The following is a 52,487-nucleotide window of genomic DNA, read 5'->3' on the forward strand; positions in this document are numbered from 1 at the left end:
ACATTATTCAGTTATGTCTATTAGGTTCAGTTAGTTGTTGCTATTCCATTCATATATGTATACATACATATTGCATTATTTTTTGGTACTAACAATTGACTCTAAATTTTATATATCATCTACCTATCATTATAATAAATTAAGAACGAATAATGAGCACAAGGGAAGTTTTGGTGCTAGTTTTTAGTTTACAAGTTTGACAAAATTTGTATGTGATCAATTAACTTGAGTAAACGTCATTACATATACATATGTATATATTTAGAAGCCTTCGAGTACTTTATAGAATGTGTATTAAGGGTTGACCAATTTGATTTGAATGAAAATACACAAATATTGACTGGAATCTTTTAAGATTTATTCATTTGAATATGAATTCAAAGCGTTAAAGAGCTATATTCACTGTGATTATAAATATCTATTGCTGAAAGAGTTCGATACTCAATTAATATTGCTAATATATGTATTATTGGGTTAAGTGACAGCTAGAAGCATTCTATATATGTACATCGGTAAATCTTTAAAGAACACAAGTAAGAAGCTCTAGTCGAGACTACTCGACTACGATCCCCTAAACTCTTCGGACAACTGATATTTAATTATTCGCACATGCACACACACACAGGCATACGCATGCACGCATAAACACGCATTGGCTGCAGTGTGGGCTTACTACGGGAACTTAATTGTTTATAACCCCATTTTCAATGGGTACAGGGTATAATGAAATGATTCTCTCTCTCTCTCTCTCTCTCTTTCTCTCTATCTGTCTTTTTTGGCTTTCAAGTGAAATTTTCTGCGGTATTGATTTCTGCAGCATGTGTAGAGATATAAAGGGGAGTATCGCTTTGTGAATATATTATACAGAGATGAGTGCATTTGACTTAAATTGCCGGAAGTCAAGTATTTAGTATGCATTTCAGCTGATTTTTTGTTCGTTATAGTAAATTACTTGGCAAATCAAAAATTAATTTTTAAAAATAATATTTTAGTGTTAGTCCATAGAGCCGTTGATGGCTTGGCGGTGCTTATATCTGTGGCACACACACGCACATACACACACATTTTTTTAGCGACTGTTAAGGTCCAGCAAATGGTCGTTGCTCGAATGCTCTATTAATCAATCAAATCTGGAACAGGCGGGAGGGGAATTCGCTTTTACCACTTTCGATATATGTATGTACATAAGTGCGGCTTGATGGTTGTAGCTGTAGTATTGGAGAATGTGTGCTTAAAAGTGGTTCTTTTCAGTTTTGATGCAATTCGTCATGGCCAGAAACGAACGTGGCCAGCGTATTGCGACAATTAGTTGACCGATTGTTGACACTGCTCCGCCCCCTCTCCTTATGTACTCCACGTCCCTGCGCTGCGCAGCGATGGAAACCAATTGTCCATGACCAAAGTGGCCGGGCCAAAACCAAGCCAAGTCGGCCAACTCTTTTACATCGAGTTGATTGCCGAGCGTGGCAAATGGGATTGCTGTGCGCAGCATCTCCCAGAGATAGTCGCAGCAGCCCCAATCAAAAACTAAACAAATATAATAAAAATAAAAAAATGAGAGAAATAATACGGTCGGAGACGCATTTCGATTGTTGTTCTTAGCATTAATGTGGCAACTTTTTAGGTTTTCATCTTGTTTAACCAATTCTCATATAATATGTATATTGGGTATTTCGGTATTTGCTGCTGCCTTGGCTCTGTTTTCTGTTGCCAGGCCAGTCGGCCAGCGACGGTGATTATTAAGCAAATTAAGGAATATCAATGCAAACGCTTAGCATATACAAAGCAACAGGTTGCCAACCAGCCAACCAGCTGACCGTCCGTCCGTCCGTATGTCCGTCAGTCGGCAAATCTCTATTAAGCTGGCTCGCAACATCTCACACTCATATAGACTAACATAATTTGCTGCCTTAGATAATTTTGCGTATCGACCTACCCCACATCTCCGTCCCGTCAGCTCTAAAAACCCCCCAAAGCAGAAGAAAATGAGGAAATCACAGATAATAGACATAAGCTAATTCTTGACTTACTCTACACATTGAGAATATGCCAAGCTGTACAGATAGTTGGATGTACACGCAGCGACAGCTTACTACAGGGTATTCAGCTGATTCTAATGAGCAATAAACAATGATCGCACGGATTAGATATTGATATAGATTTCATTGATTAGTTGGCTCAGCAACAAACATACAGACCCGTTTCTATTATATATGTATAGTATGTATTGGTCCGATCCGGTTGGGCGTGTGTTACTTTTGCAGTTTGTCTTTTTATACCCTGAAACCATTGAAAATGGTATAATGGTATAATGGTTTTGTTGAAAATTATGTAACAGGCAGAAGGAGGCGTGGCAGACCCCAAAAAGTGTATATATGTATTCCGCCTGTCCGTATATATATATATATATATATATATATATATATATATATATATATATATATATATATATGTATATTTATTTACCCCTGACCTTTATATACACCCCCTCTCACATAAATTTGCATAAGGCGTATTATAAATAATAGAAGCTTGTGCTTTGGCAAATGCATCCATTTCTGTTATAATCACGATCTGAAAGCTTCATGAAGATAGTCCATCCACAAGAAAAATTGTTAGGCAATAGATTCACATAGTAAGTCCACATTGTAGTCTATGCGTGTTTACGCGTGCGTGTCTGGCAGTGCGTGTGTGTGTGAGTGTTTTTGTGAGGTTTAGGGGATCTCGTAGTCGAGCAGTTTCGACTGGAGCTTTCATACTTGTTTTCCTTGTTTCTTTCTTCTTCTTCTTCATTTTATTTGCATGGCGCGTTGTCAAATCAATGCCACTCCAAACATTTCGTATGCAAATAATTTGTCTCACCACGGCGCATAAATTATGAGCCCAGCAAAAAACAACTTAATATCTTTCTGCAGACAACAACAATATAAGACAACAGCAACGATCGGCAACAACCGAATCGGCCAAGCGTTGCACAAATGCAGACAACGCAGCACGTGCACCAGGTAGGTGTGGCTCACTAAGCGAAGGTGTGTGCCTAAGGCAGGCCCCCAAACTGTTAGGCATCTCAAAGTTTCTTTCGAAGAGCCCATCACAAAAGAATCTATCTATTAACTCTACGTACGTACAGAATGTAGGGTCGCATACTTAAATTTCTATTTGAGATAATTGGTTTCTGTGTTAAAAATTATTCCCGGAGGAGTATCAGATCCTTACCTCTGTTATCCTAATGCAATCAATATTAATTTCGATTTGATAAACACTTTTAATAAAATTTCTATCTATAGCAAAAACAAAATATCTTAATGAAGTTCGTTTAATTTCATTATTTATATAGCAGACTTTATTTTGATTTTATGTGTAATTTTTATGTGTATTTTATACAATTTGAATTTTTATTATAATTTGGACAACGAATAAGTCCCACAGCAATTATTAAGCAATAAGTTGGTCAATTATCACCACCTCGCAGCTTCAAAAGTTTTTAATAAATAAAATATTATCAAATATCAAACTACTCTGTATTTGTTGCTGTATCCAAAGAAATACACTATTTGTAAGAATAAGGAAGGTTCGAATACCAATAAAATATGTCATTTTAGAGAAAAATAACTGCTCTGCTCTCAAAGTCTCTTTATACTCATTCACGAAAGTGAAATGAGTATATTGGTATTGTGCAATGTCCGTCTTGCTGTCCGTCTGTCCGTTTGTCAGTCCTTCCGTCTGTCCGTATGAACGCAATCTATTTCAGCGCTATTGAAGCTAGAGACTTGAAATTTGGAACACATACTCGTGTATATCTCCGATTTAAAAAGTGCGTTTCCGATATACCAGAAATCAGGTTATTTATGATATATATATATATTATAAGTCTACGCCTATTAGGGGCGTAGCAAATCTGACCTGAAGGTATAGTGATTTTTTAAATTCTGCTATATTTTTGACACTATTGATGCCAGAGACCTCAAATTTTGTATATACACTCGGGCTGAGTGTGTGCACATGTATAGGAAAATCGCGCTGATCTGTTGCTAGCTTGAAGCTAATATATGGATATAAATATATAATAAAAATCAAAATTGTATAAATGATATATGTAATTTGTAGATCCTAGCTGCAATGATGATAGCAATATCGATGATTTTCCAATTTTAATGGGATCATGCCCTGTTTTTTGTTGCGCACTAGACTTGAAAATTGCACTATATACTATGGTTGACAGCGGTTGGGCTGTGAATGAGTATACTGCAATCGGTATCGCCCGACTGCAACGTTCTTACTTGTTTTCAATTGAAATCAAATCTGCATTTATCAGCGAGATATACTAAACTCCTTCTACTCTATTGGTATCTCGAAAAAATATAGTCTGGCTCATGATTTCTAATTGCTAAAGTAATTAATAGAATTAATGAAACTCGAATTTCTAGTATAGTTACCTTGCATATTTCACGGAGCTAAAAAGGGTCAACAAAATTACAAATTATATTCATTTCGAGAGTAAAATTTTGCATAAGATGAGAGATGTAAATATATCGTATGATATATAAATATACTTATATTTAACTCAACTAGTTGCGAAACTGTGAGAAAAGGTGGCTCTCAAGCAGGAAAGGACTTAAAGGCCCTGTCATCAAGTAGTTCAAAAGGAGCGCCAGTTTATTTCTTTTTTTTATGCTTTTTAGGGCAGCGAGATTTTATTTCGATTTAACTGGAATCAAATTACGAAACGACGATGCTGATGCTCATGCTGGAGTAGCCAAGTTGTTTTCATATACATACCTCTGATCAGAATTGGAAACGAATTGTGTATGAGTTTTCGAATTTGGTCGGCGGAATGAGTTTGAGGAAGAAGAGTTCATAACTGTTTGTTACCTGACAAATATTCCAGAAATTTTTTCCAAAATGAATATAGTTTTTTATACCCTGAGCCCATTGAAAATGGGAAATCAGGGTATAATGGTTTTGTTGAAATGTATGTAACAGGCAGAAGGAGGTGTGGCAGACCCCACAAAGTATATACATATATGTACATGTATATTCTTGATCAGGGCGACGAGCTGAGTCGATTTGGCCCTGTCCGTCTGTCTGTCCAAATGTATGAACGCGTCGATTTCAGAAGATATAAGAGCTAAAGACTTAAATTTTTTTTAAATGTCCGTATATACAGCGCGTATATACAATCCCTATATTCACCCCCTCACCCACATATTTGTATAAAGCGAATTTCAAATACTAGATACTTGTGCTTTGGCAAATACATCCATGTTATAATCATAATCTGAAATGAAAAATGTACATCCACAAGTTATTGAACAATTAAGTTCCCATAGTAAACCACCACTGCAGCCAATGCGTATTTATGTGTGCATGCGTATGCATGTGTGCGTGTATGTGTGAGTGTGCGAATAATTATTGAAATATCAGTTGCTCGAAGGGTTCAGGGAATCTCGTAGTCGAGCAGTCTCGACTAGAGCTTTCTTACTTGTTTTTTTTTTCTGCTCTAATGGCTTGCGTTGAAGCTTTTCTGTTGCTACCAATATTTGCCAATTTCTAGTGTACCTGAGATTTATCTGAACAGATACACATGGAGTTACTGCACTTGGCTGCTGATGTGAGAAAAGGTTTAGATCACGCACGGTGTGGACAGGAAACGGCCCGGGATTTCGACTTGGGCTTGGGTTTGAGCTTGGGTTTGGGTTTGGGTTGGGGTCGCGGACATGGTTTGGGACCGTCACACATTTGGCATTGACAACGGTGGCGTCGCTCCATGGCCATGAGAGGGGGCTAAGCAGTTGGCCGAGGGTCAGTCGAATGCCATGGGCATAAAGTTCACACTCGTAAGTAAATAAATTTAAATGGCGGCACTTCTTCTGCTAATCTCTTTTTTTTTTTTAACCACTGCTTGTGTTGTTTCTTCTTTTTTTTTCGTTGCTTTTTTTCAGTATTTTTGTTTTTTATTTTTGGTTCGCTTTTCAACCTTCTCAGTTGTCTCGTGTTGGTTTGTTTGTTGTTGCTGTTGCTGTTGTTCGTTGTTTGCTGGTTGCGCGAACGTTTTTCATAAGAAATTCAGCAGGCAAACTTAAGATTTCGTTCCTTAACGCTGGCATTAAGATTTTTATGGTTATTAATTCGCTAAATAATACGAAGATGGCAACGGCGAATGCTGATGCGAAGAGCCGTTGCTGTTGATGTTGTTGCTGCTGCTGCTGCTGATGTTCGGGTCGACCGTTGCCGGTTGCCGCATGCCGGCTCTGGGAAAGGCCCCAATCTCCAACCTGAACATCCACCTCAACATGAAGCTTAACATGCGCGAAGCTAAGTGTGGACTTCTGTGAATGAAGAGCACTTTGCATTGAGAAAACCAGCCAAAACAAAAACAAAAAAAAAAAAAAACAAAAAAAAAGTATACAACAAATTAACGAACTGAACTTCGTTAAAAATTCCAACAAGAGATTTAAATGTAAGTGGGCCCAGGAATCACATGCTCTAAATAAACTGCCAAAGTTGTTGGCCACACGAAAAAGACACGAGGACGCCTACAATCAATTGTCGTCAAGTGAGAGCAGATTCTGTGGCCTTAATTGACGTGATTTTATTCTTATCTACAGAAAACAGAGTCGATCCCAAGTATAGTTGAAAGGCGAATTTTGCCTAAGTAGAGCTTACTTTTAGGCAAATTTTTAAAGACTCCGATAAAGTGTTGTAAAGCATTCCACCGATCTATGTTATATCCCCAACATACATATGTAAGCCGAAAAAAAGCGAAAAATTATTGAAATATAATTTGGTCGAAAGTCTCGACTGAGCTTACTTACTTCTTTCATTTAAATTTAATTGAACATTTTGCATGCAAATTTAAAAATTAAATAAATAATATATCTACTCGAATTTTATACAAAACAAGTACATTCGAATTATGTGCTCGTCACCTTTATTACAATATATTTGTAAGCTATTTAGTGAATCTATTTGATTTTTGCAAAGCTAAGTTGGTTTCTCCAACATTGCCTTTATTCGCTTTATTAAAAATAATTTGAGCAATGAACTTTTCATGAATTCACTTCCATTCACGAATATCATAAATATTCGAAATAGCTAAGTATATGGTAAATGGTACCATAGCCATAATACTGCAAATATCAAATGGACATTCCAATTAACGAATTACTTCTAAAGAGTTGGCTACAGTAGTTCATTGTTAACAATGTCTAAGGGCCAATTAATATGGCTTTGAGTAAAAGTTCATTGCTTATTAAATTCAGAACGCAACTTTAAATTTTCTTAGGCCGAAAACAACTCACAAGTATTCACAGAAAACTCTACTCGAGAGTGCTCAACTAGATACTACCCTGAACCTAACTAATAAAAATGCTCATTAAGTATGGCTAAAATTTCAAATTTCGATGTATTTAAAAATATAAATGAAATACAAAACTTATTTAAGAATATATAAAAATATATTGAAACAATTAAAAGAATTCGAACTCGGGATTCGAACCCGCGACTTCTCGATCGAGCGTCACGCAGCTACTCACTACGCCATATCACTTTTGGAAGCCGCTTTGGCAAAACTGAAATAGATTCACTGCTGCAGTGCCCTCTACCAAAACTAAACCAAACAAGTAAGAAAGCTCTAGTCGAGACTGCTCGACTACGAGATCCCCTGAACCCTTGGAGTAATAGCTATTTCAATAATTTTTCGCGAATTTCAGCTTACACAGGAAACACGCACACACACACACACACACACACACACACACACACACACACACACACACACACACACACACACACACACACGCACATACACACGCACGTACGCACACACGGGCATACATACACACACATACATACACACACATACACACACACACACATACACAAACAATTACATACATATACACATACAAGCATATACACGCATGGACTGCAGTGAGCGCTTACTATGAGAACTTAATTGCTTAATAACTTTTTTTGTGGACGTACGATCTTCATGAAACTTTTAGATTATGATTATAACATGAATATGCATGTAATTGCTAAAGCACAAGTCTCTAGTATTTGAAATACGCTTTTTACAAAAGTGAGGGTGAGGGGGTGAATTTAAGGATGGGGGGTTAATTTTAACAAAAACCGAAAATGTATAAATTGCATATAAGCATACATTAAAAATTTGGAGACTCTAGCAATAAAGGTGTAGAAGATATAATTTTATAACTGGGTTTCGATAAGGTTTTTTATCGATAAAAAAAGATCGGGATGAGTTATCGATTTTTAATGATAAACTTGATATGCGCGCTGTAATTACGGACATTTTAAAAAAAATTTGAAGTCTCTAGCTCTTATATCTTCTGAAATCGACGCGTTCATACATACGGACAGACGGACAGACGGACGGACAGACAGACGGACAGGGCCAAATCAACTCAGCTCGTCGCCCTGATCAAGAATATATATACTTTGTGGGGTCTGCCACGCCTCCTTCTCCCTATTACATACATTTGAACAAAACCATTATACCCTGATTTCCCATTGAAAATGAGTTCAGGGTATGAAAATGAAATAATTATAAAACACACACATGTCGAAATGTGTACATACAAATGTATTATTTCGTATTAATACATAAATAATTAAGCCACGTTCATTGCCAGAAGCGGCCGTCCATCGTAGCTCACAGTTATGTATATGTTAACAGCTTTAGCATCGTAAACCGAATCGGTCATATCAAATTTGGCAGTTTGGCAGCTTACTTCACAGTTCATCAGCAACAAAAAAGTTGGACGATTGGTTTGCTCGAAGGGAGTCGTATACAATTTAATTTAATTCAATAGCAATAAAAAGCCTCAATTTATGTGCTTTGTGGATTTCAATAATCTTTGCGTTGATGGCGACTTCCCCTTTCGATTTTATTCACGAAAGTGAAATGAGTGTATTGGATTTGTGCTGTCTGTTTGTCTTGCTGAACGTCCGTCCATCTGTACGTATGAACACAATTTTGGCGCTATTAAAGCTACAGACTTTAAATTTGGAACGCTTACTTATCTTTATCTTTATCTTTATCTTTATCTTTATCTTTATCTTTATCTTTATCTTTATCTTTATCTTTATCTTTATCTTTATCTTTATCTTTATCTTTATCTTTATCTTTATCTTTATCTTTATCTTTATCTTTATCTTTATCTTTATCTTTATCTTTATCTTTATCTTTATCTTTATCTTTATCTTTATCTTTATCTTTATCTTTATCTTTATCTTTATCTTTATCTTTATCTTTATCTTTATCTTTATCTTTATCTTTATCTTTATCTTTATCTTTATCTTTATCTTTATCTTTATCTTTATCTTTATCTTTATCTTTATCTTTATCTTTATCTTTATCTTTATCTTTATCTTTATCTTTATCTTTATCTTTATCTTTATCTTTATCTTTATCTTTATCTTTATCTTTATCTTTATCTTTATCTTTATCTTTATCTTTATCTTTATCTTTATCTTTATCTTTATCTTTATCTTTATCTTTATCTTTATCTTTATCTTTATCTTTATCTTTATCTTTATCTTTATCTTTATCTTTATCTTTATCTTTATCTTTATCTTTATCTTTATCTTTATCTTTATCTTTATCTTTATCTTTATCTTTATCTTTATCTTTATCTTTATCTTTATCTTTATCTTTATCTTTATCTTTATCTTTATCTTTATCTTTATCTTTATCTTTATCTTTATCTTTATCTTTATCTTTATCTTTATCTTTATCTTTATCTTTATCTTTATCTTTATCTTTATCTTTATCTTTATCTTTATCTTTATCTTTATCTTTATCTTTATCTTTATCTTTATCTTTATCTTTATCTTTATCTTTATCTTTATCTTTATCTTTATCTTTATCTTTATCTTTATCTTTATCTTTATCTTTATCTTTATCTTTATCTTTATCTTTATCTTTATCTTTATCTTTATCTTTATCTTTATCTTTATCTTTATCTTTATCTTTATCTTTATCTTTATCTTTATCTTTATCTTTATCTTTATCTTTATCTTTATCTTTATCTTTATCTTTATCTTTATCTTTATCTTTATCTTTATCTTTATCTTTATCTTTATCTTTATCTTTATCTTTATCTTTATCTTTATCTTTATCTTTATCTTTATCTTTATCTTTATCTTTATCTTTATCTTTATCTTTATCTTTATCTTTATCTTTATCTTTATCTTTATCTTTATCTTTATCTTTATCTTTATCTCACTAAAATACCACTGTTGTAACTATTAATATAATATGTACATATGTATGTAGAAGAAGCTAAAATAAGCTAAATTCAAGAAAAAATAAGCCTAAATAAAAGCTGGGCTTAAAAAATCCTATTTTCCTAATTCAAATCATTTATGAGTATTCGTTTCCTTTTAATTGTTTGATTCCTTCAGCTATAGGCAAGGAACCAGGAATCAGGAACCTCGAAATCATCACTTCACTCTTAACAGAAACTTATATAATAACAACACCTAAACACCATTAACGTAGAAATAATAGATATACATGCATATACATATATACAAATTATAAAATATTCAATATTTTAAAAAGAGGGCAGGTGTGTAATAAATAATTGCTATTTACCGAGCCACTTTGTCACTTGATTTGTCTAAAATCAAAATAAATTTAACGCTTCCAATATTATTTCTAAGATCCTCAAGAAAATGAGGAGCCAACGCTAAACGCTCATGCTGTCGCACAATTTTGTTTGGCAGAGAATACCCAGGTTGTTGATGGAAGCAATTAATGTGTGATTTGCCACAAAGAGGCAAAGTGCTATCTCTTGCTCTGTGGTTTTTGCTGGAGTTTGCCCAAAATCAATTTTTTCATTCTGTGCACATTTGTGGTTTTTGTTAACAAACAAGACCTGTTGCTCAAACCACGAAATGATTTCAATAGATTGTATGATACAAAATCATGTATCGATACTTTCATTCATGATTTTTAGTGTTGACAAAGATAAAAATAAATTAAATCTAAATAGATAAAGCTTAATTAATTTTTTTTAATGCCAGAATTCCCGCAGCCCGTTGTTTTATTATTTATTTTTCAAATAAAGCCAGATCTGACGGAAAAAAGCTAAAATGACAGCCCTGGCATACACACACTTACAGTCCATTGCAACATGTATGATCATTTTTGTGTGAGTATGCGAACTTATGCTGGCTTAGCTTCTATGTCACTCAACATACATACATACATATGTATGTATATTGCGAACTGTTAATTCGAACACCGTTTTTTTTTGGAATTTCTGCAGCACTCTAGTACATACATATATACATATGTATTGCCAAAACAAACGACTAGACGCGCTCTCACTAGTTGAAATTGGTAAAATTATATATTTTGAAACAACTAGAATAAACATAAATTGTGCGCTCTGGAATCGAGCTCGAGACTTCTCATGGGCTTTGGCAAATACTTGTATATCCGTATTATGATCATAATTTAAAAGTTTCATGAAGATCGTTTGTCCACAAAAAATGTTATTAATAATAACTTATTATCAATTAAGTTCTCATAGTAAGCGCACACTGCAGCCAATGCGTGCTTAGGCGTGGGTGCTTGTGTGTGTGTGTGTGTGTATGTGTGTGTGTGTGTATGTGTGCGTTCATATATGTGTGTGTATGTGTGTGTGTATGCGTGTGTGTGTGTATGTGTGTGTGTATGCGTGTGTGTGTGGGCGTGTGTCTTCTGTAAGCAGAAAGACGGGAAAAATGTTTGAAATAGTTATTGCTCGAAGGATTCAGTGGATCTCGAGAGCTTTCTTAATTGTTTATTTTGTAAAATTTGAGTTTTATTTATATGCACATTCGCAATATCAGCCCATACCGGAGCCCCATAAAATATTGTGGACTGATATATAGACCTGAAAAGGTACATTTTATTTCCTAAGCTTAGGTGGGAATTTCTATTCGTAAATGGATATAAGGTATGGAAATAAACACCAATTTTTTTTTTGTTTAAAATTTTGAGATTATACCTCTAAAGATGTAGGTGATACATATGTTTTTATAACTGATTTTCGATAAGGCTTTTAATCGTTAATAAAATACCGGAATGAGATACCGATTTTTGGAGATGAACTAGATATCCGCGCTATATATATATATACGGACATTAAAAAACAAATTTGAAATCTCGAGCTCTGAAATCGACGCGTTCATACATACGGACAGACAGATGTACAGTTCGTTGCCCTGATCAAGAATATATATACTTTATGGGGTCTGCCACTCCTCCTTCTGACTGTTACATACATTTCAACAAAACCATTATACCCTAAATTCCCATTGAAAATGCGTCCAGGGTATACAAAATAACGACTCCGCTTAAAGCGTTTAGATGATCTTGTCGACGAAAATTCGATGTCTTGGTTAGTCCCCATATAAATTTATGAAAGAGCCTCCGCTTTGTACGTTTCTGCTTTTAACGACAATCCGTTTATCCCGTTTTTTTCTCATTTATGATATTACAAGTTTAAAGAGGATACTGAAAATCTTCTTCAACTTTCCTTTTGCTTGTTGACTACCAATGTAAAGTGAGTATTTTAACTAGATCCTACGAATATTGTCAATATAAGAGTTTTTGATCAGGTTGGATGGATAGGTAGATAGATAGATAGCTAGTTAGGTATACAAACGGACAAATTTGATTGGCTGTGCTTTCTCATGGCGTTGTCGTCTTGCTTCAGACTCTAGTGCCCATGCAAGGCAATCAGTACCGAATTTTCATACAGCTGCGTAGATACATTCCGTTCCTTTCTTCTTTATTTCCATGTACTCATATATAGTATATAGTTTTCTATTACGCATTTGTTGCTGTTCCTATAGTTGTTGCTGGTATCTATTGTATTTGTTGGCCCTCCCTGAACCCAGCAAGCAGTGCGGGCCTTTTGTTAATTGTAAGTGGCATTTATAATAGAGTTTTTATTACATGTGCTTCGTCTTTGGGCTTTTGTTGTTACTGTTGTTCTTGCTGCTGCCTTAGCGATAATTTATGCTACCTTATGGCGGGTACGCATCTACTTATTTAAATGTAGTTTGCGGCATTTTATGGTTTTTATATCGCTCGCTTTGCGTATTAACATAAAAAGTTTTTAGGGAATTTTACATATGTACGCAGCGCATGGGCAATAATTACAACAATTTCGATGTATTCACAGTTGCCTCCCTTCTGATAAGCTCACACATAAAAGTCACGTCTAGGGGAATACCTGATGGTGGTTCGCAAACCAATTTGAGTTGATCGCTCTGAAATGGGTTGTTGTAAGCCAAACAGATATCATTGATCGGCTCTCAGGAGTATAAGCTATAGGGCAGAGTATATATTACATGTGAAGAGTATAGATCTGCATAAAGAATTTAAAAGTCTCAAGGAACAAATATGCTCTATCCAGTCTTTTTAACACGTATGAATCGCTGCCCTTTCGTATTCAACAAATAAGAAAGCTCTTCTCGAGACTGCTCGACTACGAGATCCTCTGAACCCTTCGAGCAACTGGTATTTTAATTATTATTCTCACATACACACACACGCACACACACAGGCATACGCACGCACACATAAACATGCATTGGCTGCAGTGGTGGCTTACTATGGGAATTTAATTGTTTAATAACTTTTCTTGTGGATGGACTATCTTCATGAAACTTTAAGATTTTGAATATAGCATAGATATGTATGTATTTGCCAAACATAGATTTTACATGTATTTGAAATACGCCTTTTACAAAAGTAGGGGTGGGGGGTAAATTTTAACGAAAATCGAAATTCTATAAAGTACTTATGAATCTACACTCTAGCGACTAGCGACTCTAGCTATAAAGATGTAGCAGATATATTTATTACTAGTTTTCGATAATGTTTTTAATCGATAAGAAAAGTCAAGCTTTTATATCTTCAGAGATCGACATGTTCAAACAAACGGGCAGGGCTAAATCGTCGTCAGCTCAAGAATATGTATACTTTATGAGGACTGCTACACCTCCTTCTGCCTGTTACATACTTTTAACAAAACCATTATACCCTGATTTCCCATTTTCAATGGTTTCAGGGTATGCAAATTAAAGCTTATGTGGTGGTTGGTATGAGGTAGCGAGGTGCTGGCTGAGGATCTACTTAAGCGCCCCTCCTCTAATGAAGACTAATAGTCCAGCTTTTAGCTTTGACAAATCGAACAACTTTTACCTTAGCCCAAGAAACCCAAGCGGGAGTGGGCAGCAGCGGGGACAGTGGCCGGAATATTGCGATATTTGAAATTTATATTATTGAATTGAAATTTGTAGTCTGTAGTCTGTTCTTTATGCCTTCTTTCTTTTTTTCTTCCGCTTCATCTTTTAGCCGCTGGCACTTTGACCTCCTGCTGAGTTGGGCTGAGCAATGACGCCACCAGTATCAGTCAGACAGCGGCTCAGTTTATTGCTTCTAGGGCGTGCCGGCTCAGGCGGCATGCTCTGTGCTCCTATTCACACGCTGGTTAATTGAATGTGGCAACTAGAAATCGTTTTCACAATCATTAGGAAGCAATTCTTTTTCTGTAAGGGGCAACTGGGTATTAGGTACGCCTCCAGCCGGCTGCCCGACCAACCGACCGGTTACCCAATGCCGCGTGCTTGGAAATATCGAGTCAATAGCAAAAATGCCACCTTCCATGCTAATTGCACAAAATGCCTTACCTGGAGGCGAATCGAAGCTGTACAATTGAGGAATGTAGTGAAAAGTCGAGACTCAAAACTAGAGCGTAAACGCGACGAGGACTTGTGTTAATTTGATAGCACCCTGTACCTAAGCGATGGGTATGTTGGGCTAAATGGGCTACTGAAATGCATACACATTTATATGTTCTATCTAATAGAGGCTAAAGGCTCTAAATATATAAATACAGCTCGCTAATGAAAACAGAGCTACATGTGATTCTAGTGATTGTTCTGAAATTTCAAAGAGAATATTGGCTAACAATTTAAAGTTTAAAGTGTGCAAAGTGTTATCTAGAATCATGTTTATGCTTGAAACGATTTCCAATTAGACAAAAAACTTTATCTTCTTTGGATTTAATCGCAAAACTCAGTTCTAAATTAATCTATATAGGATATATTGCAGTTGGTACCATTTTACTGACTTTTCTCCTTGCTTGGTGGATTTAATTTCGATTTCGGTTCAACCCGGTTCGTTTTCAGTTTCAGTTTTGGTTTCAGTTTCCAAACGAAATCTCTGCTCAGTCGCGATACAATGTTTGCCCAAGCAATTCATTAATCAATGATAATTACAATATATGTGGGCCTATGTCTTCCTGCGCATGCTCCGGCCTATCTAATGAACGCGCGGCCAGCGACTACGGCTATGACTACGAGTTAACCCAAGTCGAGTCTGAATCTGAATCGGAATCGGAGTCAGAGTGTTTGAGCATGGTCATGCCAGTAAGTTGTAAGTGGTATTCTGAGGCAGGCCTATAGAGAGTGTGTCTGCTACATGAGTGGCGTGGCTAGTTCCTGTCTGGGGTTTAAGTTTTCGAATTTTCTAGCTTGTTGCTAAGCGTTTGCGTGTTGCTGCTTTTAATTGCTTGCGAATTACAGAAACACGGGACAAAGCGGCTCGCTAGACGGCTGTTAGGTAGCAGCCCCACAATCTGCTTGACCAGGGGCTGCGGCAGGGGTAGAGGCGTAGGCAAGCGGTACATTTAGTCTGAGCATGTTTGATACGTGCAGGGTCGCATATCAAACTAAAATCTGATATTTCAGTTTTGGCCTTTTCGACGAAAAAAGTTTTTGTTTATTTTTTTTATTTGTACAATTCGTTTAACATTTCAGCCAAATAAATAAATGTTTGACTTTATGAAATCATGACTTTGTTTCGGCTTTGCTGCGACCCAAAACAGTCTAACATATTAGCTCAACTCAACCCTCTCCACTCTATGCATAGTTTTTGTTGTGTTCCTGTCAAAGTTCCACTTAGCTTACAAGTTGTTACATTTCTTTCCGGTGACAATTTACCATTCAAGTCATATTGCTCTCATTTTAGATATATCAAAAATGTTCAAAAAATATCTTAGCTCATTTCCAAGTAAGATGATCTTAATTATTAATCGATACTTGCTTTATATATACAAAATCAATTCACTTCAGTTTAGCACCTTTAAAGGTATTTTTTCTATTTATAGGAATTCTACATTAATAGATAATTCAAAAATACTATTTAAAAATCAAATATATTCAATTATAATTATATATAGTTTTTTAGTTACTAGTATTTTAGCTTATAGACATACTTGGTAATTTTATTGCGATTCAAGGAGATCAATGTAATTTAAAGCAGTTTAATAATTCGGACTTAGGCTTAGTTTTGACAAAGAAAAGTCTCTGTTTGAGCTGTTAGTATCTAGGTGATAAACTACCAATAAATCTATCATTGTATTCAAATCTTCAGATGTACTCGACTTTAATGCAGATTCTTGATAAGTTCAATAGTTCAATAGTGTCATATACATATGAATGGCTCTGAATCAGAGCAAAGCTGGCTGACTTGGCAAGTAAAATGGCCTCACCGTTTGTGATATTATTGACTCATGGATCTTTTTCTTATTAGACTATACAATATATTTGTTTAAGCTTATATATATGTTGAGATTAATAAATGAATAATAAATATGTTTAGAGGGTATGTCTAAGCCGTACTTACTGCTTCCTGCATCTGTTTCCGATGAAGGCCAAGCCCGGCGTTATCGGCTCAACTCTTAATCTCCATTGAGCATGTGTACCTCTACCAGTCATGCATACCTGTACCGTGAGGGATCAGTGTGGTTTTCCTTTGTCTGCTGCTTATCATACCCACATCTAGCCGTTTATAATGGGTATACAAGTTTGCTAAACTTGGCCATGCATAAAGTATTAATAATTATATATGCCCCTATATATGGATATACATCTGTGTGCGTGTGTATATCTGTGTGTCTGTATTTATTCTTTGAACAGCGAGCAAAAATAGCATATTGACATCAGCGCCACTTGAACTTTGGCAACTCACACACACACAACAGCGGCTCTTGAAGGAATTAACATACATTTTCGGTTTGCCCACAAAATTGGGGGCAATGCAATTTGCTGGCTTGGCTGGTTAGCCGACTGGCTGGCTGACTATGAATGATTCATGCTAATGCATTTTCCCAAGGAAAAACCTGCCTGGTTATAAAGACAGGCCACTTGCCAAATGCGTCGTCTTTTCACAGACTGTGGCATAGACAGGGCAGGAGACGTGGGTCTTGGGGCCTCGCTTGCTGATCATCAGTGACAACATTTCGGCCGGCCGGCTGGTCGGCCACTCAACTTTGGCGGCGGCCTGCTCTGTCGCACACTGCATGTGTGTGCGTGTGTGGGCTGCCTGCATTTTGGGCAAATTTCAAGCACATTGCCGACTGCTATGGCGCCAAGCGAATGTCTCTCTATCTGTTTCTGACTAAAACACAAAAATCTACAAAAAAGTCGAGTCATATTTTTATACGAATCACCTTCACTTAAATGAGAAGACTTTTGATAATATAGAATATCCCACCAGCTGAAATGCGTCTATTAATAAACGAAGCTATCATAATTGATAGAGTTATACTTTAAGATTCGTATAAAGCGAATCTGAAGTGAAAGCTTATATAAACAAAATGATGAAATCATTGGTTTTTGAGAGTTCGACTATTAAAATAGTTCGATTATTAATTACCTGTTAGCTGAAAAGTTAGTTTCTGTGATACCGTGATATCAAGATATCCTTTATGTGACTCACCTTAAAGTACAGAAGCGCGAGTGAGGGTCAATAGAGTCTTCATACCATTTATTTAGAAATTTCATTTTACCTTGTAGCTATTGCAAGCCCTATGGTGCTCCTCTAGGTACTCCGCTAGCTAAAGCATGCTGCTGGTTGATTGTCAATAAATTCGAAACGTTCTTCACAATAACCAACTTGATTTAATGATCAAATATTTTACAAATTTCATATCTTTGGAATTTGTGGTCTGCCTTGTACGGCCTATGCATGGGATATATAAAAGACGTTTGACAGAAATTTGAATTTTTTAACACCCAGCTTAACCAAGTCTCTAACTCCAAATTCGATGTCATTGTACAGAGGGACAGCTAGAGCTGAGCTAGATCAGGTGAGCAGAGCTAGATCAAGTATTATGTTAATAAGACTTGGATCTTAAAGTTACAATTCTTTTGTTTTGAATTATACTGCTAGCATTATACAAGCATTGGATGCGCATTTAATTTCATATTTATTATAACAAGTAAGAAGGGTTTAGTCGAGACTGCTCGACTAGGAGATACCCTGAACCCTCTAAGCTGATATTCTACTCGTTCTGCACTTCTTTGAGCACACGTGCATATATACGCATCCACACGCACGTGTAATCACGCGCTCTGCTAACTGCGCAGTAAGCAGCGACTGCGCTTATGCTGCGTAGCAGTGTGGGCAATATTATGAGAATTTATTTCTTGGATAATTTCTTTTGTAGACATACAATCTTAAAATCGTAATTATATGGTTAAATTGTGTGTACATTTCAAAGCATAAGTCTCTAGTACTTGTAATGCGTTTTTTACAAATTGGGGGAGAAGGGGGCGTGGTATCCAAAATCTGTAAACTACAAAATCTTTGTATCTCTAGGTCTAGAAGTGTACAAATTAGGCTGAAAAAAACAAAATCAATTTTTCGATTATCCTCGATAAAAAAGTTATCGGTGGAGTTATCGAAAAAATGTGATAAACTCATACTGCGTATGGTACACACGAGTATGCATGCCAAATTTCAGCTTTCTAGCTCTTATAACTTCTGAAATCGACGCACTCATACGGACGGACGGTCAGGCGGACAGGGCTATATCGACTCAGCTCAGCTGATCAAGAATATATATACCTTATGGGGTCTGCCACGCCTACTTCTGCCAGTTACATACTTTTCCCCAAAACCATTATACCCTGATTTCCCATTATTAATGGGTTCAGGATATACAAATTTAACAGCTGCTTTCCTTCAATGCTTCAATGCTTGCTCGAACCGACGCAATCGATATGAAGTTAATGCCCGCCCTCGCTCCACGTTCCACGCTCCATATTGCTCGCTGCACTATGCCGCTGCTATTGTCTGTGTAGCAACAAATGATTCTCTATTGAATAATTCACGTCTAGTTTGCAACAGGTTTACTCTCCTCATGCGCGGGGGAGACTATATTTAGTTTGGCGAATGCGCATCTTGTTATCAGTTTTCTCCCTAAGACTACATTTGAAGTGACCTGGCCAATCGGCAGAAAAAAGACTCTTATATCAATATAACCACGCCTATACCTATAAGCGGAAAATCTGTGTCTGTACATATAATATCAAAGTCTATCTTATCTATCTATATCAAATATTATAAGCAATTGTCAGGATCTTGGAGGTTATGAATCTAGCCACAAATGTTTTTACCTGCGATTTTTTCTGCTTTTTTTACTTTTTGACCAATTCCGCTTGCGACTTGCGCAGTGAAACGTGCCGAAGAAGTGTCAAAGTCTACAAATCTGGCAAAACCTGAACTCTTCTCGATACTCAATAAATTATAATTTTTAGTTAATGAAGCAGGTTCCAGTGAATACCTGGGCTATATAATATCATTCAATAATCTTAAAAATGAAAAAAAAAAAACCTAGGAAAACAAGTAAGAGAGCTCTAGTCGAGACTGCTCGACTAGGAGATACCCTGAACCCGCTAAGCTCATATTCTACTCATTCTGCGCTTCTTTTATGTACACATGCAGTGCAATATTATAAAAATTTATTTGTTGAATAATTTCTTTTATAGACATACATTCTGAATGAAACTTTCAGAGCGTAATCATATAGTGAAAATGTGTGTATACATTCCAAAGCAGTACTAGTACTTGAAACGCGTTTTTTTACAAATTGGGGGCGAAAGGGGCGTTGTATCCAAAATCTGTAAATTACAAAATCTTTGCATCGATCAACTGTATATATACAGTAAATCTGAAGTCTCTAGATCTAAAAGTGTTCAAATTAGGCTGAAAAAAAAACATAATCAATTTTTCGATTATTCTCAATAAAAAGTTATCGGATGAGCTATCGAAAAATTGTGATAAACTTGTACTGCGTATGGTACCCACGAATATGCATGCCAAATTTCAGCACTCTAGCTCTTATAACTTCTGAAATCGACGCACTCATACGGACGGACGGACGACTCGTCGTGCTGATCAAGAATATATATACTTTATGGGGTCTGCGAGGATTCCCTCTGTAACGACATACTTTTTCACAAAACCATCCTACCCTGACTTCCCCATTTTCAGGGTTCAGGGTATAAAAAAAAACAATTTACAATTCTTGGGAACACACGGTCGAAGTTTCATTATTTGTTGAAGATTTTAGGCTTATCGTGGTGTTGTATTTGTTTGTAGTTTTAAAACATTTTGTATTGTTTTTACTGTGGCAATTAACACAAAAGCATTAATTAAGTTACGAACTAATGTCTTTTAGACAGCAGCTGCACTGACAGACAGGCAGACGACATGAATGAAGATGATTTGTTTAAAGCAACATGCGGAAAAGAGTTTAAAAATAATAGAAAAAACGATGAAGATGGAAGAATTCCTCCCCGGGCAGACAGCCAGATGGGCAGACATACAGGCGGAATGGCCCGGTCCATGATCCGGACAAGACTGCTTAACAAATTTTCAACATTTCAACATTTTCAATGTTGAAATTCGTTATAAATGAATGAACATTGTAACGGAAAAAATGTGCGTGGAGAGGAGGAGGGCTATTTGGGACAGCTAGAGCTGGAGGGATAGTGGTCTAACCAAAAAAGGTTGTAGGCTATTTTAGGGGGGGGGGGGGGGGGGGGGGGTCATGTTGCTAGCTGCTGTCCGATGTGTGATGCCTGACGCCCGTTGTCTGTTGTCCGTGGTCCGTTGTCTGTTGGCAGGTGGGCTGTTAGTTTTCCAGTTTTATTTCATGTATTTTTCGCTATTATCTAAACACTTAAAAATACGCGTAAGTAATAATGATGACCATGTCAGTGGCCATTGAAGCTTGCCATTAGCAAGCAAAAGCAGCTCGTAGGCATTTTGCTAATTGAGCAACAAGTTCGTCCATTCTCTGTCAGTCTTTTGGCCAGGTTGAGAAATTGTGTTCATATTTCCGGTGTTTCGACTATTTGCAGAACTAACCAAACTGCCAACTTTTACTTTCCTCCAAAAAACAAGTGAGAAGGCTCTAGTCGAGACTGCTCGACTAGGAGATACCCTGAACCATCTAAGCTGATATTCTACTCATTCTGCACTTCTTTTATGCACCCACACAAACACACGCACCTATAATCACGCGCTCTGCGGATTGCGCAGTTGGCAGCGACTGCGCTTGGACTGCGCTGTGTGGGCAATATTATAAAAATTTATTTGTTGAATAATGTCTTTTGTAAACATACAATCTTAATGAAACTTTCAGAACGTAAAGAATGTGTGTACATTCCAAAGCATAAGTCTCTGGTACATTAAATACGTTTTTTACAAATTGGGAGCGTGGTATCAAAAAACCGTAAATTACAAAATCTTCGTATTGATATATACAGTAAATCTGAAGTCTCTAGGACTAAAATTGTTCAAATTAGGCTGAAAAAACAAAATCAATTTTTCGATTATTCTCGATAAAAGCGTTATCGAATGAGTTATCGATAAAATATGATAAATTTGTACTGCGTATGGTACTCACTATATGCATGCCAAATTTCAGCTCTCTAGCTCTTATAACTTTTGAGATCGACGCACTCATACGGACGGACGGACGGACTGGGCTATATCGACTCAGCTCGTCGTGCCGATCAAGAATATATATAATTTTTGAGGTCCGCCACGCCGTCTTTTTTCCGTGTTTCAGTCTTAGTGATTCAGAGATTTAAAAAAATAATTATTCAAAATTTCTTTTCCTACGGGTTTTAAAGAACATAACAATTAAGGCAACATCTTGTTTTCCAGGATAATAGGTGTATAAGTGAAATGGCATTGATTCGAAATTGAGCTGAAGCGAGACTATAAATGTGTGTGACTGAAGCGTATTGATAGATAGATAGCTATAGAAGTCACAATAGAGAGATTATTGCTTTTGCGTGTGGACGGTTTGGTCAGGAAAAAATCCTATAATTTTAGATAGACCTGGATGTGGAGGATTAGAAATTCCAATTTGGAATCAAATATGGGTTGGGTGCACTAGGCAATAATTATTTTATATTTATTGCTTGATAAAACATATTACATTGCAACAATATTTAAAACTTTATGTATAGCTCAAAGTATTTTGATTTATCCATTGAATTGTCACTTCAAAAAAAAAAAAATCTATATATATATATATATATATATAAATATATATATATAAAAAATCTATATATATATATATATATATATATATATAGATTTTTTTTTTTTTGAAGTGACAATATATATATATATATATATATATATATATATATATATATATATATATATATATATATACATGCAATGTATGCCGGAGCCCATTAAAATTCTTTCAAATTATTATATTTACATATATATATTTATACATACATTGCATGTACATGTGTATACATTTATATACTCTCATATGTATATGTAAATTAGTTCACCCTACAATAAAAGGTAAACAAAAATGCGTAGCAGAAAAAATGGAGACAGATAGGAAGAAAAAGAAATCAAACTCGTCGTTATCGGGCTTGGCAGCCAATAGGGCGCCTAATAGGGTACTTGGGGGACTGGTAAATAAACGAATGATTTTCTCACTTGATTAAGCAGATTGTGGAGTATGAAGTATAGGCTATTAAACAGCATGGTACGTTATCTCACTTGGTGCATTACCCAGTCCCATTCTGTCAACAGTAATACCTGTCAGCGGATAACGGAAGTAAATAATTGTCGAATACTTATTAAATATCGTATCGATATTTTAAGTTTTGAAAAAATGTCAATATGATATTTGGCATTCAACTTTAAAATATTTATATATCAATGATTTTATTAATATTTTTTATACCCACAATACATTTATAATAATTAAATGATGAAGACTGCTGAACTCCAGTATTCGGTACTCAAAACTATCATAGTGCTTTTTTAAAACCCTGAACCCATTGAAAATGGGAAATCAGGGTATAATGGTTTTGTTAAAAGTATGTAACAGGTAGAAGGAGGCGTGGCCGTCGAAGAGTGTAAACGCGTCGATTTCAGAAGATATAAGAGCTAGAGACTTCAACATTTTTTTTAAATGTCTGTATATACCGCGTGGATATCGAGCTTAGCACAAAAAATCGATCCAGTTATTTTTTTATCGATAAAAACCTTTATTGACAATCAGTTATAAAATTATATTTCCTACATCTTTAAAGCTAAATTTAAGTGCATACTTATATGCATTTGATACAATTTCGTTATTTTATCCCCACCCCTATACCCACCACCTCACCCAAATATTTGTGAAAACGTATTTCAAATGTTTTTTTTTTTTTTTTTTTTTTTTTTTTTTTTGAAAGAATTTTTTCTTGCGGCTTCATGTCTTAGACTCTATAGCGCAGTCATCATTAAACCTTAATCTACATTGTTGGCTAGAAGTCAGTATTTACACAATTTACAGTTATTTATGGAGATTTGTGGTCCAAGGAGTGAAGCCTTTTAAGCCTTCTTCCATTGTTGTTGTGTGCCAGGTTAGTAGCCAGTGGATTTGGGTACGCTAAAAGCCTGTCCGCGTACCTTGAAGAGTGGCGTCCAATCAGTTCAGCAATCGTTGGCAGTCTCAAGTCACTTTGCAGCACTGAATTGCGAACGTACCATCTGGTACCTGTGAGTCTCCGTAACGCTTTGATTGCAGGGCTCGCTGCAGTACCCCAAATGGGGACAGCGTATGAAAGTGTTGGGACAACGATGGCACTGTAAATATTAACTTTGCTGCTGGAGGGTCTTAGCAATTTCAAGTACTAGAGACTTGCGCGTTGGCAATTGCATCTATGATATAATCATAATCTGAAAGTTTCATGAAGAAAGTACATCCACAAGAAAAGTTATTAAGCAATTAGGTTCTTATACATAGTAAGCGCACACTACAGCCAATACGTGTTTATGCGTGGGTGCATGAGTGTGTGTATATATGTATGTTTGTGTGTATGTGTGTATGTATGTGTGTGTGTATGTGTGTGTGTGTGTGTGTGTGTGTTTTTTTTTTTTTTTTTAATATTCGTTTATTGACAATCTTAATACAAGTTGCAAGTTGCGTGGTGGCTAGGATAGTGCGCGATGCTTGCGGGACGGCCGTAAAGCATTGCTTCGCAAGCACTGTGCGCTACCTTAGCCTGGGACAGCTCGTCTTCTCATTCGCTCGACTCTGCGGAGCTCCATCATCACTGTGGCCGCGAAGGTGCTTGTTAGTTCCCAAGCTTCCTCCGATTCCAGTATGGCGTTGACTATGTTGTCCGCTCTGATGGAGCTGCCACTGCCTCTTCCAGACGACGCCTCTCCTCCAGGAACCGTCCACATTCGAAAAGAATGTGGTTGGCGTCTTCCACATGCCCTCGCTCGCACCAGGGGCACTCGTCAGATTCCTCGTGGCCAAAGCGCTTCAAATAGCTCCGAAAGCATCCATGTCCAGAGAGGATCTGCGTAAGGTAGAAGTTTACCTCGCCGTGTTTACGGTTGACCCATGGTTCAAGCTCCGGTATGAGCTTGTGCGTCCACCGCCCTTTAGCTGAGCTATTCCACTTTCTTTGCCATCGTGCAATGCTGTTCGCCCTGATAGCGTTGAATCGCGCAGACGCGTGCAAATTCCGCTCCACGGCTTCGGCGACCAAGTACTCCAATGGTACCATACCAGCTATGACGAGCGCCGCGTCATCGGAGATAGTCCTGAAAGCGCAGCTAACTCTGATTGCGCTCAGTCTGTAGATCGCGCAAATGCCCCGGCTGTAGCTCGGCGTTGCCATCGCTCTTGCCCATATTGGCGCAGCATAGAGGATGACGGACATAATGACGCTCATTAGAAGGAGACGTCGTTGCTGTGTGTGTGTGTGTGTATGTGTGTGTGTGTGTGCGTGTGTGTATGTGTGTGTGCGTGTTTCTTATGTAAACAGAAAGACGCGATAAATGATTGAAATAGCTATTGCTCGAAGGGTTCAGGGGATCTCGTAGTCGAGCAGGCTCGACTGGAGTTTTCTTACTTGTTTTCATATGCGACGCTTTATCTGATATGTTAGCTACCTGTTTTTATTATTTTTTATTTTAAGGTGCAAATTATATTCGGCTGTTCCATTCATAAAATCCGAATAATTCAATTACTAATTTTTCACCATATTCAATTATTGTACACTTCGATTGGTTTACTTATCACTCTAATATGTCAAAAATATTGCAAAAACTCGATATTTAGACAAAAAAAAAAAGCGATATAAATATTTATGTCGTATACAAAAATTTCGATATATTGATATTTTGATATATTTTCAATAACCCTATAAATAATACACATATATTTAAGAAATAAGTATGTTAAAGCAATCCTTGCATAAATAAAAAATTTAAAAATTGATTCCATGAATGACGTATAAAAACACGCTGAAGGTTCTACCGAGATTTGAACTCGGATCGCTGGATTCAAAGTCCAGAGTGCTAACCATTACACCATAGAACCAGTCGAGTACCTTTCGTCCAGAACTCACAAAAAGACGAAACGACTTAACAAAGGCATCAGCGCTCAGCTATAAATAGAATCCGGTGGTGGCCTCAGTTAACGACGACAGCGGCAGCGGCAGAGGCGTTTCAGGGCGCATTGCAAAACCATAGACAGAGTGGCAGAAGCATAGGTAGTGACAGTGACAGCGACAGCGGCAGAGGCAGACGCAGAACAAGGGATGAACGCAGTGACACTGAGGGGAAAAAAGCAAAGCCACCCGAATTATCATTCGATTTCTGACTCAATCAGATGAGGAGGCCCAATGAAATGAATAAACTATAATGTAAATATATAAAAGTATGTCTGTATATTACACATGTATTTGTGATTAGCTGGACCAACTTATATATGTATCTACTTTAAAATGGAAGACAAAGCTTTACAAATAAATGGATTAAATTAAATGAACTCATTCAATGAAGATTTTACACTTTACTATATAATTCATATGCCATCATTCATCATCTACACATCATGCAGTCTGATTGAAATGTCAGTGGGCAACTGAACCGGTTGACTTTCAGCGGATTATCCGTGCGGATGGGCAACCTGCTGTCTGCAGGTGCTGGCCTAGGGGGCCGGTTAAAGGTGTCGAGTCGGTGATCGTCACGTCTAGACATTGACTGCTAATGACCTGGCCCCAAAGAGGCAACTTCTTGCTTTATCGTGGCAAATTTCATTTTCAATGGGAAATCAAGGTATAATGGTTTTGTGAAAAAGTATGTAACGGGCAGAAGGAGGCGTGGCAGACCCCACAAAGTATATACATTCTTGATCAGCGCGACGAGCTGAGTCGATATAGCCCTGTCCGTCTGTCCGTCCGTCCGTCCGTATGAGTGCGTCGATCTCAGAAGTTATAAGAGCTAGAGAGCTGAAATTCGGCATGCACACTCGTGAGTACCATACGCAGTACGAGTTTGCTTTATTTTTTCGATAAATCGTCCGATAACTTTTTTATCGAGAATAATCGAAAAATTGATTTTGTTTTTTTTTAGCCTAATTTGAACACTTTTAAACCTGGAGTCTTCAAATTTACGTTGTATATAAAGTTAATCGATACAAAGATTTTGTAGTTTACAGATTTTGGATACCACGCCCCCTTCTCCCCCAATTTGTAAAAAACGCATTTCAAGTACTAGAGACTTGTGCTTTGGAAAGTACACACATTTTCATCATATGATTACACTCTGAAAGTTTCATTAAGATCTTATGTCTACAAAAGAAATTATTCAACAAATAAATTCTCAAAGTATTGTTCACACTGCAGCGCAGCCCAAGCGCAGTCGCTGCTTACTGCACAGTTAGCAGAGCGCAGGCTTATGCGTGCGTATGGATGCATGTGTATGTATGTATGCATAAAAATGCAGAATGATTAAAAAATCAGCTTAGAGGGTTCAGGGTATCTCCTAGTCGAGCAGTCTCGACTAGAGCCTTCTTACTTGTTATTAATTTGGTTCAGGGTAGTATCTAGTCGAGCACTCTCGACTAGAGTTTTCTTACTTGTTTTCCTTAACTTTTCTTGCGGCAACTGCGGCTGCGACTGCGACTGCTCACAGCGCACATACGAGTAGTTCACACACACACCCAGGCACACGCACACATACACTGTCGCCATGACGCAATAGGTGGGTTGAAATGCTAATGTTTGGTCTTTAGTATGGGCCGCGCAGAAGTCTGGTTAAACATTCTGGGAATTTTTTATTACAATGATTGTGCCGCGGGATGGCCCGAACGTGTTGACAATTTGCTGCTTGCCAAGACCAAAGCCCATCAAAAGAAGAAGAAGAACTGGTGGAGGCAACAGAACGTAGTGTCAAGTGCGGCCAGTGAAGAGTTCTTGCGAAATGAAACCAATTCAGAAACTCGCAAAACCCATAAAGCGTACGAACTATTGGAGTGCGTCTCTTCTTGGCCATCAGGAGGCTAGCAACGATCGCAACTGATCCACACCTGTGCGTACATGTGCGTGTTTATGCGTGTGTCTGTGTGTGCATGGAATTTGATTTGTCAATTTTTATGTTTCGAGTGTTACGTGTCAGAATTTTCGGTTAATGCTCAGCACCAAATTGGCCACCGGGCACGTGAGGGCCCTACACCAAAAGTCATTTGCATGCGAGCTTGGCTCCGACTCAATTTATTTGGTTGCTTTTTAATAGAGTCTAGCCTTTGATATATGCTCACACTTCAACTTGAATTCAGGGCTATCATCTATCAAACGGGGGTCTTTGATTCTGCCGCTTCAACGAGAATGTACTATATTCTTATCTACTCTCTCTGTCTTTCTTACTCTCTCTTGCTCTCGATTTGTGCTCGTGTGTTTCAATCAGAGTTGGGCTATGACGACGCTAATTTCAATTGAGCAATAGGCTTGTAGTTCTCAGTAGATCCTTTGGGTGGGATCGCTAGCAACCCTTGTGTTATGGCAAAATATTCTATGGCAACACTATGGTGTTACAAACTTTACTTAGTTTTCCTCATGACTAAATAAAATAAAAATACAATTGTCAATTTAAAATCAGTTTAAGGGAGTATACAAATATCGCATTCTTTAAGCATCTACTTAAGATCCTTGAGATTACAAATGCCACTTAAATTTGTCTGTTAGGTATTGGTGCTACTTTACCTTACGCATCTGTGTATATAATATATGTACATATATTGTATTTATGTAGCTATAGCAATTTTCCACCCTTATGTTTTTGGCCCATTCAATTAGCCCTTCGGTCTGATCCATGTTGTGCTTTTCATTATTATGATTTTACGTCGCACATTCGGTGGCCCATTTGTGTGTGTGAGTGTGTGTTGAATACAATTTAAATGAAGCGCATAATTGACCCTCGTCAACGAACTTCAATCAATGAGACTTCTATGGGACAATACAGTCTCTTCTCTCTCTTTCTCTTAACTCTCGTTAAGGATTATAATTAGCTATTTTTCTAATATTGGAAAAATATAATGAATGAATATATTTTCAAAGTATTTCAACTACGTATGATTTGATGTGATATTGTTAACTAGTTTCTTTGCGTTTGATCTATAATATATATAAGTATGTTCCAAAATGTGTCATGACAGTTTTAAGAGCTCAGTTTTTAAGGGGCATTCTGTCATAATTCTGGATAAGTATAGTATATACCCAGATATAGTAATATATATTTGATATGTACATAATATGTACTACATATGTGAGTATGCCGGAACTACATTTTATTCGATCTATTTACCATAGAAACGTATAAAGATATGGGATGTATTTATATGAAAATTAATATAGTATTCCAAGACTTTTTATGAACTTAGATTTTTGTTGTACTTTCCATTCATTAGACTTATTTCTATTCCATAGAATATTTTAATTATTTTATATTTTTAATAGAAAAATCTACGATATTAAAAAAATTTTTTGATATATACATGTATTGAAAAATTCATTTGGACATCGATAATCTCAACTTCAACTAAGCAAGAATTAAAAATACTCGTTCTCATCAGATTGAGATAGCTTTAATTAAATATAGAAAGTAAATAATATTAATATTAAATGAATTAGAAGCTACTCTAAATATGACTATAGTATAGTTATTATCTATTGGAAATGTAATGAACTGTTTTCGTGAACAAATTGTAATACCATCGAATGGAGAGCTCTACACCTCCATATCAAATATTCGTTTAATTTGAACCGACATCGAGGCCCCGATGCCAAGGCACTGATAACGTTAACTATTTAATATTTGATTGAATTTTATTTGTGGCTATTACCATACATATTTTCTTAGGCGTCTATTTCAGATTGGCTGATTTACCGACCTCAGCGACCGTCCAAACGGTCGACCGCTCGACTCACTGACAAATCGGAGCGATAAGACTCAAGTGCCTAAAAAACGTCCAAGAACTGAAGGGGTTTTTCTTGAATCACATTTCTTAAAATCACGTTTCACGTCTACTTCAACATTATTCCTTATCTATGTAATTGGAAAAAGTGTCTGCAAGCGAAACGCTTGTTGCTTAGCCAACTCTACTATCCCATCGAGCTAAGTTTTGCTTCAAAATAAATTGCTTCGATTTCCATCTTCACCATCCAAGCTGACTGAATATAACCGGATTGATATATACATTTATTGTCTGCTAAAGGCATAGGCTTGTTTCCCATTTACGATTTAAGACAGTTTCCTATCTATAGTTTTGCTGAGCTTTAAAGCAATTCACACTCCGCTATTAAGATCAAACACCTCCTTGAAAAAATTACAGTTACTTAGCTACTCCATAATTAATAATTAAATTAGTTAGTTTAAAAAACATTGTCGTACAGGACTAATTTGCAATGCAGCTGAAGCTTTACAGAGAATTCATGTTACAATGATTGAGCGTACTTCACGTTGCTTTTCAGAAGTTCCCACAAAGCTTAGAGAGAAAATATCAAATATTTGTATTTACACAAAAACCTTTCATTTATAATCTTTGGCTCTGAAGTCTAGCTAATAGCTTATTATACTTTTAATGGGATGTATTCATTTCAACCGAGCAATGTAATATATAGTATATCAATTGATAGATATATGGACGGAATAGGTCACTCCCTTTTTTGTCTGTGTCATAAAATCATTTAATCACGCATCTTCAATGGATTCAGTATGGAAGCCTAGATATATTTTCTGACATCGTGTAGGAATCGCCTGATATATTGTATTAGATACTTTGATATGTGCCTTCCACTCATATCCATAAACACTCAACAGAATTAATTCACTGAGTTGCGAAACAAATAACTTGAGTTGTTGCTACTCTACTGTACTTTGATAATAAGGATGGCAAGGATGGCAAGGACGACATCTAAGTTGGGTATCTTGTTCTGATTGGATTTGGTAGCCAGGTAGAAAGACGAACAAATGAATAGCTGGCAGAGCAGTTGCTGCTTGCTTCAGGGACAAAGCTTTTTGGCTCCTAATAGAGTTCAACCACTTTTTCTTGGGTTTTGTCTTTTTCTTTTTCTTTATTTGATTTTTTTAGGTATAACTATAAGGGGTTTTTTCTTAATATATTTCATTGAATGTATGAAAAGCTCTTCCATGTTTTTTTTTCTTTAATTTTTTTTTTTATTTATTGTTTGTTTTGTTTTGTTTTTGTCCTTTGGAATTTTCAGGTAAGTCTCCGCACATTTATTGTTTTGGCTCGGCTGTTAAGGCATTTTTGGTTTTGAATTTCAGTATAATGCTCATCTTAACTGAGCTGTACCGAGCCCACAAGTACGCGACTAGGGAAAAATTTGTATAATTGTATTGTATACATATATCTAGAGATGCTTAGCTCGTATTGTCAGTTTGTTTGATCAGCATCTCACCTACTTACGGTTGACAACGGAAAATATTGAAAATGCTTTTCAATGCTTTTGCCAGGCCCCTGCCCGATCCGTGGGGCGTTCTCATATCGTTAGGTTGGAACGTCTCTCAAATGCGTTCAAATGTGACGAAACAGAAATACTAATACGTCCATATAGATACCGATAATATACTCTTTAACAATAGAACTTCTGTTGCCATTTCTGCTTCATTATTAATTAATCATTATTTATCAACATTAAAATCATTTTGTGGCATTATTGACATTAAGTGGAATTATTGCAGAACTGCTCACACGTGCCTGATATCTGACAAAATATGAAAGGCAACTTGATCGGGGATTTTTTATTTCTATTTATATATCTCCAAAAGGAGTGGATATTGTATGTAATAGCTCCTTAATTAAAAAATTGGCGAAACTAAAAGAGGATGGTATAATTGTATGCTCAAATAATGCTCTTCGATAGCTAACCAATTGATCGAGTTATGAACAACAGTTTATGTATATATGCATATATACTGTCAGTTTCCGCATGGAAATAATTCATAGAGGGTATATTCTAGTCGATCACTTCAGATTGTAAAACTGTAATATGTTATAAACGATACTAGACATATATATACATAGATATTTGCTACAGGTGTAACAATTTTTTTCTATATCTCTTCTTGTTCGTTTCCAGAGGCTCGTCTCGTGGAATCTGCGTTTTATTATATATCTATATGAATATTTCAGATCCGAAACTAGTTTGAGCAAAAGTAAAACAAAAATTTTAATGTGACACTCATGGCGATTTAACTAATTTAATTAATTCGTTTTTTTTTTTTTTTTAATTTAAATTTAGCTTCGTATGCCCATAACGATTATTATTATCATTTTATTCTATGTATTCTTTTTGTTGGATTTTGTTATTTATTTATTTATATTTTTGTGGATTGTGATATTTTACTCGTAGACTCATTTAGCACATACATAGATGGGCGAGAGAACATTTTATGGGTTGCCGAAAAACGAGAAAAAATCCGTAATATTTATTGTCATTTCGTAGCCGGCAACTGCTTGAATATGGCATCATCTCAACTGATGATATCAAGAGCCCAGCTTCCAAACTTGTTTTCTAACTGTCTCTGACCAGCTAATGGCGCCGTCGTTGGCCCGTGCGACTTTCATGCATATGCTTAGTGGATCATTTAATGAATAGAGCACCGAGCAGGTGCCAGCGGAGCGGCAGCGGGCGCACAGATACAAACAGGTGACCGGCCGCAGGTGAATCGCGCGCAGCATAGGGCACAGGTGATCAGGCCCGAAATAATGCTACAATCTTCGATCTGGTTGTCTAAGTCAAGCTCGAGCTTGATGTCTGGTATGCTAATTCTACATGCGGCAAATCAAATAAACATTCAAATATGAATTAAACTAATCAATGCAAATGGTTCGCACTAATTTAGCAGTTTCCTTTATAGTTTCATGTTTCGTGTTTCGTATGTAGCGTATAGCGTTCAGTATTTGGTTTCGCCTCAATCGTTCCAACAACAAACCGTTTCTATATCGCAGTTCCAGTTTGTTTCGGCTTGCTTCAAAAAATTCGACTTCCTTGTTTGCCAACACATTGCATTCCGGCCATAAAAGATATCTGCGACCATATAGTACATATATTGAGCATATACATATTAACATACATTAATATGTATGTGTGTATGGTATTATATGTGTATGCATATTTCTAAATAGCATGTGAGCATCTGCTCGTTAACATGCCACTCATAATGACTCCCTAGCCGCGGAAATGTTTGGCCAAACCGCCTCAGCCACAATTAACAAGTTCTTATTGCCTGACTGGACTTATAGCTTATGCTAATTGAAATTGTAGCCTGGCTTGGATAGGGCTGGGGCTGGGGCTGAGGCTGGGGCTGAGGCCGATGTCGGGCACATTGACCCCACTTCTTGACAACTGGCACCCCTCACCTAGTAGCCGCCAGTCCAACCACACTCTGCCCCTTGTGAGTGATGAATGCAAGTGTTGTATATACATCATACATACATATGAATGCATGTATTTTGGCAACACTTACTACACATACACCAATGTATACACATATAAACCTATATGTATGTACATATGTCTTTAATGATAATTAGCAAAACTTTAGATACTCAGCCTGGTTGTCACACAATGCTATTATCTATTATAATTAGGAACCTGACAATGAGAATCTCAGAAATGGGCATTGAATATATTTGACTTACAGGGTAAACATATATACATACACATGTATGTATGTATAAAGTCAGGGCTTTCAACATTTAGCTAAAAGTTAAATTGTTCGCTTATATATTAAATATTTCTTTTATATATAATATATTAAAATTAGTTTCAATCATTCAAATTAATTGCCAAAGAGAGTCGAAAATAAAATGACAAAAAATATATCACAGAAATTACTAACATTACTAATTCTTATAGCTTTTAATTTATTATTTTCTGAATTAATTGAGATTGCTGATTCAGGGCATAAGCAAATGAGTATGTGTGCACATGTATGTACATATATGGTTTCTTGTGCGTAACCGGCAGATGGAGTCGTGAGAGAAGCCCGAAAAGTATATAGCTTCTTGATCAGGATGCCATACACACAAATGTAAACATATGTATATATTTATTATACGTATAAATATATACACGATTTACCTACATACATATGTATATGTATATATGCCTGGTACGTCAAAAATGCAACTAATTAAAGGCTAGCTTAACCCAACAAATATTCTACATACTGCGCTACACTCCCTTTCATACGAAAAGTTCGCGTCGTCTAGCTGCAGCATTTAAAAATCCAATACTCGTCTAGTGACTTTATCGATTAAAAACATTATTGAAAACAAGTAAGAAAGCTAAAGTCGAGACTGCTTGACTACGAAGTCCCCTGAACCCTTCTAAGAATTGATATTTATTCGCGTCGTATAATCACGCATGGACTGCAGTGTGGGCTTGCTATGAGAAATTAATTATTTAATAACTTTTCTTGGTGATGGACTGTCTCTATGAAACTTGTAGATCGTGAAATGCATGCATGCAAAGCACACGTCTCTAGTATTTGAAATTTAAATTACAACAAAAAACGAAATTATATAAAATACATATACATATATTTAAAGTTTGGAGGCTGTAGCTTCAAAGGTGTAGGAGACATAATTTAATAACTAGTTTTCGATACGTTTTTAATCGATAACAAAATATCGGTAGTATCTATCGTTTTTTGGAGACGGACGGACGGACGGGATTCATATATACTTTATAGAATTTCGATTTTTGATAACTCACCTCTCACCCTTATATCCAACCCGTCACCTTTTAATTTTTAAAAGGCGTATTTCAATTATTGAAATATGAGTTGTTCAAAGACTTCCGGGGATCTCGTAGTCGAGCAGTCATTACTAGACCTTTCTTACTTGGAATCATTCATTCACGAAAGTGAAAGGAGTATACTGGTTTTTTTCTGTCTGTCCGTTTGGCTGTCTGTTGGCATGAACGCAATTTATTATCAAAATCTGCCCTCTAGGGGCGTGAAAAATGCACTTTGTGATATACCAGAAATCATATTAGTTGATGAACTAAAAGGCGGACATATCTACATCCTATGGGGCGTGTCAAATCCGATTAAAGTGTATCGCCTAGAGTTTTAAAGCTATAACGCTGAAATTTTGAACGCGAGCTAATGCTACGATTCTATATAGATTGATGAAAAAAATATATGTCTACGCCCAGGGCACTTTGATGCTAGAGACCTGAAATTTGATATATATACTCGGGATATATATGCGCCCACAGGGGGCGTGTAAAACAGCAAAAGTTTATACCTGCTACAGTTTAAGAGCTAGAAGGTTCAAATTTGGATATTTGAATTACTGGTAACTTTTTCTATAATTCTATTCTGTAATTCTATAATTCTATCAGCAGCTGCAGCAAATTAAGGCATCTATAAAATCCATATTTGTTAATGGTTTGCAAAATAGCCAGCTGATATTCTTATAACTTACACATACATATGTACATACACATGCATCCACAAGCACGCAAAAGCACGCGCTCTGCTAACTGCGCAGTGCGTAGTAAGAAGCGACAGCGCTAGACGGACTATCTTAATGAAACTTTCAGAACGTAATTATAATATTTAAATGAATGAAGATTCCAAAGCAGCAAGTCTTTACTACTTGAAATATGTTATTTCGTATTCATCAAATGTATATATACGGTAAATCTGAAGTCTCCAGGTCTAGAAGTGTTCAAATTAGGCTAAAAAAACAAAATCAATTTTTCGATTATTCTCGATAAAAAAGTTATCGGGCGATTTATCGAAAAAATAATGCAAACTCGTACTGCGTATGGTACTCACGAGTATGCATGCCAAATTTCAGCTCTCTAGCTCTTATAACTTTTGAGATCGACGCACTCATACGGACGGACGGACGGACGGACGGACAGACGGACAGGGCTATATCAACTCAGCTCGTCGCGCTGATCAAGAATATATATACTTTGTGGGGTCTGCCACGCCTCCTTCTACCCGTTACATACTTTTTCACAAAACCATTATACCCTGATTTCCCATTTTCAATGGGTTCAGGGTATAAAAAGGCATGCACCCATACGCACAAGTTAGTAAGTACTCTGCTAACTGCGCAGTTAGCAGGGACTGCGCTTAAGCTACAGTGCACTGCAGCCGTCGCACTGTTCTCCACTCATAGTATAGGCTCCCACGCCAAATGGAACTACACATATGTACATACATACACATATGTATGTACATACATACATATGTACATACATAAATGCATGTGTACAACTGTAGTTGTGACTCAGTCCGCCAACCAAACAGTTTTATGCATGTAAGTATGTACATACATAATTATACATATTGTATGTACATTCATTCATACATATGTATGTATGTACATAGGCAATACAGTTGAAGTTGCCTAGCTTGAACTTGACTACAACGCTTAACATTGACACTCATAGAAAGATGTTTAATAAAATTTTTTGAGTAATATGTAATTATCGTACAATTACACGTGTATGTATGTACATATTCGCAGATATTCTACATGTTTTTTAAGTACTTATTAAAATTAAAATGATGTTGAAACTTCAGATGAATATCAGATTGTAAGATTTTGGTTCGTGCTAATGAAATTGCACTGTTAGTATACATACATATGTACATATGCGTACATATTGTATTTATAATATGGACAACATCGAAAACGTGTTATTGACAGCTTTCTGTGGCTGCATTGATCGTCATGCACAGCCGATGCGCCATTATTGATTTTGGAGGCATGCAATAACAACAAGATGAAGAGTAAACACGATAACAATACCAACAACAATTGCAAAAACTGTGATTTCTTTTTCATTATTTATGTCTACAAAATACGTATGTAAACGAATAACGCCTTTCGCGGTAATTTAAGGCATTTGTGTACACAAGAATTTTGTTAAGATTCGTAAACAAATCACGTACAACAACAAACCGCAACAAAACGCAGCGCGGGCGCAGCCTGGCGCTGCAAAAATCGATTCAAAACGCAAAGCTTTCTGAATGGCGCGCAAGGAAGCACAACACGCAGATACATATGTATGCGTATGCACACAAATGAATATGCATACATACATACATCCACAGAAGCAAACGTATGCGTCAATGGATATATGCATAGGTATGTATGTATGTATGTATACTTAAAATTGCTTTGCCTATGTAGCTGCGTCGTTCTTGGATTGCACATTGGGCTATCAAGCGGATTTTTCGACGCAAATTCAAATTTTTTATAGAAAGTAAACCTATTTTAATTAAAACAAGTAAGAAAGCTCTAGTCGAGACTGCTCGACTACGAGATCCCCTGAACCCTTGGAGCAATAGATATTTCAATAATTTTTCGCGTCTTTCAGCTTACACAAGAAACACGCACACACACACACACGCACGTACGCACACACAGGCATACGTACACACACACGCATACAGACACACAAACACACACACACATACACACACAAACGCATACACACACACACACACATACACAAACACATACACAAACATTTACATACATATACACACACAAGCATAAACACGCATGGGCTGCAGTGTGCACTTACTATGAGAACTTAATTGTTTAATAACTTTTTTTAATAACTTTTTTGTGGACGTACGATCTTCATGAAACTTTCAGATTATGATTATAACATGGATATGCATGTAATTGCCAAAGCACAAGTCTCTAGTATTTGAAATACGCTTTTTACAAAAGTGAGGGTGAGGGGGTGAATTTAGAGGTGGGGTTGAATTTTAACAAAAACCGAAAATGTATAAATTGCATATAAGCATACATTAAAAATTTGGAGACTCTAGCAGTAAAGGTGTAGAAGATATAATTTTATAACTGGTTTTCGATAAGGTTTTTTATCGATAAAAAAAGATCGGGATGAGTTATCGATTTTTAATGATAAACTTGATATCCGCGCTGTAATTACGGACATTTTAAAAAATTTGAAGTCTCTAGCTCTTATATCTTCTGAAATCGACGCGTTCAAACATACGGACAGACGGACGGACAGACAGACAGACGGACAGGGCCAAATCAACTCAGCTCGTCACCCTGATCAGGAATATATATACTTTGTGGGGTCTGCCACGCCTCATTCTCCCTGTTACATACATTTCAACAAAACCATTATACCCTGATTTCCCATTGAAAATAGGTTCAGGGTATAAAAAAACTAAATAGGATCTACTTTGACTAAAATGAATCAAAAGATTTTAATTGTTCTGATGCATTCGTGATATTTTGGCTATTTCCTAGCGTGAAAATTATCGTGGTTTTAGCTATTTTCACTAAAATTATGGAAAAGAAAGTTCAGGGTATGTAAAATATTTGTATTAAACAAAATTTTTTTCGTGTTAATGTATTTTTTGTGTGCATTTATTTGAGCTGTCCGAAAGTAGGAAAAAGCTAACCTGTTAACCCGTCTACTGTGGATTATAACTTATTTTGTGCCAAGTTGTGCCAAAAAGTAATTATGTGTCATTATAGTGCAAAGTGTATATAAAGTTTATATATATATATATATTTATATTATAAACTAATGTAAAAAAAAATGTTTGCGCCATTTTGCCCCGATGTGTATATATCCCTAATATTGTAGCTGTGATTAAATTCGCCAATGAGCAACTGCTTGAGATTTACATACAAAACAAACTTCGCGCATCTGCCGTTTCGAGTTGGATTTATGATGAATTGAAGGAATTCGACTTAAGCACGGAGAAAAAGGATGAAACCAACACCAAAGTTAGAAAGATTTAAGACCAGACATACCAAATTGCTTTTGTCCAATATGGCAGTAAGTTCATTGTTGTCTTCAAATCCAAAGCCGTCAACATCAAGACCAGTTGGACGACCACCCATCGAACAGAAGAAGATGACTTTTAGGAACATTTTTAAATGTAAAATACTTATTGTCATTTTGAATGCATTGTTATTTTTTAATCAATTAATATTAAGGCTAAGTGTTAAAAAATTAATTAAAAACATTTGTTGAATTTAATAATTACCGTATTAATTATTAATTACCGTACAAGTATCAATAAGAGGAAACCAATCTCATGTGGGCGGCTAGGGAAGGCGTAATCAGTTCGGTCTGAAACTTGGATATATTTTTATTTGTATCGACACTATCATATGTACCAAAGAAGCTTTAAAACTTGAATTTTCGTCGAAAAATCGGCTCGCTGGCCCAATGTGCCATTGTAAGCGTTTGCTTTCGCACACTCTTTTGTTGAACCAGCACTATGAATTTTGCATTACTTCTGCGAGCCATATATTATCTGTGTATATACAAACATACATATATGTACATAACATAGTATACATATGTATAATATATCTAAAATATATAAACGACCCAATGTAGCTATGTACATACTTGTATGCATCTAAATAACTCTTAGCTGTTGAAATTCACTGCATAGGGTACTTAATCGTCGCCTTCATAAAATTAGCCTCATTTCTTATTGTATGTTCCACTTCGCATTCATTAGCCGTATTCGTGCCAGTGCGCTTTGCAGTGTTCGTCAAGCGTCTGACGCTATGCATATGTCACCACTGATGCCACTTCAGCTTTTTTCCCGTCAGATCAGGATGTATGCAAATTACAAAATTATCTACTTAAAATTTATCTAATAAAATTATAAAATTAAATTAAACATATAAATTGCAATGAATTTACGAATACACATTTATGTATACTATATGCATATTTAAAATAAATCTGCGAAATTGCCTTCCAATCACTATTGAGTTTTTGTGGTCACCTTTCTAGCCTTTCCAAAATTGGCAGCACTGTATGTGACGCGTCATCGCCGTCCGTCCGTTTCTCTGTCACGCCTTCTACTATTCATTGTTGCTCTTATTTTTTGCTTGTGGCTGCTGCTCGTTTATTTTCGCTTTTTATACCCTGATCCCATTGAAAATGGGAAATCCGGGTATAATGGTTTTGCTGAAAGATCTCAAAAGACTTAAGGCCTAAGGATTTAAAATTTGTTTTTCAAAGTCCCTATATGTATATAACGCGGATATTCAGTTTATCCCCAAAAATTGATAACGTATCCCGTTATTTTTATCGATTAAAAACCTTATCGATAATAGGTTATCAAATTATATTTCCCATTGTGTGTTTGAGCTTCTTTTATAAGCAGAAAATAAGCGAATAATTATTGAAATATCAGTTGCTCAAAGGGTCCAGGGGATTTCGTAGTCGAGCAGTCTGGCCTGAGCTTTCTTACTTGTTGCTTTTCATTTTATTATTTTGTTATTGGTCGTCTAAAAAAAAAAAAAAAAAAAAACAAACGACAATGCCGGCCGGCGTTTTTAACCGACTGCCACTGCGAGTAAGACTCAGCCTCTGCCGGGGCAACGGCAAACTGCGATTGACTCACAGTATGTTTACTCAAATGTACATGCATTCATATGGACGTATGTGTGTGAGTTTGTAAGTGTACATTGCCGGTTTTTGAACTTGGGAAGGCACGCACACATACATACGCGAGTAGCGTCTGCGGCGGCGCATTGGCTTGCAGTTTGCGCGCGTTCGCTTTTAGTTGTTGTCTTCTGTTCGTTTTTATACCCTGAACCCATTTTCAATGGGAAATCAGGGTATAATGGTTTTGTTGAAATGTATGTAACAGGCAGAAGGAGGCGTGGCAGACCCCACAAAGTATATATATTCCTGATCAGGGTGACGAGCTGAGTTGATTTGGCCCTGTCCGTCTGTCTGTCTGTCCGTCTGTCCGAATGTTTGAACGCGTCGATTTCCGAAGATATAAGAGCTAGAGACTTCAAATTTTTTGTAAAATGTTCGTAATTACAGCGCGCATATCAAGTTTATCATTAAAAATCGATAACTCATCCCGATCTTTTTTTATCGATAAAAAACCTTATCGAAAACCAGTTATAAAATTATATCTTCTACACCTTCATTGCTAGAGTTTTAATGTATGCTTATATGCAATTTATACATTTCCGGTTTTTGTTAAAATTCACCCCCACCTCTAAATTCAACCCCTCACCATCACTTTTGTAAAAAGCGTATTTCAAATACTAGAGACTTGTGCTTTGGCAATTACATGCATATTCTTGTTATAATCATAATCTGAAAGTTTCATGAAGATCGTACGTCCATAAAAAAAGTTATTAAACAATTAAGTTCTCGTAGTAAGCGCACACTGCAGCCCATGCGTGTTTATGCGTGGGTGCTTGTGTGTGTATGTGTGTGTATGTGTTTGTGTATGTGTGTGTGTATGTGTGTGTGTGTATGCGTTTGTGTGTGTATGCGTGTGTGTGTGTGTATGTGTGTCTGTATGCGTGTGTGTGTATGTGTGCCTGTGTGTGCGTTAGTGTGTGTATGCATGTGTGAGTGTATGTGTGTCGCACTTCGCAGTTCGTGTCGTGTTTCTTATGTAAGCTGAAAGACGCGAAAAATTATTGAAATATCTATTGCTCCAAGGGTTCAGGGGATCTCGTAGTCGAGCAGTCTCGACTAGAGCTTTCTTACTTGTTATACCCTGAACCCATTTTCAATGGGAAATCAGGGTATAATGGTTTTGTTAAAAGTATGTAACAGGCAGAAGGAGGCGTGGCAGACCCCACAAAGTATATATATTCTTGATCAGGGCGACGAGCTGAGTTGATTTGGCCCTGTCCGTCTGTCTGTCCGTCCGTCCGTCCGTCCGTATGTATGAACGCGTCGATTTCAGAAGATATAAGAGCTAGAGACTTCAAATTTTTTTTAAAATGTCCGTAATTACAGCGCGCATATCAAGTTTATCATTAAAAATCGATAACTCATCCCGATCTTTTTTATCGATAAAAAACCTTATCGAAAACCAGTTATAAAATTATATCTTCTACACCCTTTTTGCTAGAGTCTCCAAATTTTTAATGTATGCTTATATGCAATTTATACAATTTCGGTTTTTGTTAAAATTTACCCCCCACCCTTAAATTCACCCCCTCACCCTCACTTTTGTAAAAAGCGTATTTCAAATACTAGAGACTTGGGCTTTGGAATATACACACATATTCACCATATGATTACGCTCTAAAAGTTTCATTAAGATCGTATGTCTGCAAAAGAAATTATTTAACAAATAAATTCTCATAATATTGCCCACACTGCAGCGCAGCCCAAGCGCAGTCGCTGCTTACTGCGCAGTTAGCAGAGCGCAGGCTTATGCGTGCGTGTGGATGCATGTGTATGTATGTGTGCATAAAAGAAGTGCAGAATGATTAGAATATCAGCTTGGAGGGTTCAGGGTATCTCCTAGTCGAGCAGTCTCGACTGGAGCTTTCTTACTTGTTTATTTTGTTTTCGTTTGCGTTGAATTTGTATAAACACACACACACACATATACAATATATATGAATATGGTGACTTCTTCCTTTCTCGCTCTTTTCCTTTTTTGTTCTTTTACCTTCTTTGTTAAGCATTTTTGAAATGCTTTTGCGGTTTCTCTTTCGCTAGCTTTAATTTTTTGTTATCTTGCCGATGCGATATTTCCTCTGCCGTTAACGTTGTCGCAGCGCAGTCGCAGACGCATCGTTGGTCTCTCACCAGCAAAATGGATTTGTTTGTAGTGCTAGCGCCGCAGTCGACATGCTACATATGTACATACGTATGTATACATACATATGTGTGTGCATACATACATATGGATGTACACATGTATATGCATATGCAAAGACGCACCCGGCATGATTACTTGGCTGGCTGCAACTATGATTGGGACTGGAGTTGAGGATACGAAGCCATTACCGACGCGTCGCGATGCCGAAGCCGACACCAACACCGAAGCCGAAGTCGCAGCATTGAATGGCTCTGAGCACATCATAAAAACGTTCCTAAAATCCACACACACTCAACTGCCAATTAATTAAAATGCATAAATTATTGCCGTTCGCTCCAGCCCCTGCCCTCCTCGCTGCGCCTTTCTGCTCATTTTTTGTCGCTTTTTATGGCGCCGTTTCATTAGTACAACGAGTTCCTGCTAGTTCCCTTTGCCATTCACAACTTGGCGTTCGCTTTTCGGCTCTAGCGGCGCCCAAAAGCAGACAACGAAAGCGCATTTCGGCAAACTGCTCCTGTGTGTGTGCGTGCGTGAGTGAGTCCATGTGCGTGTGCGTGTGCGTGCCTGCGCATAAGATGGCTAATTGATGCTCATAAAACGAGAGCCCGATCCAAAACTCTTTATTAAAAAAGCCGATATTACTAAGATTTGATCGGCAAATACACAAATATTTTATATATTAACATATGTAATATACATACATATGTACATATATCATATATGCACTAAAATTCATTCTGCAAATCTATTGATATGACTCAACTCATAAAGAAAATATTACCAGAAGCTGTGCAGCATTAATTCTAGAACAATCGGCAATTGCCGACTAGGATAATCATTACATATTTCCGCAATAGGAAGCCTCGCATTAGTTGACGCTAATTCCATATGTGTATGTTCTTGATAACGCGTCGATCAAGCCAACTTTGTCAGTTTGTCTGGCTCTGAACTGGTTCAGAACCGGTTCGCTTCGGCATTGGCTATTCCTGCTCAATGGCTCATCATTTGCTATAAATTTGCCTTAAATTGTTGCCGGCTGTCTCTGTAGCCGCCGCCCTGAGAAAGAGCGGGTGCGAGGGCTGAAAGAAGGAAGGGAAGAAAACACTTAATTTTTTGACAAAACAATTAATGTTTATTTTTGTGCATTTTAATTTGCCAACATTAATTGCAAGTTTATTGAGCCGCCGCCGTCGCTGCCGTCGCTTGAGCCGTTGTTGAGCCAATGAACCGCACGCGTTAGCCTTGAGCCGGGCGAAACAAAAGATCAAATGATGCTGCTCATCAGTTGGTGGTTAGGTTGGGTAAGTTGTTTAGGATTTGGCCGTCAGCGTCATGGCCATTAGCATAATGAAGGCGGAGTTGGCCAGTAAATTGACCTGGACTCCGAGGCCCTCCCAGTAATAGTCGAACATGACGGATCCGTAGCGCGCTCCGAAGGCGATGGCCGCCATCCCCCCATAGATATTACTGGACTGATTGACGCCCAGGAATAGCAGCGACACCACATTGCCAAGCAGCGTCAGATCCTTAAGTGTCATCGTTGAATTGTCCTCGACGTCGCGCCACTTGGCCACCACATCGAAGGTGAGCGGCACCAAGAAGCAGCCGTGCGCCATGGCCAAGTGCGGGCTCGAGGACTTCAAGTAGAGCTCAATGTTGGTCAATGGCAGCGGCACTAGCTCCATAATACCAGAAGTTATCTGACGCAATCGATTGCACTCATCGTCATCATTGTTCGCCGCCCGCACCACGCCCAGCAGCCCATGGACCAGACTCAACGCCGCCGCCGCGTAACCATAGGGCGTCTGCAATGGATGCAGCGTGTACATTGCATAGCCGGAGCTGACCACCAACAAGCTGTTGAATAGCGCGTCCATGAACAGCATCTTCGTCTGGGTACTTTTCGTTCGTATATGTTGTTACCGATTTCGATTTCGATTCCGATCCAGATTCAGATTTTCACTCTGATCCTGATCCTGGCTAGCGCTGTTCGACTTCCCGACTTATGCAAGATCAATTGATATTGCTATTGTTGTTGATAATGTTGTTGTCGCTATTGTTGTTCTTGGTGCGTCAATTGGTTCATTCTAGCTGCGTGGTTGAAAATTCCTATACTTGCAGTCTGAACTGTCCCCGTGTGGTTTTTCCTTTTTCTATTTTTTTGCAATTGTTTTTTTTCCAACTGATCGTCGCTTCCGTCTCCTACGCAGTTGATTTTTTATTTGGACAGTTCGGTGAACGAACACGGCAAATTTTGTGTTATTGAAAATGTTTCAGCCACATGTTTGACTGTTATGACAGCCATATCAAAGCTGTCTCTCTCTCTCCCTCTCTCTCTCTCTCTGTCGTTTCCTTCCTTGATAATCTCATTACTCTCTAGACACTCAGCCATCAATGTCAATTTATATATTGCGACAAGAGCAATGTCCCATTGGACGCTGTGGCCGAGAGTATCCCACTGGCAGATACCGCGCCCAGCTTTCTACTATTGTCAGTCATATTTGCATCAGGCATTTGTGGCTCGACTCACTCAGCTTGGCAGGCTGATCCAGGACAGACATTTTATGGGCTATAATCAGCACTGGCTGGTAGACAGGGGACTATTTACTTTTAGTGATGAAGACTATTAACTTATTTATGTTTTAGATTAATTATTACACATTACGCGTAATGTGCAAGCTAGTGTGTTTTTTGTTGTTGCTTTCTTCAGAGCATTTATGTATCTCTTATGTTCTGAATTGCTTTTCATATGATGGCTGAATGCACTTAAGTTTTACAAATTTGAAAGTATATTGAACATTATTTAGTTTTTATACTTATTCACTTTTGTGTTCAATATACTTTCAAATTTGCAAAGAAACCAAGAAACTTTACATTTCTTTTTTACAAGAAGTGCAGAATGATTAGAATGCCAGCTTGGAGGGTTCACGTTATCTCCCAGTCGAACTGTTTAATTTACAGTTAATGCCTGGGTAGTGCTTTGGGTAGGCGAAATACGACAAATCTTGAAAAAGAGTAAGGAATGTTTTGCTTTTAGGCCTATGGTTAAGCCAATGAATTGTCTCAATCTATCATTTACATATAGCACATAGGCTCTTCCTAAACTTTTTTCAATGCTCAAACAAAATAAACCAAGGGAATCAAAAAGCAAGCAAAAAGCGATAGCTCAATCGGCTGGCTGACCGATTAGACACATGGTCTTCAGCATGATCACTGATCGCTATCTGAACGTCCTCTTTGGCATAGCCAAGTCTTAAGTCTTAAAATTATGCATTTGAAGACATTGTTATGTATAATCATATTTATTTTTGTATGCCTTTTCTCCTCATTGTTTTTCACCTGTGCATGAGCTAATGGAAATCGGACAGAATCTTATATGGCATATCAATGATGACACGAACTACGTTTCCTACTCTGGGCACTCTGGGTTAGGGCTTCGCATTTGGCTGCACTCACTTCACTCCCTGCCGCCAAACGGCAAACGGCAAACGGCGAATGGCGAATGGACAATGTCTCCGTTGATTTATTACACTTTGTGGCGGTTTAATCCGCATCCACCTGCAACCGACATGGAGGCGACGAAGACGAACAGCTGGCGAAATGCTGGCCTCGCCAATGCGCAAACGCAATCGCAAACGGAAAACGCAAAAAGAACCAGCCCAGTATAAGCGCAGACTTAATTATTAATTTAAATCGCACCGTTTATATGATAAAACAAGTAAGAACGTTGCAGTCGGGCGTTACCGACTGCGGAATACTCATTCACATCCCATCAGCAATATAAAAGCTAAGTTTCGTTCTAAAACTGCATAAAATGCAGTTTTTCCCGATTTGCCACGCCCTTATTGGGCGTAGTCATATAATTTTGTCAGTAGACTTTATAGAATCATAACATTAACTTACGTGCAAAATCTCAGCGTTCTAGCTGTAAAACTCTTGAAGAAACAGTTTTATCCGATTTGCCACGCCCCCAAATGGGCGTAGATATATCCGCCATAGCTCGTGATCTTGGGTGGTCAATGCGGATCTACATTCCAAATTTCAGCTTTCTAGCTCTTCAACTAATATGATTTCTGGTATATTGGAAAATGCATTTTCCGATTTGCCACGCCTCTAGTGGGCGGATCGGGAAAATTTTAACACTTTATAAATAGTAGATATACACAAGTATGTGTTCCGAATAAAACTGCGTTCATACGGGCAGACGGACGGACGGACAACAAGACGGACATTGCACAAAACCAATATACTAATTCACTTTCGTGAATGAGTATAATAATTCACTTTCGTGAATGAGTATAAAAAGGCAAAAACAACAACAACAATAAAAAACACTGAGTCGTGCCGCTGAGCATTTGAGCATTTGAGCAGTAGTGCAGTTGATCAGTTGAGCAGTTGAGCATTGTGCATGTCCAAGCTCAGGACTTGCCCCAGTCAGAGACTCAGCCACTGTCCCAGGCAGAGCCAAAGCCAAAGCCAAAGCCCGAGAAGAAAAAGTCTTTTATTTTTGACAGTAGCGGATTTCGGTTGTGGTCCGCGCCCAAAACGGACCAGCACTTAAGAGTAGAAATTTCTGTGCTCGAGTTAGCTAATTGCTTTCGAATAATTTGTGTTAGCCTTTTTCAATTTATTAATTTTTTTGGTCTGATTTTTTCCTTCTTAAATTCCACCTAAAAACTTTGCATATATTTATTCAATGTATGCGAACGATAGAAAGCATTCTTATACAGTAGAGTCCGATTATAGCAACGTTCAAGGGGCCATCTTTATACTCGGAGAACGCTATAACCATATAAGTTCGCTCATATAAGTTTGTCTGGGGACCATAATTATCGTGGCAATAGCCGTACGGACGCAATAAGCGGAGTCGTTAAAACCGGATTCTACTGTAGTTTTCTTTTCTTAAAGCTAATGAACTAGAACTTACTCCATTCATAAGGCTGTGAGCTGTGAGGCTGTGAGCAGGATGCATTTAGAGAGTGTAAGTGTTTGTATTTAATATACTTTGTTTAACTTTTCAGTTTATTAACTTGTGTTTTAATATAAATATGTAGATATGTAAAAGTATGTTATATTTAAATTTATATAATATTCAAAATAAATTCCTATATTGAGTATACATACATAGATTTGCTTGCTTAACCTGGTTGCCTAAAAGCAGATGAGGCTAATATGACATAAATATTAAACTAGATGAAAATTAAGTAATTTCGCTATGGATGCGCACCTGTCGATGTGCACCTGCAGCTGCACCCCTGTATCTGCGCAAGCGCCTGCTTCTGTGCTTATCTGGGCCCTATAGCGTGACAAAAGTTATTGCTCGAATGCACCCCTAGACAATTTCTGCACTCGAATCGCATCGCGATGCGTCGCGTCACGTCGCAAAGTCTGCAACCGTAAAAATATGAAAAGAGCGAGGCGCGCGCCCGCACGACTTCAGCAAGTGCAACGTTTTTTCCAATTCATAATTAATCAGGTTTTAGCTAAAGCTATGGGTGTGAGTTCTGGTTCAGTTCAACTTAGCTTAGTTCAGTCTAGTTCGGGCACTGTCCACTTCACTTCGGTTCGGTTCGTTTCGTTTCATTTCGGTTTAGAATGGGGCTGGCTGGCTCCTCAGACCATGTTTACCAGACTTAGCACTTGCATTACGATGGCAAGTCAAGGAAGGGGCTCACTGTTGTTGTTGTGGTTGAGCGAGCACTTCTTGGCCAAGATGCTCAACCCAGCTGCCCGCAGTTATGGCCAGAACGTGTCGTCAGTTAACCGACTCGGACTTCTATTTCGGTTTTGGTTCGGGTTCAGGCTCTGGTTCACTTTTGATTTTCATTGCGATGCCATAGCGCGTGTTGCTCTGTGGCATTACTTGATTTATGGCACTGCCATTGAGGCAGAAAGCGCAGCCGCCTAGCAAAAACTGGCGCCAAGGCCTGACACACGCACACACCTGAGCTCACCTCATTTTTTGTTGTTGTTGTTTTTTATTGTTGCCAAAAGTTAATCAGCAGCATTTGCATGCAGCTCAACGAATGTGTCCAAAAAGTTTAATGAGGTAAAACTGCGTGTACAAATATTTTCCGGCTGTGCGCACAAAAAGTGCGTGAGCGATGCCCCAGTACATACATAATTATATATATACATATATATACACACATACATACATATGTATATATTGTACAGTGTATATATTGAAGTCGACAGGCGCTGCTTGAAATGCGCACCAGAAACCCTACGCACTTCATAAATTATTTAACAGCGTTGCTCTGCAAATTGTATTATGGCCGGAGGACGGAAGACGACAGACGGACGATGCTCAGCTTTGTGGCTCAAAGGGAACTAATTTTAATTGCCGGCTACAACGAGGCTCAATGCGGCTGTTGGGGGAGGCGCCGGGGAGATCCGCGTCGTTAAAAAAATGTGCGAATTTTCGACAACTGCAAATCGAAAATGGCCAACGCCCTGAGGTGAAGAAAGAGTCGAGTGTGGGGGGAAGCAACAACTGTGCGTGCCATGTAGCTACATGGCGAAAGACATGATACGGCTTAGACTTTGTCTACGCCTGATTTATGGGCTCGAATTCGGATTCCAGTTGAAGTTCGAGTTTGCCTAGCTTTGATTCATGTGCGATGTACATATGTATGTAGCTGTGCCGATCTAGATTCCGATCTAAAGGCCAGGCATCGCGACGCTGCGTCTCATTCATGAACTAATCAATGACGCAGCCGCCGTTCGCGGAATTTCACACTTTCGACTTCCGCCACGACCCAGAAGTATTCCCAGAACTCTGGCACTTGTATGGCCATTATTATGCGGGCTCGCTCCCCGATTAGCCATTGAAGAGAGGAAAACGGCTTTGACGATGCTTGATAATAGTAATAGTAACAAATAAGAGCAGTCTCGACTAAGAGATACCCTGAACCCTGCAAAGAAATGATATTCCAATCATTCTACACTTCTTTTTACACACATGCACACATACGCAGGCATCCATGCGCATTTTGAAGTCTCTATCGATTATTTTCGATAAAAAAGAAATCGGATGAGTTATCGTAAAAATATAATGTGGTACATATATATATACAAAATCTCAGATGGACGGACAAAGCTATATCGATTCAGCTCGTCCCCCTGATCAAGACTATACATATATACCTTGTGGGGTCTGCTACGCCTCCTTCTGCCTGTTAAATACATTTTCACAAAAACATTATACCCTGAATTCCCATATTCAATGGTTTCAGGGTATAATAAATCATAAATGCGAGCAGAAATATATCATAAAAGTGCCGCCAGCCGACAAACTAATCAAACAAATGACAAGCTCTATAGAACCCAAGGTACTCTAGCTATTTGAATATTTATATTCAGAGCCCAGAATTAAACATAAGTTCCTGATGCTTAATCTTTAATTATGTGCTAAGAAGTTCTACAAATGTTAACTTACAGATGTATATAATAGTCGTATATGTACTATTGAAAATAATTAGAACTAGTTCCTTTCTTGAATCAACCTCCTAATAAAGATGAATACGTGTGAGCATGAGCTGATTGCTGAAAATTTCTAATTGAATGTGTGCTTGCATAGATTGAAAAGGAACAAGCTCAAGCTCTCGTGGAGCGTGGAGTCAGTCTGTTGATGAATCGGCAGAGCTCGAATCGAAATTGACAAGTGTTCGCATCGACGGAGCATGACAGGGCAGCTAACGCACATCCTGACCCCCCTTCATGCAGCACAATGCAGCAAATCAAAAATGTGTCATAAATTGTCTTGAATGCTGAACAAACAAGCAATACGGCAATGGCAATGGGCACAGGCACGGGAGCGGGAGCAGGAATGGAAACGAATTCGAGGGTCATCCATTTGAGTTGGGTAACCAAAAATTTTGACGCTGCATAAAATAAAAGCTACGAAGAAATGTTGAGGGTGGACTTGACAGGGGTAAGCGAGGGCGGATAATGGGCGTTTATATATGAAGTGTAGTGAGCGTAGAAGCCGTCGCGTCGTCTGCCTGTCAAATGCCAATGATGTTATTTAAGTTCTTTCCGTTTTCTTTCTCGTTCTTCACTGCATTAGGCAGCGCGAAGGCTTGGCATGCAGCAGACAGTTGAAGTTCATTCTTTCTTTGCCTTGTGACAGGATATGCAATGGGCAATACGAGAAACAAAACCGAAAAGAAAAGAAAAACATGTAGGGAATATGAGAGGGAAAATATTTTGCACATTTAGCGAAGTGCTTGGGGTTTGAAGTCGAAGCCACAGTCAAAGTCAACATCGAATGCGATCGCCAAGTCAGAGTCGGATTCAATTTGGTTCTGGGCCAAAGAAGTCATTAAAAATGCGTAGAATGTCATTGTAAAATGCTGATAATTCGCAATTATTCGTCTCTGGCTTCAATTTAAGTGTTGTTGCTGCCACAACACCGACTCCCTAAGACCCGAGCCGTCCCGCACCACCATCGCCGTTGGCTATCTCCAGCCCCAGTCGGCTTCAAGATAAATAACAGCGCAAAAGGAAGCTAATGACAGTTGCCACATAAAAAATGATGATGACGACGCCGGCCAAGCGACCAAGCGACCAAGCGACCGATCGCCCGACCGTTGATACCAGAAGATGTGGGCTGCATGTCAGCTTGAGACTATACAAAAAATTAAATGTAAAATAAAAACATAAGAGATCGACTTCCACTGGAACGCTGCAGCCAAAATACCCTTACAAAAAATTTGTCTGGACTGCTCCCATAGCAAGCAAACGATAAAGACTACAGAAGTAATATAAGATGTGATCTGGATTTTAAATTTCTTGAATCCTTACTGCTCATGCCTAACAATATCTCAATCGATTATCTCACTTATGTATGTATTAAAATGTTAAGCTTCCAATATATATGACGAATCTTATGCAAGAATTATATATTGATTCGTTTCTCTTCTAAATAAAACATGTGTTTGTTTCTCTAAGATCTTCAAGCTCATTCTTTTCCTTTCTATAGATATGTTTACATATGAACTATAGTATTCCAATGCACAATGCTTGGAAACGGTCGCATATTGTATCGATTGCACTTATGGAATCCTCAAGCTCTATAGTAGTAGAGGATCGAATAGTTCATATTTAATCTTTTTAAATACCTTCTAAACCTTTAGTATATAATATTTCCATAAGTTTAATACATTTTTTTCTAACTTTGTTATTACTAAAATCTTGAAAAATCTCGTTGATTAAAACAGACTTTTATTTCTTTCGTCTTGACTTTCTGATGACTTGTTGATGTTTATAATTTAAATGTAATGAGGATAGCTCTGAGGCTGTCTAACTCATCAGCTTAGCAGTTCATAGATGTTTTCCAACGTTACATTATTTGCGAAGATTTCAAAATGCCCATATAACATACATATTTGTGTATATTATTCGATTTGTTGTTGCTGCGGTTTTTGTGTGTAAGAACAACGCGAAGTCTTAACATAATCGAAAAGTTATTGGCTCTCGCCAAAAGCGAGAGTTACTTAACTGCCTGTCATGCATACAAACATACGTATGTATGTATTTAAATCCGTCGTACATTATCGAAAAAAGACGACCTTTCACGAAAGTGAAGTGAGTATATTGGCTTTGTGCAATGCCTGTCTCGCTATCTGTTCGTATTAACGCAATATATCTCTGACGATTGGGGGCATGGAAATCGAGTAAAACTGTATCTTTTAGAGTTTTAAAGCTAAAATGCTACAATTGTGTACGTAAGCTCATTTTACGATTCTATAAGGATCGATGAATTTTATGGGCGTGGCAATTCGGATCTGAAGACATAGTGATTCTTCAATTACTGCTATATTACTGCTTACATCCTCTATCGCTGACCAAAATATAATTGTTACGTGTCTACGTGTTAAATGTCGTTGTTAAATACATTTCTTACAATAATATCATTATTATTATTATTATTGTTATATATATATATATATAAATCGAAAAAAAATTCGATTCCCTTGAAAGAAATTCGTTCTAATAATTAATTAATTAATCAATAATAATTTTAATTTCTGTATAAATAAAAAAAATGGAACCCTTGCCATTTCGAATTATCGGGACTCTACTGTATATTGATGTGAATGAGTATTTTGCAGTTGGTAACGCTCGACTGCAACGCTCTTACTTTTTTATTTTCATAATTTCC

At 37.4% G+C, this 52,487-nt stretch overlaps 1 protein-coding gene, 1 long non-coding RNA gene and 1 other non-coding gene across 3 annotated transcripts; all 3 read right to left on the reverse strand.

Moving 5' to 3' along the window:
• Window positions 1–25,611: 25,611 nt before the first annotated feature.
• Window positions 25,612–39,992, reverse strand: LOC149268145 (uncharacterized). Its single transcript, XR_016270995.1, has 3 exons — window positions 39,121–39,992; window positions 38,514–39,022; window positions 25,612–25,983 (listed from the first exon to the last, which is right to left on the reverse strand). It is a non-coding gene; the product is annotated as an uncharacterized LOC149268145 (long non-coding RNA).
• On the reverse strand, window positions 25,677–25,748 carry TRNAQ-UUG (transfer RNA glutamine (anticodon UUG)). The gene has a single exon. It is a non-coding gene; the product is annotated as a tRNA-Gln (tRNA).
• Window positions 39,993–43,428: 3,436 nt separating the features above from the next.
• On the reverse strand, window positions 43,429–44,656 carry LOC108617978 (uncharacterized). The gene has a single exon (XM_018013887.2). It carries the CDS (start codon window positions 44,203–44,205, stop codon window positions 43,630–43,632), a length of 576 nt encoding a protein of 191 aa, XP_017869376.1. The 5' UTR covers window positions 44,206–44,656; the 3' UTR covers window positions 43,429–43,629.
• Between the last annotated feature and the right edge of the window lie 7,831 nt (window positions 44,657–52,487).

The sequence above is a fragment of the Drosophila arizonae genome, chromosome X (genome assembly GCF_054131065.1).
Source record: "Drosophila arizonae isolate 15081-1271.41 chromosome X, UAZ_ARI_1.0, whole genome shotgun sequence".
In the NCBI taxonomy this organism is placed as follows: domain Eukaryota; kingdom Metazoa; phylum Arthropoda; class Insecta; order Diptera; family Drosophilidae; genus Drosophila; species Drosophila arizonae.

What these genes read in the sequence shown, in the direction of transcription:
- LOC108617978 (XM_018013887.2), bottom strand. Translation starts at nt 44,205, where the DNA reads ATGCTGTTCATGGACGCGCTATTCAACAGCTTGTTGGTGGTCAGCTCC.